Source organism: Lonchura striata, chromosome 4, assembly GCF_050655825.1.
Source record: "Lonchura striata isolate lonStrDom1 chromosome 4, ASM5065582v1, whole genome shotgun sequence".
NCBI lineage: Eukaryota > Metazoa > Chordata > Aves > Passeriformes > Estrildidae > Lonchura > Lonchura striata.
This window is the reverse complement of record NC_140706.1, coordinates 29,510,538-29,569,544: the sequence shown is the minus strand read 5'-3', so window position 1 is coordinate 29,569,544 and position 59,007 is coordinate 29,510,538. Positions and strand designations below refer to the sequence as shown.

Genomic DNA, 59,007 nt, shown 5'->3' with positions numbered 1-59,007 from the left:
CAAAATTCTTTGAACCCAATAGAGGATTCTAGGGTATTAAATCTAGGGTATTATTCATATGATGATTTGTACCCACCACCTTTCTGTACACTGCTATTCATTTTCTTGAATAAAAAGTATGAGTCATGCAATATTATTATTTTCTTCTTTTTATACCTGAAATGTGCTGAGCTTAATTGGGCAAAAAGTGATAGAAGACTTTGTTTTTCTCATGTTGTCAATAATTCTACTTTATCTCCTCTGGCCACCCACATATGTACCTGAGTCCTGCCTGTAGCCACTTAAGCAGGAGGAGTAAACATGTAGAAAGGCAGTGAATCATGACTTTAAATGTGAATGAGTATTTGCATAATACATTTGAATATATCTAAGTTTGCATTATAATTTCTTATTCTTTGGCTGATCTTTATATTTGTTAAAATACTGATGCACAAGACACCACATAGTAAGCATGGAAACTGCAAAGAAAAATGTTGTGAAAGAACTGCCAGCTGTCACAAGACAATTGCCCTCATCAAATCCTGCTTCAAGGGGTATATATATATTATACTGAAATCTGCAGGGCAAACCTTCAAAAAAGGTTTTTATCACAGCAAATGTAAGACTGGTAAGAGATATGGTTGCAGTGTATATTTAAAAGGCTAAGTTTTGGGAAGAGAGAGGAATTGTTTAGGCTGGCAAAAGAAGATGTTGGCACAAGAAGCCCCTGAATATATTTGGCTGAGATGTATGAGTCAATATCTAAATTTTTGCAGTAGCAGTGTATGTGGGTAGGGGAAATAAAGTAACTGGTCTCAAAGTGGAGCTGGCTGATTTATGAAGAAGATCATATAGGGGAGTAGTTCACAATAGCTTCATGATATCCAGAAGATCATGTCTTTAGTCTTTCTGAAAGGATGGATGTATTTTAATAACTAAAGTAGTTTTGGAGAACACTGTCTATGTTTTTTATGTTGCCTGGGAAAGATTAGGTCTAAGCACAATGATTTAGAGACAATATTAGTTTTTTATTTTTGATGGATACTTTTTATAAGAATTAGCACTCATGGGTTTGATTTATTTCCTAATTAAAAAGAGCAGAAAAAAGAGGTTGTGTTAGTATGACCCAAAGAAACAAGATATCCAACAAAGAGATACCCAGCTCAATTCATTACAACAACACTATACCTATGAGGATCAACAGTCTGGCTCTAAATGCTTTATAAGACATAGAAAGTAACACCCTGCAAGTGCCTGTTGTACACAGACTGTACTGGTCTAAAAGCAGTTCTTTGCAGGGTAATGTTTTTATCACTGCTCACTGCCAGAAGTAATATAGAGCATGACATATTAATCTTGGTATTGAAGACCTTCTAGCCCCAAGTTGTGTGGTATCCAGTTTGTGTAAAAGTAGCAGATTTCTAGAGCTAAAGCTAATGGCAATGGCTATAGTGCAGTTTGTAGTCTTGCAGCTATTATGGTTCACATAGAAAATGTCTGTGAATGTAAAGGTCAGAAGAGGTGGAGCTCTTCCCTGCAACTTATGACTTAGTATTTTCCTAAGAAATCCTGAATTATGGATATTTAATAAACCAATAATCTGTGTTCAAGGTAGATGCTTCAGGTTACATTTTAAAACAGAATGACTCATCATAACCAGGGTACTATGAGCAGTTTTTTGGTCACTGAAGTACAAAAGCTCTGAGTTATCTCTCTAGAAGGGCATTTCAGAGCCTCACTGCACTGATGTTAGGAGATATTCCTGTTTCATCCTCAAGCGAATCCATAGATAATTCATATTTTTATTTTTTTTAGAGTGTCAGTACTATCCTCTAGTTGGAATAACCTTCCCTCACCCTTTTATTCTCAAATATGTTTTTAGGAAGTTACCATATTCTTTCTCTGATTTTATTTTGGCAGGCTCAATAAGCAAAAAGCTTTCAGTCTTCTCTTGTATATTAGATTCTTCATATCCCTGATAAAGCTAATTGCCTTTTCTTACACCCACTCAAAGTTAGTTCCTATTTCTTGAATATGGATGAAAAAAATTATAGACTCTTTCATATAGGAGCTTACCAGGTCCTCTACGCTGGCTACAGGACACTAATACTTCAAGAAGAGGGACCTTGGATTTCTCCCACACCCTCTTGTGTCAGATTGCCTGGTCTCTAGTAGATGTTATGCTGACATTGCAGCATGTTGTTGAGGTGAGACTCCCACTTTCTTTTTCAGCAGCCAAAACCTTCCAGAAAGTTTTTCTCTCTTCTCTTCACTCCATCCCCTGCAATTAATCCCACTGCCATATTCATTGCCTTGAGATGTTAGTAAGGAAAACTGACTGTCTTTGAAAGTCAGACAAGGGATGCTTCCTGACTATTACACTTTTTATAAACTCTCCAGTTTTGTGGGAAAAATAAGCGATCAGAGTACACAGAAATTTGCCAAAAAATCAAGAATGCTGAAAAATGGAATAGAATTAAATAAAAAAAAGTCAGGCTTTCTGTATTGCTAGGCACATTTCCAACACATCAGTCTGTGCAGTGTGGACTTTCCCATGCCCAGTATGGAAGCCAGAAGTGTTACTGCACATTAATAGTTAGCCTCTACAAGCTGTGTCAGTCTTCTTGTCCACAGGGACTGATCACATATGGGAGTGGGGGTGGATCTGGCAGTGCAATGTGGGAGCCAGCTCCTCTCAGAGAAATCAGAAAGTGGTGAAGGTTGTCCAAAAGTGGCTCAGACTATCATTGTCACTTGAGCTTGCATGAGCAGCTTCCCAGTGAATTTGGTGCTGCCTTGCCCAGCTTGTTATCAGAATACTTTGACAGGACTGTGTTTCAGCAGTGTCAGAGAGATAGATTGATGTTACTCCTCTTACACTACACATAACATTCATACTAAGAACTACAGGCTTCTAACTTAGCTTGGTTTCCTCTCTTGTCTCTTTCAGAGCAGCAGTGCAGTGTAGATGCACTGAATGGTTCCCTCCAGCCTGCATTGAGTACCTGTGGAGTTTTCCAAATCAGCTCCTGAAGTTCTGGGCCTAAAGCGGGTTCATGTGAACTGTATCATGGATGGATTTGATGCCAGTTAGTTGTTTTTCCTTTCATTTTCAAAAAGGAGAGAGCATTGTAGTGACAACAGGAGTAAAAGAGTTTTGCTGACCTCTTCACCCCTACATCACAAGGATACAATAAGAAGTTCACTGTAGTTCCAACTCAAGTCCTGCAAAGACCAAAGAATGAGGTTCAGATACTGAGCACTTGCTGATATTTATGTTAAACCTGATAGTAAAAATGTGACAAAGGATGTATGTATTGCAATACTGAAGGCGTCAACACAGAAATTCTCATTCATTGAATAGCACTTAACTGGAAGCCTATTGAAAGGCAAAAGAAGAAATACCTTTAATTCAGGTTTAAATTTTGCCATGTGTTGCACACCTCTGGGAAGATTTTTGGAATATCCTGCGCAGGGTCAGGAATTTGATTTGATTATCCTTTTGGACCCCTTCCAACTGACCATATTCAATGAGTCTGTGATTCTCTAATGACTTTAATCTCCCCAATTAAAGCCCCTTGAGTTTGGGTGAGTTCCGTGTATTGCAGAATTAGATTCCTAATCAAGCAACAAAATCCTCCATTAAAAGGAAAAGAGTAGTTCAGGGAGAAGGAGGATGGGTATTGTTCAGAGAAATTAAGACTTGTAGCTGTCTTATTCAATGTGTCATCCACCAATAATAACAGAAACATATTTTCTATGCTTAACTGCTACTTATGTGGGTTTTTTTGGTGTTGGGTTTTTAGGATTTTTGTTGGGTTTTTGTGAGTTTTGTTTCTTTGTTTTTAATTCAGCTTGAAAGAGGCTTTGGTGTACTTCGTCCCAGCAATACTCTGATGTGTTTGTTATGACACTTTCTGCTGAACAGGAACTTGCACACTGTTCTCATTCACACCCTGCAAATAAGGCTAATATTAGCAAGATGCTTTTTAAAAGTGGCCTCAAACTTGCCACTGTTTAGTTCTGTCAAAGGTTACATTCAAGAGAAGAGACAGTGCCAGAAAAATTCTGAAAAATAGCTATTTTTTTACCAGCTTTCATTTGAATAACTAGGAATGTCTCAATGTGTACAGATCAGAAAAATCATACAGGGAGAAAAACTCCACTGACAGTAAGAACAAGCACATGACTATTACTTTGACCTAAACAGCCTTGTTAAATGCAAATTAAAAACAAAAACAACAACAACAAACCAACAAGAAAACCAAAAGGAAAACCTCAGAGTATTCATATACAAAATGATGAAATAAAATACAGTTTTGTATTTCTTTTGATACTAACTGGTTATGTCTGACATCCTTTGAGTAATATGCCTAAATTTTCAGAGAAAATATCATAATAGGTACCAGGCTCCAACAAATCCTAACATTGAAAAAACTGTGAGTAGGAATCTTGATTTAATTCAATGTTGTGAAATCACCTTCTGGAATGGAATCCTGGACCAGATCCACTTGATGGGAGTTTCATAGCAGGAGGGCATACTCCAGTACTTTCATAGCAGGACGCCATTGTCTTTATGATATTTAAAATATCTGCTCCAATATCTACAGTTACCAAGGTGATACAAAACCTTAGTATGCATTTAAGAAGGGAACTATGGATGAAATAATGAGAAGCATTGTCTGCTATGTCACATCCTAGACTAGAAAAGCTGTTTTTCTCCTTGCTTAGTTTTGCTCTAACCTGTGGAACAATGTGGTTTGGTAGGTTGACTTTCATACAGTAATATTTGGAGCAAGGTTTGGCACTGGGCAGTATGATTTGCATATATCTATGTGGACATTTTATTGCTGGCAATGCTACTTCAGTGTATTTTTCCTGAAGACTTCCAGTGCTCATGCCTTTGCTGCCTATTGTTGCAACTTGGCTTCTCTATTCACCTGGTGAAGAAGGAGCTGTCATACTTTTTAAGTGCAGAGGGTTGCTGGATAAAAAAACAGTTAATCCTGCAATTTGTTTCTAGTTAATAATACAAAAATAATTTAGGAAATTAGGAATCTGACTGTACAGCTTCTGAGTACCCATTAACGCATCTAGATGACAGCCAGAATTCCTAATCCCTTCAATATGTATCAATAAAAAGTATAACAAAGAGAAGCACCCACAAAAGGATTTCTCAAAAGTGTGAAAAAACCCCAGCCTTCTAGTCTGTAATTCATATTGCAGTCTGCTTTCTCATTTTAATAGTAATGTATTGCATCATATGGCAAATAGAATCAATTGATGAATTGTTAATGTAATGAATGCTGGGAAAATGAATTTATGATGGAGTTAGTGTAGACTATGAAATTTTATTTCCTAGAAATGATGTAGCATGGAGTTTATTATGATTTATGCCTATAGTTGCTGCCATATCAAAATCTAACTAAGGTCACTGCTGTGAGGGAGACCACATGTGATTTACAGATGGGAAAATTACACAAGGTTCTAAATTACACAGACCTTGGATTTCTACTCTAGTAGATCCACATCACATATTTCTATTTAAATAAGCCCTCAAGGGCTTTGTTTGACTGATTGTTTATTTAACTGCAAAACATACCAATGTAATACATTTACCATCAAATACAGAAGGAGATTCAGACAATAAAAATTAAGACTATGTAGTTTCCTTTAGTCATCTGCTTTTCATATCCTCCATTTATCTTCCCTGTCAAGTACCAAAAATTGTGTTTTGATGATCACATTGAACAAAAAAATCACAGTGGCATTTTATCCTTCAAGGTAAAAATATACTTGGGTGTTAATAAGTGACAGCCTAGTAAAAACATCATGTCTTCCCCCCAAAAAGTGCATTTCTTCACTGTTTAATCAATTCAAGTCTCAGACAAACCTTATCTTTCTTACCTTACAAATTTTTTAGTCATGCTAAAAATGTTCACTTGTGAAGACAGACCTTGAGTATTTTTAAAGATTCACTTCAAATAAATGTTTAACCATAGGATATCTGGTTGGTTTTTTTAGAAGTAAGTTTTCTGAGGTTCTTGTGTAAGTTCCATGTACCAGAAATATTTGTTACTGTCTCTGTGTTTCTCTCATGTACACCATATTTCTTTTGCCCATTTCTGCATTATAATGAAAACACAAACAAAAGCCAAGCAAATAAAATGACTATATATTTCAAAAAATGCAGATTTAAAGACAAACAATTTAAAAAATCACTGGAATATGAAACAAATGGATTGACTTCTTTGATTTTGGAAGCATTCCAACAAAGGGCTTATCCAACAAACAATAGAAACCTTGACAAGAAAAAATAACAACAAAAGCCAAAGCAACTAAAAGAAATAAAGTTTCCTTGAATGCTTCTACAAATGCTGAATTTTCCCTCTTGCAAAGCACAGTAGTAAGATTAAAACTTCAAATAATTAAATTATTATAAAAACTTTCTAAGATAACAGAGTTAAAAGTACAGAAGGTAGGCTTAGAAACTTGGAAATTCAGAGAATTTGTTCTCTGAAATTTATTTTCCATGTACCAATATGTAATAAATATTACAGACAGACACTTCTGAAGTGAAACGTCTGCGAAACATAAAAGGCAGGGAATCTGTTCCTTGAACACCATTCCAAAAGTACTTCTACCTTGTCAATCTGGCAATTTCTTTTCTCTTTCTTCCTCTCCTTTTGCCCACCAGATAGAGTCAGAGACAGTGAAGCTAGATCCACCTCAGACTTACTTGGAACTGCTGGGATGAAATTTTTGTCGCTGAGCATTCCTTGACAGTGTAGAAACATGAATTGCAAAGTGAAATTCTCTCTCTCCCTTTGAAACAATCCCAAACTTTTCCCAAGAGCATTGTGTTCTCAGGAGCACCCTGAGATACCCTCAATCCTTATGAGAACCACCAGTGTGCTAAAAAACTTAAGTTCTGCATGCCAGAGAGCAGCCACTTCAAGATTTGGCCCTAATCTTTACTGTTCATGCTCAGCAAGAAAGAAGATGCCTATGGAGCACAGAAGGTCCCATTCCTGGCTTTATTGAGGCAAAATATTTTCTGCCTCTGAAAGCACCAGAGGGGATTCCTGAATCCCACAGGGGAGCACAGGCTCTTCTGTAGGACTAGAAAAGACAAGAGCCAGAAGCATTGGTGTTACCTAACCCAGTGATGCATAAAGTGCATGAAGCAGGTGGCTGGTGAGCACAGACATGAGAGCCGTGTGTGCCCTGTGTGGGCACCAAGGCATGCAATAGCTTGAGACATTAGGATGTGAATGGCTCTCTTGATACTAGTATAGATGTAGATCTGCAGCATTAGAGGTGTAAGCTGGCAAGCAACAACCCAGTTCAGTAGCTCATGTTGTGGCAGGCAGCAAAAAACAGGGTGCAGACATGAGCTTTATGAGTTGACTATAGCCATTAAGTTAGATAACTGTTAGCTGTTAACTAATTGGCTTTTATAACTGTTGACTCAAAGTGGGCAGTTTTGCACAACCATGTCCAGAACTATCTGAAGTTAATAATACATCTCATCTCACAGATATTTTTTCCTAGACATTGCATGCTTTCCACTCAGATGAGGACCATTCAACCATAAAAATTCATTCACCCTGTGACCAATGAGCAAAAGTATTTTTTAGCAATACTTTGGACATTCCACTCTGGGAACAGATTACATCAAACGCCGTCTTCTCATGAAAATAATTGACAGAGATAAAGAACACAAATGTAATACTACACAGGCTGAGAAAATGTCAAGAGTTAGAGAAAAGAAATTTCCTGAGCTTCAGAGCTTTCAGCCCAGGAATGCCAGAAGCAGTTTGAACTTTCTTCAGAATGCACCCAGTTTTTCCCTAAACTCAAGCAGCAGTAATGGAACCTGAAAAATACTGAACAGGAGAAACAAAGTGAATTCAAATATAAAAATGGGCAAGTTTTGTAAACGCACATGTGAATTTATTAATAATATACTTTCAGTCTGAACACTGACGGTTTTATGACCCTTGCTTAATCAGCTATTTCTCAAAAAGTAAATTGCTTGTCAGTAGCTTAAAAATTACTATGTATTCTGAACCCCTTTACCACAGAGGTTTAGTGATACTTCACTGACAGCTTCCACAGTGTCAGTCAGTGTCAGTTTATTTCCATATTCCTATGGTAGATAAGGGGCCAAGGCAATCACCTGAAATTCAGAAGGATTTCAAGAAGTGCAAGGCAGCCAAAACTGATTCTGGCCACTTTTGTGATGGCTGTTTGTCAGTCAGGTGGTAGGAATCATATCAGTTTCAGGTGTTCTGCAAGACATTTGAAGAACTGTGTTTGGCTTCAGCACCTTATTAAAAGAAAAAAACCCAACAAACAAACAAACAAACAAACAAACAAGTGCCTAATCTTAAGACTTTTTTTTTTAGGGGCAGAGAGAAACATATTATCTCAAAAGTATACCTTCATATGGTGTGAATTTGAAGTATAAAACACCATTTCAGTGAGGGTTTTATTGTATATTTTGGGAAACAACTGTGCCTGTTTTAAAATTTCACTTCATACAGCATTAGTTTGGAAAGTAATCAAAATTAATTTACAACTATTACACCCTCATGCATAATCATGACTGTAAAAGACAATTCCTTCACTGAATTCTGATCATCATAGGTCAATGAGGAGCTTCAAGAGAAACTCTTCCGGATTTTAAACATAGCTTTAACTAATTCTTATACAGAGTCCAGGGAATAAATTTCCTTTGTTATCCACTTTTTCTTTCTTCTCTAGTCTTTTTTCCCTAAGTCCAAATATACCATGTCCATATCTTTTTCTTCATGTTGGGGAAAAATGCTCTAGGCAGATCATTAATATGGTCCCATAAGTTGAGAAAATCTTCTTTGTGAAAGTGTTGTAAGCTGCCTTGCTATCATGACATTATTTTTCATTGAGCAATACTGCTTCAGACTACACACAGTTGCAGTCTGCTTTCAACTCTGTATCTTTGTTTTCTTCTCCTGGGTTGTTGCTGAGCCTCTGACTGAATGTTTCAATGGAACTGGTCTAGGATAAAGGTGTTTTTAACAATACATATCTTCTTTTAAAAGTTATTTTGATTTTCTAGTATCACCTAAGGGAGTATTTCCTGTCTAAATTTCAGGACAAGCTAGTGTAAAGGTAGTCAGCATATGACAGATACTACAGTTTGGAGGCAAACCTCTAAGCAGTATTTTACCACTTCAAGAGTTTAGGAGCTTTAAATCATCTTGCAGGAGAGTCTGTTTCTCTACTGGCTGCACTGAGAAGCACTTCTTTTTGCCCCTACAATCCATGTCGTAATAACTGACTGACCTCTTCCTGCAAGTGCTAGGATTTTCTGTAACTGCTGTGTGCGATATGACAGATACCAGCTCCAGAACATTACAACTGACCTTCCCCCACTATATCTCCAGCTGGTTGTGCCAACATGCTTTGTTATGAAAAATGCAGCATTTCAGAGCAACAGGATTGAGTATTCTAATCTTGTTAAAATGCTCTTTGACCAAGAGTTATCACTTCAGCATAATCGTACCTGTTTCTTCAGTATGTGAAATCCTCATGTAAGTAACAGGAGTAATTCTAGAGTTTTGTCTATTTTTTTTCTCTACTATGCATTTCTGGCCAGTTATCACAAACCTGGCCAGATATCATCTGTGATGCATCATATATCACGTATCACAATGTTACATGGTATATGTTATATGATGTAAATGTCAGTTTGTTTATCTGCAGAATAGCATCAAAACCATTCCAATTTCCAGAGGCTGGCTGGTAGTTTTCCTGAAAAAAAAATTTGCTTTTACAACAATGTAACAATGTTTTATAACAAGGCCAAATCAAAGACTTGGAGCCATTCTTGAAGGACAAGTTAAAAGGTCAAACTTAGTAACAGTCAAGTTAAACAATAAACTGGAAGCTGCTCCTCACATCCTTTACATGCAGTTCCTGCCATATTAACAGGAGGCGAAGTCTGTGTGTACAGGTTCATTTGCCAGGAGAAGGTTGCATGTTCCCCAAAAAAAGGTCAAAAGTTATGAAACAAATATAAACAGACACACTGTTTCTGAATCTGTGGTACTTATTATCTAGGGTGTAAACATGTTCCAATAGAATTAATCTTTATCATTTTACAGCTGGCATGAAAAACCCTGACAAAAGGAAATAACAAGAACAAATCTTATTAGGAGCAGTGCAGCTGAGGGAGCTGGAGTTGTTTATCCTGGAGAAAAGGAAGCTCAGGGGAGACCTTGTCACTCTCTACAGCTACCTGAAAGGAAATTGTAGCCAGGTGAGGGTTGGTCTCTTCTCAGGCACCGAGTGACAGGATGAAAGGAAATATGCTCAAGCTGTGCCAGAAAAGGTTTAGGTTGGATATTATGTTTAATGGTAACATGTTCAGATTAATGGCTGGACTCAATTATCCTAGAGGTCTTTTCCAAACTTAAGGATTCCATATTCTAGTAAATTATAGGGGTGGTTTTTATCTTATGAAGGGGTTAAACTAGTAAAGAAGTACTGTGAAATTGTGGAAGAAAAAAATTTTGAAACTACAAAGTAGTTATAAGTTACACAATACTCTTTTGTATTACTGGTGTAGATATGTTTGAAAATTTATTAATAAACTGTATTTAATGGTAAAAAGTACTACTGTTTCCCTTTTTGTATTATGCATGTCTTTTGCCATGCATCTTACTGAATATTTTCATTAGAAGAAAACTGATAAGAAAGTCAGTTGGCTTTGATACAGTCCTATTTGGTTTGTTTGTAATTTTCAACAAATAATGTACAAAGACCTGTATGCTGAATTGCATGAGAAAGAGTTGATGCCCAAACCCCACTTTTTGCTATCAGTGGGTCCAAAAGCATTTTCATGGTGAAATGTCAAGCTGGATTTTTTAAGCTCCATTCCTTATCCACAAACCAAGGGCTGTACTCAAACCAGTACTGTTTGCCTTTAGTCCACAGTAACATGGGCTAAGCCCAATCTCCACATCTTCATTCCATATACCAGACTCTTCAGATGGAGGATTCTGTCACCCTGGCTAAGCAGCCCCAGCAACCAAGCTGTTACATTACCAATTTTCAGCTGTTTTCTTGCCTACAGTATTTAATTTTTATCAACAAATCTGTAGATTAAAATTTTAAATAAGTATTAAAATGACCTAAATGTAATCTTTGACTTTGCATTATATTAAAATGCAGCCCACAGGAAACTACCCTCAAACAAGTAAGATATAATTGCAAAACACAAATAAATCCACAAAGCCTTCCACATCTAACATGATAGCTCAAATATAGGCCAGGTAGGTCATATGAAAAATGTCTGAGTATTTGGGTAGCTCCACTGACTATAACAGAAATGTTTACATATTGGAAGTGAAATGTGCTTCAGGTTTTAATGGATGAGGCTGAAAGCTGACTCTGTTACTTATGGATATAGAAAATAATTACACTGGTATGATTCTAGTCCTCAGTGACTGACCTTCTTCATGGGAAACAAATTAAGAACTTTATTGTCAGTTTCAGTAGATAGGTCAAACCTGTGCAGGTATGGCAATTTAATTTTCCTGCCCCTACATTTTAGTCAACTCAGAGCAGTAATCTGCTCAGAATTATTTCTGGTTATACCTTTACAGAGGATTTAATTTCCAGACTGTTGAGGCAGCAGTTTCCATGAGCCTGAAATGCAAATGAAAAATATAAGAGAATTTCTAGAAAGCTGTGTTTACTGAAGCTTTCTATGACAATTGCATTAGATGTAACTTTTATGTAAACCCAAGTTCTGTTTACAGCTGCATTCTCCTGTCAACTATTTTATCAGCCCAAGACAAGCCAGAAATCTCTGTCAGGATGTTGAGCAACTGATTGCTATCTGAACAGCAATGCTTTAGTTTTGCAGCTACTGATGAATGTGAAGCAGACTTAAAGTGCATTGTCACTTGCATCTGAAAGTTTTCCTGACATCAACTGTAGGACTTGAAGTGGGCTGTGATGAATCACAAGATGTACCAGAGTAAAAGGATCTCTGGGGACTGAAAGGATAAATATATTTTCTTCCAACTTTACTCATTGGTGGTAATGCCAAAATATACATGCAGTGAATCACATCAGCCATAACTACAAAGGAAGCATATTCCATGATTGGTTAATTTTTTATTGATTCTTATGCCCTGGCCTAAAATAAAAAATAAAAATATGACACAGATCAAGAGTCTTGTGAAGTCCACACTTTATGCACATTTCTGGGTGCTATTCAAACAGCAGCAGAACTGTGAGAGAAAGGTGGGCAGAAATGGGCCAAACTGGGAGTGGCAAGCAGACTGGTCAAACCTAGGGGTGACTTATTTTGCACTTACGATAGTACAGCTTCTGTCTCCTCTAACCTAAGAGTTGATATTAAAAACAAACAAACAAACAAACAAACAAAACCCAAAACCCAAAAAAAAAACCCCCAAAAAACCAAAACAAAACAACAAAAAAAACCCCAAAAAACAAACCAAAAACCAAAACCAAAAAAATCCTCCAACTCTTTATGCCCTGGGTTTTGTGGATAAGAAATGGAGGAAAAACCCTTCATCTAGCTATTCATTAGCAAGAAATTGGCAGGATTGGATAAACTTTGGAACCAGTACAGCTGTACCCTTTCCCCTGGGGTAAAATGCATTTCTGTTTTTGGTGACTCTGTGTTATTTTCAACCCATATTTTTTCTTTCACAAAACAAATTAAGCTTGCTCTCTTCTCTGCAGGCAAGAAGAGGATATGTGGAGTGCTTCTGTTGCTCTGAAGCAGACTCCTCTTGCTGTGGCCTTTGTGGCGTTTGTTTGACAGGCGTCCACATTGGTTTCTATGCCTTCATAAGCCTAGTCCCTACTTGTGACCAGCCAGAATTGCTGGAATACCTTGATCAGTATAGAATACCTGGGCATTTTATATTTAAGGTGTATCTGAAATAATATACTAGCACCTCTAGTCATTTGCACATTGGTGTAAATACTGAGAAGTTTCTCTTATTGCTCTGAATATGATAGCTGGTTAGTGTATGACAGATGGTTAGAGATACCTGTTCTTTATCTTCACACTGGTAAACTGGGAAAATCATCTCAGTGTCATTTCTTTTTGCTCCAAGAGGAAACACATCTCTGGCTCCAAGAGGAAACACATCTCTGGCAATAGGTAAGGCAAATGATGGGAGAAGGAATTTCTAGCACAAGGCTGAGAACTCTGTTACAGAAAATATTCCCTTGTGCAAATCTGAGGATGCAACAAAGTCGTGAATTACAGACACACAGAGCTTGAGATAAACAAAATTCAGTGCTTCAGTTTCACTGAGTGCAGCTTCTGTCTTTGAGCTACTGTACACGCTGGGCCAAGGAACAAACAAAATGGTGGGAGGCGATCTGAGGCAGAGCTCGCTTTATGCTGCCGATCTTATCTCGCTGGAAGAAAGGGCAGGGCGATGTACCGCTCGTAAGACAGCAGGCCGAGCGGGCCGGCGGTGCGGGAGCGGCGGGCGCGGAGCATCCCCGCGGCCGGGGCGGCATGGCAGCTGCGGGGAGGTGGAGCCAGCCGCTGACCTGCCGGCATCGCGGCACGGGCGCATCATCTGCCGCCAATAAACCCTCCCTTCTTCCTTCCCATCCGCGCCGGAAAACGCCAGGAAAACATAAAATGCAAATATATTGTTAAAAAAAATAAATTTCTTTCCCGCAGCAGGGCCGGAGGAAGGCGGGGAGGCCAGGTGCGCGGGGCGCCTCCGCCGGCGGCGGGCGGTGCGTGAGGAGCTCGGCGGGCGCTGCCGCCATGGAGCACATCCGGATGCCCAAGGTGGGTCCCGCCGGCCGCGGCAGCATCCCCAGGCCACTCCCGCTCCAGCCCGAGGGAGCCTCGCACCGCAGCCCTGCGGGCCTCTGCGGCCTTCCAGCCGATGCTGCGGGCTGCTTCCCGGCCACCTTGCCGTGATCCCTGCCCGGAACGCCGGGCGGGCGCGTTGCTCTGCGCTATGGGCTTGTCGGGCTGCTCGCCCCGTCCCTCTGTTAGCGCAGGCAGCGGCCGTGAGCTGCGGGTGTCCGGAGTGGGAGCTGCGTTACCTGCTTCTCAGGCGCCTTTCGTTTGCCCAAAGATTTCAGACTTGGTGATGAATTGATTTAGTGGTTTTATGCATGTTTGATCTTTAGCCGACGTAATCCGTCTTTTTCTGCAGCTTTCTAAGCACTAGGCCTGTATTTGTTAACAAAATTGCCACGTTGCTCTAGAAAAAAAAAAAAAAAAAAAAAAGACACAGTTTTAACGCAGAAAAGGTGTAAAAATGTAAAAATAAAAAAGTGAACCAGAGCAATATGTTAATTCGAAATGGGGTGGGATATATTTTCATATTTATTTATTTATACAGAATCACAGAATCAGAGAATAATGAGGTTGAAAGAGACCCCTAAGATCAAGTTCAACCTATGTCCTAACACTCAACTAGACTATAGTATAACCCAACCCCCTGAATTTAAGAATTTATTTGTATTTATTATCAAGATTTAATATGATGGTCCTTGTTATTTGTCTATCTTTTTTGGCCTTTAGGTGTTAAGTTGTAAATCTAGTAAGAAGATAGGTATTTGTAACAACTGCCTTTCTTCTAGTCTCATTTCATTATCTGTTATCTCCCTTTCTGGGAAGGAAGAATTTCAGAATAGTATGTGTCCTGCAGGAAGGTACAATCAGTGACCATTCGCTGAAGAATGCTGAAAGCATGAACGAGAAAAATGTTGAAAGCAAACTAATAAGGGTAGAAAAATATCCAAAAAATAAATGGTTGTGTTTGCTGTGAATGGAAGACCCAGGAAAGTCCCTGTTGCAGGCAATGGAAGCTTATCTGTTTCCTTTTCTACAACCAGATCCTGGTCCAGAAAATATTACTCTGCATATGTAAAAGCCATTTCTGTATCTGATACTGTGAGAAGGCACTGTACCAATGCCTCAGATCACTGAAAATCTTAACTCAGTGTGAGGTGATTCTGCAGTCCTGGATCCTGGCAGTCTTTTACATTATAGCTATGCTGAATGGTATCTGATATAATAGAGCAGTTTAGAAGGCATGATTTAAAGGTACAAGGGGTACAAAAATCCTTAAAATTTCCAACATAAATGTAGGAAATCAACATGAGTCACTACTAAAATACTTAATTTCTCCAGTTACTTCTAAATACACTGAAAAATCAATGTATCTACAGCTATCTGACAGAATTGATACATTTGATTTTTTTTAAACCTCTCAGCTTAAAATCAGCTGCCAGTAATTGTTGGGGTGTTTTGTTTTGTTTTGTTTTGTTTTGTTTTGTTTTTACTGAATTTGGTTTTGATAATTTGGAACTGAACATTAAATGTTTTCCAATGCCTATAATGTAAAAATAGGTAAGGGAAAGCTCACAGTATCATGTGTTAGCCTCTGGTGTCACATTTCCTGACTCCATACCATCTTGTCCTGAGAGAAATTTGAGAAGTGACTGCCCTGCTCTGCAAAAGTATTGATCTCCGAATAATGACACTTTCCTGATTCACAAACCCATCCACATGGAAAATCAAGATAAATTCCATACGTAACAAGTTAATAAACTTAATTATGTCGGAAAACACAATTCTTGGCCCAAGTAGAAGCTTTTCCTTCAAAGGGAGTTCTATATTACATAACAGCCATTAGGTCTCAGCAGTTGTTTTAATTTTAAGTGAAATATGACTGTAGTGATTTATGGTTCATAAATATTAAAATTAATCTGATAAAACATAACAGACATTTAAAAAGCAGAAGGTAATTCCATACCAGTTGGATCAGTAGTTCATTAAGATAACTACTCTGTCAGAGTGACAGAGGAGAGAGAGCATTTAGACCTGGCCACATTCTGCAGCTTCTCAGCATCTACAGTTGTATTAGGGTCCAGCTCTTCCTAGTTCCATTTGTGTCCATTTATGGATCTTTCTGTGTCAGTTAGCCAGAGCTCCTTATAGACAGGATGACACTCTCCAGCTCCACAGCCAGCAAGGAAGTGAGCTCCAGAAGATCATGGCTTTACAAAAATTACCTTCTTCTATCTTTTGAAAAGTCCTGAGTAGCTTCCTTCAGTATTGCTTCCTTCTAGCTTCAAGGATTTGGTTAATAAAAACTCCATGTTCATCTTATCCATGCCTTCACAGTAAATCTTGATCACAACTCACCAGATTCAGATAATTTCAGAGAAATATCATCAATGACACCAAGACCTCTTTCCTATGTCCAGTCCATTGGATTGGACAGATATGTTTTAGGTTGTTTTTCCTGGAGATATTCTACCATGGCTGTGTGTGTTGAAACCCTATGTGTCTCTTTTGCCCACACACTATTTTGCAAGACTCTTCTGGAGTAGGATTCCCCACCACAAAAGCCATTCTGGTGCTTTCCCCACAGACTGTACGTATCCACCTGCTAAAACACTATTTGGTGTACTGACCACTATTGTTCTGTTGTTATACTCTTGGCAGAAAACAGGGTGCATACGTGATGTATGGTTGTATGAACATACAGAGGCACTGTATTTTCACAAGGTAAATGCCATCCTATGTATGAAGGCTGTAATTGAAATTTAAGAGTTGGAAACCCTCCCTCATTGCTGAGTAGAATATATAACTCCCATACCCCTTTAAAAATTAAAAATTATTAAAACTAGTGACTGACATGAGTTTGGATTGGACAGCAAGATAATTTAGGAGAGCTCTCCAAACCCAAAATGTGACCAACAGCTCATAACATTCTGAATAAAAGAAATCAGGAATACTTCTGAGAAGATTTGAAGCATGTTTTATGAGCATGTGTAGAGAGATATGTCTGGCCAATAACGGGATGAAAGATACAGAGCTCTGTGGATATGTTCATATAATTTGTGTTTTTATATTGGCAACAGACCTACTTAATGGCCTTATAATAAAGAACACATTATTTTATCCCTGGTGTACTAGCTGTCTTCAGGGGACTTAGCCCAGAAATTCTTTTGGCTCAGTGTTAACAGAATACTTGGGATGACTTTCATTTTTTGTGATGTTATGGTGAGGTATTTCCTCAGGCAGAATTTAATATCTGCTTCTCTCGGGCAGAATTTAAGATCTGCTCCCATTTGTTAATGACAAATCTATCTACCAGATGTATTGCTTCACAGAATAAATTTCCAGCATGTGTAAATGAGCTGTGTACTTGCTTTTGTTTTCAATCTACTTTCCATAATTCTTGCTTTTTTTATAAAATTTTATAACATGTCCTTTTTCACAAAGTCTCCATCAGGAAACCCATGTAATTTATATCCACTTTATATATCACAATGGCAAAACATTTGTAAAGGTGTCTATCCAGATCAATAACAAAATTGAACCCAGCATGCCCAGTCTTTGCTTTCCAACTTCATGTTCTGGGTTGCTTGATCTCTACATTTTTTTAAGGTAAGTTGGCATATTCTACCACTGTTCTCTGTGTGCTTTCTGTTGAGATAAGGTGTGATATTATAGTTATGTTCTCTGTATCCAAGCTACAATTCCTTTTGGAAAAGTTTGATTTATTTCAGTGATGTAGAAAGATGGCAGCAGCCCTGAGGTAGTATTGGGAAACACCTGGGGACATGGATGGTTGTTTCTCCCACTGGGAATAGGTAATGGAGTGCCACAGACACTTCACTATAGCACTAGAATTTGGCTAAACTTGTGTTTAGTTTGCTACTTAGAAAAGGTAGAGGAGGTGAGGCTGGCATGACCTTTGCCTTTCAGTGGTGTTTTGGGTCATCAGGTTACAGCAAATACATTGTGCAACGTCTTTTAAGTGCAAAGCTGATTTCCTGCTTTTTGAGTGTTGTGTGAAGGTGGTTTCTGTACTTTCCTCTAAGTATACAACTTAGAGCAGTGTGTTTTACAATTCATCTGGTGTTTTCTGACTTCATAACTGTTTCTCATTTTACATCATAGTTAAAAATTGTTTAGCCTGTTCTGGATCCAGTAATTTTTAATGGCTTCAAATATGTCATTCTATTTTGCTGCTTTAGTTAAATGATGCATTAAAACATCTGCACTAATCCTGGACACATTTAAGTCTGATTTTGTGAGTTATGGATTTTTTATTATAAATAAATCTTCCTTGTTTAGAACGCAACTTAGTTTTCTTTGGGTTCCATTTTTTCCATCTTTGTGCTATGAAACTTTGAGCCTGAAGGATAAATTTAATACAAGTGAGCTTTGTAGTATACTATGTCAGAAAATGTTCTGTGGTAACATCAGACTGGATGTGGATAAAATAAAAATAAGAGCTGCAGAAAATGTCCACATATTGTAGGATCAGACTTAAAATATCTGTTGGGAATTGTGCTATAAAATATTTTTTTTGAATTAGAGTCATCAAGCTACCTTCTTATTAGTGTGAATTTTGATTTAAACAAATTCTTGTAATAGCTATTATTCTCAAAATATTTAGTCAAAAATGGTCAGAAGATTACACATATTTTCAATAATATGATGCTCAATAAAGAGGTAGCTGGCTAAAACAAGCTGTAAAATCATGGGTGGGTAGTAATTTCAATTTGTTGTCTTTGTATTTATGTCTAAACTGCTAACTCTAAACCTTATTGCACTTGAAAAATAGTAGTGGAAATCATTAATAATGCATGTCTGCAGGGTCCTCTTTGATTTTAGTTTATTTTTTTTTTTTATTCATAGTAGGAGACTGAAGTTGGAATGAAGGATTTGAGAAGTTAGACTTTGGGGTGGTCAAGGCTGGAATCTCTAGGCCGGCTGTTAATGTGCCCAAGTGGGTGGTATGTGAGCTATTGCTATCTGTAAAGAAAAGGAATGATCTATTTGCAATAGAAAATGCACACTGACATTTCCTGCTCTGCAGGTGTACTCTGCTGAGAAAGACAGGTCCCTACCACCAGAAAAGGAGTCCTACAAATCAATTTTTAATGCAAATCTCTCATGGCCTGCACAGCTGAAATGGCTTGGTACTTCTGCTTTAAAATAGGCTGCTGAACAGGGCATGGTTTTAAACATGTAACAGAAAAGCCTGTATCAAATAGAAGAGTTTAAAGATGTATTTATTAGTATCCTTTGGCTGCATGCAGAATTCTTGCTCCCTGAATATCTTTTCAGAGCCAAATCTAAACAAATCTGGCAAATGTATTAAGATTTGCTGTTGTGGGGAAGCCCTGTTTTTCCTAAATTAAAGCCCTTAGATAGGAGTTTTAATTGAATACACTTAGTTGCTCTCATTATGCAGCTGATACTCAGGTGTATCTGATAATGCGGTGGTGACCTCACTCTTTGTAGATCTTAGCAGTTTAGTTTCTTTTTAAAGCCAAATTATTAGGTACTTTGTTGTCTGTCTTGCTGTTATGAGTCAGTTCTTATTATTTTTTCAGCTCTTCCTCCATTTCACTTTAGTCCTTTAGAAAATTAAACTTGTTATATTTTTCTTGAATATTTTCCCCCATCCCGTCAGATTTGCCCTGAGGAAGCTTTTTACAATGCATCTCTTAAAGTGTCTTTGCTTAAATGTAATTATTTACTTTTGGCTTTGAGTCTTTTAACATATGCAGCCATCGAACTTCATAGACTGTGCATTATTTTACTGGTCTTGGGAGATCTTTTCAGAGAGGAAAATATAAAAAAGTAACATGCATCAAGTACAGTTTTTATAATTCTTATGAAATAGAATGGAAACCACATTAAAAGGCAGCATCAATTGGCAATTCATTTTTCTTTTATTCTTGCTCCAAGATCATGCAAGAAAGATCACTTACTATATATTTTGTTTAACAAGTACAACACTACTATCTTTGTGTTGGAAAAAAAGAGTAATAGCATTTGGTCTTTTACATGTTGTGCTTTTTCACTCTCAGGAATTATGCTAAACACATGGATAGCTGGGGTCAACCAGGGTGAAGAAAGCTCAGATATTCCACTTGGCCTCAAACCATACCAGCTGTGCTCCTTTTTTCTCATTAAGCTCAGGCTTTTGTCTGCCACAGTGCTAAGGCCAATGAGAGTCCTATCTGAATTCCCAGGATGCAGTTTCTTCTTGCTTTTACTCGTGTGTAACCTCTTGAGGAGAGTAGGGAAAGCAGCAGAAATTTCTGGTCAGTCTAGGAGGCCAAGGGGATGAATGAAAAGTGGCTTTTATTTATCCTTGAAGAATCACTGGAACTCATTGGTACAGCCAAATTTCAAGGTACTTAATCAGCTTTTACATGAAACTTGCTTTTACAGATTGTGGTAGAGCAGTGAATTTCAAGTGTCTGAAAAATAGAGAAGCTCCTGAGGATGTGGCTTGCATGAAGACATTCCCTGTTTACCTTTAATTGGCAACTTTCTCCTGGATGGGAGGGTTTTCTAGCCTTTCTCCTTCTTGGGATAAGGTATTAGAGGAGATGAATTAGGGCTCCTTCTAAAGGAATGGGGAACATTTGGTGACATGGGAGCTGATCTCTTTTGTTTTTGGCTGACAAACAGGCTTTTCAGCTTCATCAAGATGCTCAGTGATAATGGGCAGTTCAGTGATGACCATGGCAGTGACTAGCTGTTCAAGTGTCTTCAAGTTAGCTAATGCATAGGAAGCAAACACATAGACTTAAAACCTATGTAGTGAGAAAAAAGCCCTTTGAGATTTTTTTTTTCATAATTCAAAATTGAATTTTATTGGAAAATCCTACAGCAGAGACCATTTTGTGTCAGATAGCATCTCCATGCTGCACATGAGCTTTGCTGTGACAGGAAGCTCAAGTTCTGGCCAATCTGCTGTATAGTTTTGCTTCTGCTTTCCCTGCTCAGTCTGAGCCCACAGTCGGAACTGATCCTGTGTTTATCTGAAAAAGCTTTCCCATGTGGACCTGTGAGCAGCCTGAAATAGTAGCAGTAATTTCTGCACTGTTTTGAGATGCTGACGTGTTTGGAGACACTTGAACAGCTTAAAGTGAGGACGAAGGTAGAATATTCAAAAAGCATTCAAAAATAGGTAATGCAGTCAAAGCTTATTTAAAAAGTTATTTAAACTAAAAATGAAAACAAATTAGAGTACTTGAATATTTTTAGGAATAACATTTTGGCACACAAACTATTTCAAATGCTTTCAGGGTCATATACTTGCTGTTCTTCCTTAGGTGGGAGTCCTGTTGAAACTGGTGGGAGTTGTGCCTGAATAAAACTTTGGCCCATGATTTTCCCTAATATAACATTTTTTTTCTTGAATGACCTCTTGGCAGCCTTGTTTGTAAGTCATTTGTCATGTTTATTCTCCGAGTAAAAAGTGCTTTCCATCTGTTCTTAATCTGTGTTCCCTTTAACTTCTATTTTTGCCTCCTTTTTTCTGTCATCTGTGTTGCATTGGAAATAGACTTTCTGGCCATCTTTATTTATCTCCATGTAAGCAGTTGTAGTCATTGAAATAAATCTCCTGGTGGTCTTTTCTTTAGACCTATACAACCATACTCATCAGGAAAGAAAAATAAAAAAGGAGAAAAAAAGATAGGCAAGAGCTTCAAATCAATTATTTAAATTATGGAAGTTTTACTTAGATGCCCCGCTCTAGACTGCCTTGGCTATTGTTTTCTTTCTAATTCCTTGTGGTCTGCCAGCTCTCAGACTGGAAGACTTTACAGACTTGTGTTTTCCAATCTGGTCTCTCACACCAGCTGTTCATTTTAGGTGAAGCACATGTGCATGGTCTCTATGCTTTTTCATGACATGCCAGTACATACATAATTTCCTACATTCTCCAAAAATGTCTCCAGTTAATTTGGTGAAAAAGTGGAGCATTATTTTATAGGAAAAAAATAAAAATAATAATTATCTCTTTCTGATATAAATTTTGGCTACTAGGGCTGATTTCTCAGCATGCTGTGACTTTTTAGATGGAAAAACTCTTCTTCCAAAGCACTATTGCAGTGTGTGCTCCCTTCTTGTGGAAATGAACCTATACCTATTCTCTCAATTCCCAAACTCCATAGGTTTAAAGAAACTGCTGGACATGGCTTTCTTTTCCTGACTGGGAGAGGGCAGAAGAAGAAAGAAAGCTCATTTTCTGAATCCTTTGATCAGCAGAGTTAAATCTAAGATTGAGCAATGTCTTATTATACTGATCCACTAAATTTATCATTAATAAATATAATACACATGAGAGGTAGATCTTGACTTATGTATGCAGGCATGACTAAGAGTTACAATCGCTAGTTCTAAAAAAAAACAAGAACAAAAAACCCACCAAAACTAACCCAAACCCTAGTGTGTTCAGCAGAGGACCAAAAATAAGCAATTTTTAAGAACTTTTAAAAACTAAATAAAAAGCAAAAGAACAAACATCACTATTCCACTCCACAGAAACAGATGTTGCATGTACAGATGTTGGATGTTGTACATCCAACTTTTGAGTTCTGTTTGCACTTTTGGCCTTTTGCCAGGAAGTAGACCTCATGCAGAATAATCAAAAATGTGGAAGAGCTTGTCTGGAATAGCTTCTATAAAGGTCACAACTATGTAAAGTTGGGCTCTTCACTCTTGGAACACGAGGATGGAGGGAAGGATCTGTAACACCACGTGTGGCACATAACTGGTGACAGGCTCAAAAAGAGCAGGAGGAAGGGATTTTTTTATACAATGTGTAGCTGAAATGTGAAGTTCACTCTCACAGGATGATTACACCAATAAGTTACAGATATACAAAATGTTATTTAGTAAAATGAATGGAATGTAAATATAGTTATGGCTATTAAAAAGTGTGGCCTCATCTTAGGAAGGCCCCAGAGCTTGGCTGAGATCCTGAGGGAGCATGAGTACATGCCTGCCTCTCACACTCTTCTTCAGCTGCTGCAACTGTCTGTTCTTGAGAGACAGACTGCAGGGAGAGGTGAATTCTGATCTCCCCAGTGCAGCCATTGCATTTGCTTTGATGAAATCAGACTTACCACACAGCTCTTACTGCAACTGTTCCTAGTCATTCAGATCCAACCTTTCTAGTTCTGTATTAAAAACAAAACAAAACAAAAACAAAAACCCAAAAGAAACTACAACCAAAGAGGAGCTTTGTTGGTTAGCATTTTTCAGTCATGGGGCTGTGATTGATGAGTGGGGAAGGATGTGACCTGGGAGGTCTGGAAATTCATCCCTCAGCCCTGTCCTGCTGTGTGATGCCTGCTTTGCTTGTGTCTCATGGCCCATGCCAGCTCATTTTGTAGGCTGGGGTGGGTGATGAGTGCCTTGTGCAAGATCAGTGCCTGTGCAGCAGAGCCCTGGCTGGGCTGCAGCGTAGGGGCCTTTCTTCATCCAGACAATGCTGATTTTTATTGCTTTTGTGAGTTCCTGCCTACATTTTTCTTTTGTATAATCCCTCCTCTTTTGCTTGCTGCTGAATGCTTGCTTGGTTAATATTGTATTTCTTCCATTCCTTCTCAAGCCAACACATGACCTCTGAAGTAAATGGCCCTGGGAAAAGACTTCATCCATGCCTTCTAGCAGGCTTTTTTGTTTAAAGAAAAAGTTTTATTTTTGTTTAAAACAGATTATAACTGGCCTTGAGGGAGATGACTCTGCTTTAATAACGGTTTGATTTTAAGCATTTTGCTACTAAACTGGCTTATTTTCATTTTAAGGTTTTCTTTATTCCTATTTTTAAAATAGTGCAATGTATTTGGAATACACATTTCAAACATGTAACTCTCAGATGCTGGCATTCTGTTTTTCACGAAAATAAACTAATATTAATTTAAAAATTGTTGTAGTAGGAGATCTATCAAACCCATGGTAGCAAACTGATAACTGCTTTGGGCAGGTTTTATCCCACTGAATATCCAATTTGTTGATTTTTTTATTACTCTAGTTTCTGAGTCAGAAATCATGGAAGCCTAGAATGGCATGTGTTCAAAGGGACCTTAAAGATCATCTAGTTCCTACCCCTAATAGGAGACTATAGCACGTGCCATATACAAAAAACTTATGATGTACAAGTCACAAGCTGGTGATCTGAGAGTTAATAATGTGTTTTAGACTCTCCTGTTGTCAGGAGGGCAGCAAAGTGAGAATGTCCATTTTGTGCCCAAGGTGGGAGAGCAGTGGAAGTGGAGCTCTTGAGTTCCATTGAAAAGTTACTGAAGGCAAAATCTTCCAGTGTAACCTCTCCTGTCAGCCTGAACAGGAATGTAGGGAGAATGTAGGGAGAAACATCAAAATGTTTTTTTGTTTTTGTTTTTTAACTCTTTTAAACTATTTTAGCATTGTTTTTAATCTTAACAGAGATTTGCATGGGAGAAAATTTGCCTCAATGAGACCCATTGAAGAAAGACACTCTACCAGTATTATCTCCTACTTATTATTTTAATTTAGCTAGAATGGCTTGAATGGACCTAGAGTTTAGCTGAAGGACAAGCCATGCCTTGCTGTCACAGGGTTTTGGTAAGAGGAGATCACACTTTGGAAGTGTTAAGTAACAGGTTTTTGGATACAGAGGTACCACAAGAGAGGGGAGAAGAGGAACATTAAGGAAGATCTAGAAATAAATCACATAATATAATCACAGTTTCTCATATAGTTGTACTTCTTTGATATTTAATGTTGTGCTGAAAAGAACTTTGTAATATACAAAATGTGAACATTGAACTCTCACTATTGAACTTTCTGTCATAGCCTAATTATTTCATTTTTTTTCTCTGTCACTTTTTTTTATAGGTGGAAAATGTTAGGTTACTTGATCGTTTATCTTCAAGAAGAGCTGTGGTGGGAACCTTATATTTAACAGCTACCCATGTCATATTTGTGGAGAATGGTTCTGAAACTCGCAAAGAAACCTGGGTATGAATTTTTATTATTTCAGTTAGTTGTAAGTGCATGTTACTTTACTGATGGTAACATGAAAATTAGTTCCAAAACACTTTAAAAATAGTTAATTATTTCATATGGCTGTTTTTATGAGGCCATGTGAAGTTCCAGCCTAGTAATTTTCAGAAGTTTTCAGTGGATTCTAGATATTACAGTATAGTGAGAGGAATAGAAGGGCCTTCACTGTATGAAAACCAGGTGTGATTGACTGAGGAACAGCTGCTGTAAACTGCACTGTTGTTCCTATCATCCAGGAAGAACCAAGGAGAAATGCCTTGAATGTGAACTACTTCCTTGGTTCTGTTAATTCTTGGCCTTCTCCCTTACTGCTAGTGTTGAATCAGTGATTTTGTTGGTTTATAACTCTGATTTTTTTTATAAAGTAGTATTTTGAATGAACTGTTTTGATTGATTGACAACATACTTTGCATTTTCTTGTGGTTTAACCCCAGCCATTGACCAAGCCCCCTGCAGCCACTCGCTCACTCCCCCAGCCAGCAGAATCAGGGAGAGTAGCTAAAGGGTAAAAGGTAGAAAATTTATGGGTTAAGATAAAGAGAGTTTAATAGGGAAAGCAAAAGCCACACACACAGGCAAAGCAAAACAAGGATAAAATTCACTGCTTCCCATGGGCAGGCAGGTGTTCAACCATGTCCAGGAGATCAGCACACCGTCACACCTGACAGTGACTTGGAAAGGCGAACGTCATCACTCCAAATGTGTCCTGCTTCCTTCCACTTTACATACTGAGCATCATGTCGTATGGTCTGGAACACACCTTTGGTCACTTGGGGTCACCTGTCCTGGCTGTGCCTCCTCCCAGCCCCCCATGCACTCTCAGTTTCCTTGCCAGCATTGCAGTAGGCCTTGGCTCTGTGTAAACATCTCTATAAAGCCATGTCTATGTTATCAACCCTGTATTCAGTGCAAATCCAAAACATGTCAGCCACTGTAAAGGAAATTAACTCTACCCCAGCCAAAGCCAGCACACATGTACACATACAGATACAGCTATTGCTTGGTGTCATACACCTGAGAGTCTTTTATGTAGCTTAATTATGTACCCCTTGTCCATTTTTGCACTTATTAACTCCATCTTCCTTTGATCCCACTATTCCTGACCAGGTTTTTATTGTAATGTTTCATCTCATTTGATGCAGTATTTAAAATTGTATCAGCATTACCATTCTACCCGTGAGGAGGCACAATATTTTAGCCTTATGTAACTGATGCTAGTTCATCTTTTCACTGTGCAAATAGATGAAAAGAGCTTTACAACCACCAGCTTACACTAAAGCAACAAAAATAAAAGCTTTGGATAATGTGAGCAGGCTGATGTTTGAGCAGCTGAAACACTCCACAAATGCCCCTTTGTCTGCAGGTGATGTATCAAGCTGTAGGAACCAGACTACAAGAGGAGGAGCACGAGGGTTTTCTGAAAGAGTAGTGGAAGCTACTGTACCTGCTCTAGCACATCATTATAAATAATTACTTTTCTTCTGAAAGATTTGACTAGCATAATTCTTTTCAATTCTCCTCAGGTTCTCCACAGTCAAATTGCCTCTATTGAGAAGCAAGCCACCACTGCCACTGGCTGCCCATTACTGATCCGCTGCAAGAATTTCCAGGTCATCCATCTGGTGATCCCTCAGGAACGAGACTGCCATGATGTTTACATATCTCTGATACGTCTGGCTCGACCAGGTATGGGAAGAAAACAGCACAAAAATCAGCCTTCATCCTGAAGAAGGAGAATTTAATGGAAGAAATATGTCTATGCATCTTTGTCCTTTGCAGGTTAAGAAAAAAGTTTCAATAGAGATGTGTTATGAGAGAAATATTGATATAATCATTTGTAGATCAAAGAAGAAAGCTCATTGTAACAAGTAGTTAATTCCACAAAGCATGACATGAATTTCTATTCAAAATAATACTCTAGGGCATTGTGGGCCATAAAATATATTACAATGCTATTTTGTGTGCAACTCATTTTCTGGATGACTTGTGTAAATACAAATTTAGGAGAATATTCTAAATTCAGGTAAGTTTTATGTCCCTGTTGTAACAAAAACTTTACAATATATTTAGTGGTCCTGCAAGGTTTCCATTATAACTTTTTGTGCTGCGCAGAAATTCCTTAAAATCAGTGGAAGGTTTAGCAGCATGTAGTTGTTTTATTTCACTGGGCTGCCTGTGTTTTGGCCCATTATTATCTACATTTTGACTATGCCCTGTGTGTTTCTGAATTCAGTTCAAGATCCTTTTGTAACCTTTCCCCTTTTCAATGAAAAACTAAATGTTGCGTCAAAGGCCAACATTTGATTGCCTACATTATAGCGCCTATCTGCACTGTGCCCTCCTAAGATCCAATTGACAAAGCTTCTGGGTTGTTTTTTTAAACTATTACTTTAGAAATACGACACCAACTTTTGTTATTTATTATTATTTTAATAGTATGGAAAGAAATTATCTGATGCAGTCTTTACAAAGCTGATGACAACTGGATTTAATTTTTTTCTTGTTAGGAGAGTACCAGTTTTATCTGCTGTGTAGAGAGGACAAAAATTGCACAGTCCACCAGCACAGCTACTCACCTTTATAAAGTTCTAGTGGTAGTAGTAATACTGTATAACTGTGGCAGAAGTATCTTAAAGTAGCAGGATGAAAGTAATCAGAGAAATTTTAAAAATTAAAAATCAGAGAAATTTAAAACAATTCAAAAAATTCTATCAGTGGCTCTGCTGATGCAAATCTGGATTCATTCTATGTATCTCAGCTGCAAGTACATATTCATGTATGCTGGAAGGCATGAGATTCTGTAATCCTTTTTCTTGGAGGCAGGAGGAGGTGTGCGTGCTGCTATGCACCAGAATGATGAAAGGAAGAGTAGCTGAGGACCCTGAATACAAGTTTAGTGACTGACTGCAGTGGACAAGAAGGTCTGAGTAAAGAAGATGCAATAACAGCACTGTAGAATTAGCTTTTTGCATAGTTTAGCTGCAGAATAGTTTTCCTTCTCCACCAAACTATCTGATCATGATCTGAGACAGGATAAAATCATGCATACCTACTCAAAATTAGAAGGCTCTGATTCAAGCTGAGTCATTTGTACCTGACAGTGCTCTTCCCTGACATTTTGTCAGGGCATGAGGCTGTACTTTCTTTAGGTAATACGGTTACTCAGCATTAGAAAGTATTTGTTACTCCATGAGCAGATAATTTGACCCATTCAGGCTCTATTTTCCATTTTTTGCCTGTTCATTTATTCCTAAGAGAGGTTCATGTTGTATACTGGCTCAGCATGTTCTATGCTATCTGATGTCCTAGTTATGTTAAAGGTGAAGGTTATGCTTAATTTTTTTTTTTTTTTGCTATAATTTTAATAAGGACAAGTCAGCTGAATTTGGCCCTTTTTTCTTAATTAAGTCATTTTGTAAAACAAGCTGATCATAAGATACTACATGTTTAATAGCAGGATTGCAGATGTTTATGGCAAAATTACTGAAAGATTGGGAAAGTTCTTGTAAGTACTGGCAAAGATGTGGTAACTGACCTTTAAGGCACTGACTACTAATACTTGAACATTTTTGTTCTTATGTGCAGATGCCATCATGTGATAATACTTATTATGTTGAGGCAGACTTCAGTCATAAATAACCTGGATACACAGGTAGATTTTTAAAGGCTTTCCTTGTGCCTGTGAAGAGCAGGTCCCTTGGAAAGAAAATCCAGATGCTTCTGACAACAAAGCAGTGGAAAAAGGAGCTCAGATTGTTACCAAAAGCTCAGGTTGGATTTATGGATTGTGCTAAAAGTTTAGGTTAACATGTGAGAAATAAACCTGACTGTCCTCCTAATCTGTGTCATGCCAGAAATTTGAAATTAGAGACTACAAGAAGGAGTTTAAACTGCTGGAAAATGTGGAAATCATTCCCTTTTTTTTTCTCTACTCAAGACTTCATTGATTTTCAGTATGTTCCTGACAGAGTTAACATTAAGTTTTCTTTCTTTCTGTTCATACTTTTGTGTGTGTGTGGATACAATCAATTCAATGGCATTTAAAAAGGCAAAACCTAATTTACATGAGACCTTTAGAAGACATAATCAAAATAAAAGTAAAGACTTTCTATGGAAAAAGATGGGAGCCTTATTATTATGGGGGGGTGATTTATTATTTTTATAGCTGTAAGTTCTGTTCAGTACAGAACACAGTAGTGTAGTAAAATTCTGATTATTAGATATATGTTATTAGAAAAGGAGTGTAGTATTTAATTTACTGATTGTACAGCAAGTGTATCAGTAGAGAATTATGAAATCAGAGAGGACTCAGCTTGTGATTTACTTCAGTTCTAAAGTTGAGGATCTGTTTATCAGAAAGTATTAAGGAACTTTGAACAACAGAATGAATTATGCCTTTGTGAAGAAGCAGTATCTAAAGCATCAATGAGAACATGAATTTCAAGTTCTATGCTGGATAGTTACTCATATCAGGAACAACTGGGATTCAATGGCAGTGGTGTCTGGCTGCCACTGGTCACCAGGATTAAGACACTAATTAAATGCAGATACACTCATAAACAAAAGTTTAAAAACTCCAGCATCAGCAAACTTTCATATATGGTACATGGTCAAGGAGGACAGATGGCATAGCTACTTAAACAACTTTCTGGTCATGATAAAATATTTGATGTAGCACATGCTTTTTTTATGCTGTTACATCATGTGCATCTTCAATGCATTTACTAATAATTGTGCAGTCCACAAAACTATGATCTCATTGGATCTATTGGAAACCTTCTAATTAGGGACAACAACCACTGAGGTTTTTTGGTTTTTTTTGGCAGAATGTGCTGCAAAATCCATTGTTCATATCTTTTTTCTTTGCCACAGAATAGATGTTACATTAATAAAGGGGCTTCTAAACTACCTCTAGATAGCAAATTCTTTTGAAGAACAAGTGCTTACTCTGGCACTGACTTTAGTTTACTTTGGATGAAAGCATATTGCTGACATTTTGTCTTTGTGCTGGGAAAAGTTTTTACAATTCTACTGAAGACTAGCAGAACAGTATATTTTAAGTAGCACTTTATTAAGGCACATACATTTCAACATATACAAATAACAAAAGAGCATGTACTTTCATAGTTTTCTTGACAGTAGATATAAACCAGGATATGTGCTTTTGTAAAGCAAAATGTACTCTTTGAAAGGAAGCTGCATCAAGGTCCATGCCAATTGCTGGTTTTGAAGTGTGATTTCAGGACAAGCAATCTGAAGTCATTTACCCTTTCTGTTTCTTTGCTTTTTTTTTTTTTTTTTTTTCCAGTGAAATATGAAGAGCTGTATTGCTTCTCCTTCAATCCAAAATTGGACAAAGAAGAACGAGAACAAGGGTGGAAGCTTGTGGACCTCAATGAGGAATATAATCGGATGGGTGTTCCAAACAATTATTGGCAGATTAGTGATGTCAATAGAGACTACGGAGTAAGTTGTGATTTTTCTGTCACAGAGCCTGTCTTAGGACCACCATAGTGCTTACTGGCAGTATCTGTTTATGCTGAGTGCTGTACACACATGTAGTAAGGTGCAGTTACTTACTACTTCACATAAAATGGCACACAGAAAGTGAGAGAAAGGATGGGTCTTCATTTAAAAGATGTGGAAATGAAGCGCAGAAAATAGGTTCACTGTGTTTTAAATGTTAGTTCAGCTGCATGGGAAGAAGTTTAAGTCATACCTAAGGTTATATGTGTGAATAAGAGTTTCCCTGCTATGTAGGGCTATGTAAAATAACTACATAGTCATTTTAAGAAAAAAAAAAAAATTCCAGATAGTGAGCTTGGCAATATTTTTTCCTCATGTCTGTTCCCACACTCCTTTTGAAGCATCTGTGATTGACTGTCAGTGATTTTCACAGTCCTCTTACAGGTCATACATCTTCCTAGCTGCCTGCTGTCTTGCCTTATTCAGTCTTGTACAATTGAAGACCTTTTAATATTAATTAATTGTGAGAAACAATAACCAAGCCATTTTTGAAGGAAGTTGTCCAGGCACTCCATTGGTACTGTTGCTGGAACATATCCATGTTGAGGAAGGACTGTGACATTCTCAGAAAAGACTGAATGTGCTATCAGGGTTTGTTTTCTTTTTGTTAAAATGAGTGGAAAAAAAATGTATGATCTCTTTTAAGATAAAGTGTAGAAAAAATATCATCATTAGTAAAATCCAGTTCACCACAGCAGCAACTGTAACCACAAGCTCTTCTTTTCCTTTCTCCTTCATTACATATCTCTTGACTCAGAAAATAGTTTCTTCCTGGCTATTCTTAGTGATTTAGTCATCACAGAAAGTCAAAGGGAGATATTAAATAGTCTTCTGACCCCAGTCAGAATGCTACAGACAGTATCAGGAAACAGGCTTAAAACAGGGTTCCATCTGTGGTCTCACTTGTCTTCAGAGGGAATTTGGGGCTTTTTTTGCAGGCTCATTGGGTTTCTCAGAAGTGGTAGGCATTGTCAGACCTGCCTGCCTTTTGGGAACCTCATTTCATGTGGCTTAATTTCTTGTCTCCATGTGCCTATCTTTGTCCCTTTTTTTTTTTAATTATCAAATCTTCTGAAAAATTTGGCTCTGTTGTCCCCTCCCATTATTTTCCCCTCCCAGCAGAATGTTTGAGAACTTCACCCACTCCCATCCTTACTCCCAAATTCTGCTACTCCCAAATTCTGTGTTTGCAAATACGACTTTGCTATGTGTAGCAATAAATCTTTTCTGGGATGAAAGTGTATTAAACCTGTCCCCAACAAGACATGAATTAACATTTGGAAATACAGCCCTTCAGCCCTTTTGCTTCAGTTTTTCCATTTGCAAGTTAGATTAATACTTTCCAGCTTCAAAATAATGTTTTGAGCAATGGCAGTGATATATATTACCATAATAACAGACTGAGGTTGGAGTTCCTTGATATTTTGTTTTTGCTGTGGAAATGGCTAATGCTACTTGTACTTTGTAGACTAAACAAACAGACTTTCCTTTCACAGGTCTGTGACTCCTATCCTACAGAAGTCTATGTACCAAAGTCTGCAACTGCACACATCATAGTGGGGAGTTCTAAATTTCGCAGCCGAAGGCGTTTCCCAGCTCTTTCCTACTACTGCAAGGGTAACAATGTAAGTGTGAATTTGTAACCTCAAAGTGTTTGCTTATTTTGGCCTTGGCCTCATAATTCTTCTAGTAAGGTTTTGCAAGACAAAATTGGTGTTTATTTAATTTAAAAAAAATTATTAGTGTAGGCCATTTAGTGTGGTTAGTTCGTTAATAGACATTTAATGCAGACATTTAAACCCAGTTTCATCATCCAGCTAACATAAAAAATATGTTATCCCTGTATCACAAGGAAGTGGAGTAGTACAAGAGGCCCTGAGACATGAATGGCAGAGCAGTGAAGGTCAGTAGCAGGCAGCTTAGTAGCTGACTGGGAGGAGAACAGAGCAGTTTTGGGTCTGGCAGCCTAAGAGCAAGTTAAGGAGTTCAGAAATGATACTTGCATCAGTTAGAGAATCAGGAGCAGCTTTTGAAGAAAACATCTGTGAAAAGACACAGAAAGGATGGATATAAAAGCTGCAAAATTTTGGCTGAGCAGTATATTGTGGTTTTGCTGAAGAGATTTTCCTTGTCTGCAAGAACAAGGAGTTCCACCTTCTTCTCTCTATAGCAAACATGCTGAGGGCTGAGCAGGGAACTGTTTCACTTGTCTGTAACTATTTGGATAAAAACCTGTATCTAGATTATTTGCATTTCTGTTTCTGGCAGCTGAGATGAGAAAGGAATCCCTTGGACTGAAGGATGCCCAAACTGGGTGTTTTTACATTTGTGTTCCAGCCCCTTAGGGAGTGCCTTAGATCAGCTGTCATTACCAGTTTGGAGAATGGTGTCCTCTTTGTACTCTCAAAGGATCTCAAAGGATCTGTGTGACTCCTGCTGCACTCCAGAGCTGAGAGGTCTTCCCTAGTGTTGGGAGAAGTTCAGGACCATCCAACAGACAGAACTAGTCTGGGGTTACAGGGTATCTTTAGCATTTGCCACGCAGGTGGGGACATATTTCAGCTTCAGAATAAAGGAATGAGACATTTTTTTTACCCCTTTCCCCTGAATTTCATCCGACCATTGCTTCCATTAAGATCTGTGAATTTTGCAATGAAGTGGAAAATAGGAAGATTTAAATAGTTAAATAGATTTAAATAGTTAAAAGATTTAAATCTTTAAATAAATTTAAAGATTTAAAACATTCATCCTGAATGTTTTCCCTGCTGTGGTTGAAGTTCAGGTTAATGTTCAAAGTAACAGGATCTGAAGTATTGTGTTTACTCCTGGAACCTTTATAGTCTGAAGAGCTAGGAAAAGCAGTGTTGGAGGAAATACCTCCTTGTGAGTTTGAAGGTTGCCACAAGTTGCCATAAATAGAGTAATGGGCAGGAAAGGGGTAAGATTTCACAGCAGTTTGGGAAGAGCCTGCTTCATGCAGAGGAGACAAATACCACTCATTCAGTCTTTCATAGACAGAGCTTTTACATAACTCCTTTGTCCTGACAAATCCAGTGATGTGACACCTCTGCATCCTACACAGTCTGTGTGAATATGATAAGATCAAAGTCTGGAACTGTCTGTTCAGCTTATGCAATAGCATGTAATAAATCACTGGAGTATGTGCTGATCAGAAGACTAAACTCTAAATAACAAGAACATGTTTGCAAAACCATTAAAATATGAACAGGGTCTCACACAATTCTGGGTTTCTCTCTTAAAGACCCATACTTTACTGAGTAAATACTGATAATTCAAAGATGTGAATGAAAAAAGCATGTTCTTTCTCACAGTGATAAATAATCTGTAGTTCAGCCTGCACAGGTTGTGAGCTTCAGTAGACAGATTCTCTTCATGCTTGTGTTCAGTGCTTAGAAAGTGCATGTATTATCCCCTAGCTGTCCTCTGCCTAGCAAAAATAAAAAATCTCCCTGCCTACCCATTTCACATTTTGTTTCTTCTTTCCTGGTTTCATCTGGAAAGTAGGTGATCTCTATGGGTCTGTGAAGCTCTCTTGCCTCCTTCGATAGCCCTGCTTACTACAAGTACTCCAGGAGTCAGGCTGCCTTACCCACTTGTTGTGCAGTGAGGTCCAAAAGGATCAAAGACAGTGCTAAAAATACCCCGACATTGGTGATCTGGTTGCACGTTATACATTTTTGTTTCCTGGCCTCCTGCTGTCAGGCTGTTTAGCAAAGCAGGCACTGGTGTATTTTGGGTGTAATCAGTCTTGTGCCTGGTAAGTGTGAGTACAAAAGGACCTATTCTTTATATTATATCAATGTTCTCATGATTTCAAGGCTGTACTCATCCTCAAGATATCACCTTTCAGGAGTTATTCCACATTAGGGAGATACAGAACTTAAAATAGCTCTAAAATTTGGATTCAAGACTAGACTTGAGCCAGTGAGATTGTATTGTTTTAATGCTTCCTTGTCTTTTAAAAAAGAATGTATTTATTAATATGTACTTAAAATAATGCATTTATTAACATGTGATTAATTTTACCTTTCTGCCTTTCTCATGTAATTGTACATCTATGCAAACATCTAATGAGATGGTTTTGAAAAGGCTTCTGGATGCTAAATATTTTCTACTTTATAATTCTGTAAGGTTTTTTGATTGTTTTTCTGCAGGCCTCCATATGTAGAAGCAGCCAGCCTTTATCTGGCTTTAGTGCTCGATGCCTTGAGGATGAACAGATGCTCCAGGCCATCAGAAAAGCCAATCCAGGAAGTGATTTCTTATATGTTGTTGACACTCGGCCCAAAGTAAGTGCATTAAATTTCTTGCATGTAGCAAGACTGAGTCTGAATACATTAGGGAAGACACACAACCTAAGTGACTGAACAAGTCACTTCTGATCTTAGTTGCACCTGTGTAACTCCACAGGTACATGAAGATTTATCAGGGCAATCTTAACTAGGAACCTTGACTACTTTATTATGTCTGGGAGAATTTTCTCCTTTATACTGAACGTTTCCCTTTTCTTGTTCTTAGCAAAATGTCAAGATACAGAAAAATACATAATGTGTAATTGTAACTGTTTGCACACACAAAGGAGCTATCAAGTAAGTATATTTCTGATGAGACTGGCAAAAAATAATTTCTGTTATAAGATGTATTTGCAATTGTTTGTAATGTTCCAAACCTCTGACTACTTATACTGTAATTCTCCGTGAATGATTTTTCCTGGAAGTGAGATAATTCCAATGACCCCTGCATAAGGCTAAAAAAAAGGCAAGTCACTGAGATGACAGGAATGGAAGAGACCTTTAAATATCTCCAGCACTTTGGTGATTTTGAGAGACAATCTGAAATACAATAATAGTGACATCAGATGCCATATCTATAATTGATTAAAAACCTCTGGCCAAGAAAAAAACTCTAGGAAAAAATTATGCTATGGAGAAATATAGAAATTCAATAATAATCCAGAAGAGGTTGGGAGCTAAAAAAACCTTTGTGTTGAAATTGCCATGCAAGCAAACAGCTCAAGGTGATAAAGACTAGATTGACTGCAGTATGTGGAGGTGAGAGCAGGGATATGTTCTTTCTTATACTATCAGCAGCTTTCCTCTTGAAGTTACCAAAGCCTCTGAAGAAAAGAAACTAAAGAGGCAAACCTCCACAGAATCCCTTGTAGGTATAGGATTAGCTATAGCATGGGAAAAAGAAAAAATGAGAATAAATGTTTGAGGAAAACGAACAAGGAAGCTCTTTAGTTATCCTGACATCAGAAGACAGAGGGGCAAGGGCAAGGTGAGTAAAACTGAGAAACATGAGAAATGGAGTGAGGAAGGGCAAACCTGGCAGAGCTGGAGCAGATCCAGGAATCCTGCATGGCTGATGACTGAAGGCATGAGCATTGGTGGGGAAATGGTGTGAGTGCCCACAGCTCTAATAGGAGGCAGTAGCCAGAAAATGAGGGCCTTGGCATGTCTCATTGACCCAAGTCACACCAAGGGCTGTGTTATCTGGTAACTACTTTTACCTTCAGTTCCTTTTTTTTTTTTTTTTTTTTTTTTTTTTTTTTGTTGGGAAGCAGAGGATGCTGCCAGTTTACTTATGGTCCTGAAGGGAGTGAATTATGATGAGCACTAGGAAAGGATCAGCACCATTGTCTTCAGAAAGGGCATTAGACATGAAGTACAGACCTAACTCCCTAAATAATGCTTGCTTAATGCAGTTTTCTATGTGTAGTAATAGTTACAGCTTGTTTCCTGTCTGATGGTGTTGGTACTCTTCCCTATTTAAGGCAGTCTATTTGTTGCTAATGACTTGGTTATTAATAATGTTTTACCAGGTAGTAACAGGAAGGAGCTGTCCTTTCATTTTTTTTTTTTTTCTGGTAAATTACTTTGAGACACTTTCTGTGTGCAGTGAAAAAAGCCCATACTTTGTGGACAGTACAGAGACTGAATTAGGCTCACTTAGACATGAATGCCAGCATATTTCCAGCAATGATGGCTTCTTCAGGAGCCAGTCAGGAGATGAAGACTGTTTGTTTCCACTTAACTGTTTTGTTAAGAAAAGGCTTTAATGTAATGAAATATGTATATAAGATTCCTACTTCTCTCTGTGCAGCAAAAATTGACAGATCTACAAAGCTCCTGTGATCCCAGATGCCAAATACAGCCTTGATATAATTCTGCACCTGATAATGCATTTGTAAATGTAGGGAATATAGCAATGAATAGGTATCAGTGGAAGCAGTTCCTTGTATTCCTCAGGGAACCTTTAACAAATGTAAAGATAAGATATCAAGTCTGGTGGAAGGTTTTCCATTCCTGTAGGCAACTAAAAAGCTGTTTGCCTCATTTCTCTTAAAAAACATTTCCTTGTGAAGATCATGAATGTTAATGTATCCTTCAATTCAGCATTCCCAAGTGCTCTTTCCTCATTGCACTTGATAATTTTCAAAACAAAATATTTGTCTGTGGAAGAAATCTTTGTTTCCACTCCATTTGAATATATCAGGATGACCACATACAAATTTACTTAAGCCACTGTCATTTCTCTATGTAATTACAAAATAAGCTAATGTAGACTTACTGTTTATCACTAAAATACATTCGTTCCATAATCTTTATAACAAAACTTGGCTTGGTTATCCTCCAGATTAAAGAAAATGCTAGGAAATCTTGCAAGTGGGGTCTTCTACCTTTACAGGCTGTATCATCATAGTCACTGAGATTAATCAAGGACATGCACAATTTAGATAGCTTCACAACAACCACTTTCAGAGCAACAGATGGAATTTTGGTAGATGATGTGGAAAACTTGTTAGTAAATATTGTGGCAGCTGCAAAGTTTGGCAGCTGACAGTATTTAAAATAAATGAGTGTCAGAAAGCCTTGCAAATTTAACCTTTTATTTATTTACTTTCAAAGAGTGCTATTTCAGATTGTCCTTTAAGGAAAGATATTTGTGATAAAATTGCTCTGCTGCAGGAACAGTTAATGGTATTTATGTGCTGAGTACTAGGTTAGTTAGAGGATAGATGTTTTTCATTTAGTGTTTCAGGGGTTTGTGGTGGCTGAGACTCATGTGTACAGATCTTTCTTCCTGAAGCTATAGGCTACTGCAGAGAGAGACTGCCTCATTTTGTTTATACAAGAATACTGATGTCAACTTCAAAAGAGAAAGATTAGGATTCAGCAGATAATTTATATCTTTGTAGCAAGTCACACAGAGGACTCTGTCCTTAACTGACATGCTGTTCACATATCTTTTTTTTTATTGTCCATTGATAGTCAAAACATCAGCAGACTGCTGGTTGATAGACAAGAATGGAGTTTTTTTGCATACTACAAATTAAAAGAACTTTTGTCCAAGATTCATATAAATCAAAAGTGTTGGATTTTTGCCCAGGTTCCTACCCAGAGTGTGGTTCCTTCTGTTGTGTCATGAAATTCTTGTGATATTTGAATTCCTAATGGTGGTGCACAAATGTAACTTTACAGCGCTTTCCTTTGAAAGTTAAGAGATCAGGTTTGGTCCTTGGAAACCTATTTTGACATATAATGTAAAAAACACTGGGCTTGTTCATCTTGGTTGAAGAGAAGACAGCATCAGACAACCAATCCCCAGTTGTGTGTATTGGCTCCAGATTAAAATTTAATATTGGGAGTATGTGTGTTTGGGGTGGAAAAGGTCAGAAAAAGAGACATTCTTGTATAGTTCATGATGCCATTAGCTAAGCACTGAAATATATTATTGTGAGTTTCAGATGTGACCACAGAAGCAGTGAATCAATAGTACTGCCGGCACTATTGGGAAATAAACTGGAGACAGAGTTCTCCGCACAGCCTCTTGTCCCCTAGGCAATGCCTAAGACAGACTTTTTACTTTTTCATGAGCATTGGCTCTCACTGGAATGAAGATGAGTCACCTTTTGTCCAACTGATGCCTCATGAAGTCTATATCCTGAATTATTTCTTTCTAAAATCTTTACTGAGAAGAAGCTGTTAGTTGTGCTTGGAGGCATAGAGGCTCTGCCACTTGAGCTGCTTTGTCAATCTCAGAGCCTTCATATTTCTTGGAAAGTTTGAAGGTCCCCCAGCACTAGAGCATGAATTTCACAGAAAAGCATGGACTTTATGCAAAAAGACAATTTCTTTCCATTCCACAGTGAGATTTTGCTATAGGAAATTTAGGAAAAAGTAGATAGGTACTTAATAAAAGAATAATTTAGTTAAAAATACTTAGAAAATGTAAAAGTACTTAATTTTTATCAGCTTTAGTTTTCAGCTCAAAGATCAAAATTTGGCATAAGGAGCTTGGCAGATAGTTTTCCTTCCCACTCAAGGGTTCCAAAAAGGGGGAAAATAAACATTAACCACACCCTTAGTTTTATGCTTGAGAAAACCAAACTAAAGAAGTATTTAGTCACTTTCCCATGCCAGGAAGTAAGTAACAGATTTGAAGACAAAACTTCAACTTCCAGCTGAAAGTATTTTTCCTGAAGCAGAGCAGCTCCTTTGATAGCAGTGCATTGCAGATGAAAATATTTGTGGTAATATTGTCCATTCAAATATTTTGTAGTCTTACTTAACAAGACCCAAGTTACTAGAAAATTAGGAAAAGCTACTCTAGCTCCCTTTTCGTTATTGCAAGCTTCAAAGAAGTGAGCTGTATCAGCTTCTGGATGATTTGGGCAGTAAAATGCAGTAAGGTGGGCAAGGCTGCAGTGTGTGCATGCTGTGAACCAGTGGCACGGCAGATGGGACACTGCCACCTCCTGGGTACGTTCTGCTAGCAAACGTAATGCTGCTCCAACACAAAATCAAAGCTGCCCTTTAAAATCAAAACCTTTATGCTCTTTCGGAGGAATCCTGCCTAAGCTGTGCGGGTTTTGTGTTTAACCTCACTAAGAAGTTTCACTTACAGTGTGAAATAGGGATATCAGAGACTCAGATTCCCATTGATAGTCCCTTGTGTTGGCACTCTGGCAAATGCTTCCTATTTGTGACTGACTCAAAGCACCCTGATTTACTGCTGTAGACCACAAGGTTTGTTTTGAAAAGATTCTGCTACTGGTTTTCATCCAATTTTCCCTATGTTTTTCAGCTCAACGCAATGGCAAACAGAGCAGCAGGGAAGGGATATGAAAATGAAGACAACTACTCCAACATCAAGTTTCAATTCATAGGCATTGAGAACATCCATGTTATGAGAAATAGTCTGCAGAAAATGCTTGAAGGTAATATTAATTGGAAACTTAATTGGAAATTAGAGGAAAAGAATTGATCCTTCTGTCAAAGAAATCAGAATAACTGCTCTGAAATCAGCAGCAGTGAAAAAGAGTGTGGAAAGTAATCTTTATCTATTGCAGCTGCATGCAGGTGCCTGCTGGCTAATGGGACTTGTGCAATGGAGAATCATGGCACATACTGGTTGGTGATTTCTTAATTGTGAAAACACCTTGTTTCCTGGCTGAAATCCATATATCATTTAATGACAAAATTAATTTTAATTTTGTACACCCTACTGCTCTCTTTTAATGAAATTTACATTTTGATGGGGAAATGAAAAAAATCCCTTATTGCTGACTTCAAGAGGAGTGGAAAATATAGATTGATTTTTTTTTTTTTAAAGCTCAGAAAAACTATGGTGTGATTTTCATATAAGATAGTCATACATTCTAGACTGTGAATTTTAACAGAAGCTTATTCATGCCCTGCATAGAACATATCACATCAGGTCTAGTTGTGAAATTTACAGTCAATGGGTGTAACAATTCATCACCTTCAATATCCCATGGGAATTAATGCCTCATAAATATTAGCAGTATTTAAACCAGCAAAGCTGTTCTGCCATTTCATATTTGCAGTACATAACTATTTAGAGGTTTTCTGGGAAAAGAGCAAGGATAAATAGGCCATGCTTCAGCCTCAATGGTCTGTTGATTTTTAACAAGCATTTAGGAAATAGTGCTCACTCCACCATGCCTCAATATTTACTTCGTGTACATCAACAACAACTTCTATCACCTCCTGGATCAGCTTCATCTTTCTTATTCTTTACTTGATGCTCTGCCCATACTCTTTTACTCTTCATCTGTCTCCCATGAGTGCATGCAAATGTAAATTTGAAATCTAAGAAGGGCTTAAATTCTCCATGGTAGGGAAGGCATGGTCTATTTTCAAATTAGAGCATTTTATGGAAACCAACATTAAAGTGTGATGCTTGTAAAACATCTCTTCATGAGAGTTTTCTTGGTCTTGGGGTCTCAGGTGGGAAAACAGAAAGGTTTTTTTGTTCACTAGGAAGTCTTGTTTGGCTAGGAGAGAGACTGGGTGAGTAAACAGGTCCCTTTATTTGTTCAACTCCAGACTATCAAAGTTAAAATAGCAAACAACAGTCTGGCTGCTCGGACAGTGCTGTGTATAATTTTTGAGCCAAAAGTTCATGGAACTGGCCCAGGGCCCAAACTTGCATGTAGCAAGGTAACTTCTAATGCATTTAACACTTCAGGCTGCTTGGAGGGCACAAATTCTTAGCATCTATTTTCAAATAAGCCATATGGTTAAAGCATCTGCTTTTTTACTGGGTTTTGTATTCCCTGTGTTGAAATCTCTCATGTAGCAACTTGACTGATAAGATTAAAAATCAGAGAAATTAAGTTATTTTTAAAAGAAAAATTTAATAACCTTCAGTGTACTAGGACTTTACTTATGTAAGATGCTATGTAATTTTTATCTTTTTCCATTTGTATGTGTCTCTTAATCTGTTTTTCTGGTAACCTTTTACCTGACTTGAGCATACAAAGAGACCTAGAACTAAAAAAGTCTGTCAATGATGAAGATAAAACATATTAAATATGGCTTTAGATTTTTATAAATTAATACCTCAATAGTAGATCAATAATTATCAATTAATGATCTATTATAAATATAAATATTAAATATATAAATAATAAAAAGAATACATAAATAAGATAGCAAGCAATATCACTGTACCTATGTGAATCCTAAGTAAAACATCACACTACTCTTTACAGAATGGGTCTGCTGCTCATGATCTGTGGTAAGATTTTACAAGGTGCATAAAACCCTTTGAAAAGACAAATGAGACTGATGAAAACTGATTTTAGTTTCATGTGAGCTGTATGTTGCTTGAAAGTATACAGCATGAAAAGAGGACATCAAGATATAGTTAGATGTGTTGCTGAAATGCAAGGCCAGTTTCATTCAATTTACTGGTGCTAAGCAGAAGTGAAGAGGATCTTCACATGCCAGACTGCAGATTATTTTCAATCTAGGATTTAAAATAATTTCCAATTTTTAACATTAGAAGGACATTACACAGGGACTTTTCTCGATAAAGATCCAAGGTCTGCCTGAGACTGCTGCTTGACATTTGGGATGGGGTGAGCTGTGCTGCACATCCAGGGGCCAGCTGAGACCCGACTCCCGTGTGTTGTGCACTGAGGTGGTCCCAGATGCTCCCTGTCTGTATTTAAACAGCAAATATGAGCTTCTCCTCCCCTCATACCAGGAGCAGCACTTGCTGATGTAGGAGCAGCCATCTGGTCCTTGGACTTCTGTGACAGATCAGGCAGTGAGAAACCCAGTGGGTTTGGCCCACAGTAACTATTCCTTCCTCTACTTATGGCTGTCGTGCCAGGAATGGGGGGAGCAGTCCAGCATACCCCTCTGGTCCTATTCCAGCATGCCGCTCTGGTACTTTGCTGGTGGGAGAGGCAGTTTCCAACATGTGCCCTTTTTATTCCTCCCATTCTGAGACTTCAGAGCACTGCTGAAATTCTCAGAGGTCTGCCCATTGGATCTTGATTTTCCTGTGCATGCACTGTGGATGAAGCAGGCCATATTTCTCAAAGAATTTTGGTACCTTTTCTGCCGAGATGGAAATGCTCTTTCCCTTTAGGATAAGCCTTTTAATTGAACTCAGTATTAAGGTCCATATCAGTAACCAAAGTCATGTGAAATTTACAGTGTATGCATTTAGGACAGTATGAACTTTACTCAGTGAAGTGGTCAGTAAATATTGACTCCAGTTCGGGAGTGGGAATGAGCAAAGCACAGTTTCAGCCTTACCTTGGGCTTTTGTAAATAGAGACGGCAGCTTCAGCCAGTATTCAGCCACTAATTGGTCATGCTTCCATCTGCACAGAAACATTAATCATGTGAAAAGCTGTTTGCTTTCAGTGCTGCTATCTCTGCATCTTTAAAAAATATCCTTCAAAAATTACTTTAAAAATAACCATCTGGAAGGGGCCTTGCATATAAACATTGCAAGACTTTGTATAGACACATTAGGCCATTTTTCTTCTGAACTAAATGGAGTTAGGACGGTCAGATAGTTAGATATGGTATAAACTCTGTCTTTGGCTTGTAAAATTAAATTTCAATTACACTGAAGGAAAATAAAGCTATGCCAGGGGCCATAATGGCCATAAATAACTGAGTCTTTTAAGATTTCCAGACTACAAGAGACTTACTAAGACATTAGTAATTGACAGAACATACATTAACTCAGTAAAAGGCATGGTGTTTTTCACCGTACTCTGAAAATTAATTTCACTGGCTAATATATTTTTTCTTTAAAAGACAGTATAAATCTACATGGATCAAAATAAAGATACAGTCTATTTATAGGGGGATTTTAGCATCTAAGTATTGAAAATAGATTGCACCAAATTTCATTCAGTATGTGTTTTATTGGATTGAGGTACCTTATTTAGATACTGATTGCTTTTCTTCTTCTGATGCCACAAACTCTTTATTATTAAAAAAATAGATACTTGGATACAGAAGAATAGGAACTTAGAGTAAAAACTGAGCAATTTTTTTTTTTCAAATGTGCCTTAGATTTTGGAAGATTTTCAGGAAAATATTTTCCTTGATGGATTATGTTTTATCCTCACCATCAGAATACTTTTTGACTCCAAGTGAAGCTTTAATAAGGTGTAATTCAGGGATGGAGAACTGTGGAGTGAACCACTTTAACTCAACCACCATCATCTGTGGTGATGTTGGAAGTAGGAGGCAATGGAACCATTTAGGTGTCTGTCTACCTGTCCAACAGCAGAAATCAAATGCTTTCTGTTTCCAAGCCCTCATCATCAAATACATGAACTCCTCCCAGGGGTTTGAAAACTTCACTCCCACCATAATCTTGGAAAATACATTGTTCACAGAAGGATGGATTTGGATTTGTTTGCAATAGGCTTTATGACAGCTACTATTTTTAAATTAAATCAACATATTGGGTGAAATTTAACTCAGCCGCATTTCTCAAATATATGTGTTCCTCAAAGGTTAAATTTGACAGAGATTTTGGTCCATCTTTTCAAAAGATATGTGTTTTACACAGTGGATAACTGAAGAAGAGGTAACTCCAAGGCTGAACAGTCTGTGAAGCTTTAGGGACTCTTAATTACTATGCATTTAAAATGTATCTTACTTTGCAGTTTGTGAGCTAAAATCACCTTCAATGAGCGACTTTCTGTGGGGCCTAGAAAATTCAGGCTGGCTGAAGCACATCAAAGCCATTATGGATGCTGGCATTTTCATTGCCAAGGTAAAGTGTGTAAACTGAGAACAAAACTTGGAGTAAGCAGGTACAGATAATGAGGACCAAATTCTCTGCTTATGGGTAGCTTCTATTATCTCTTCAGTGATGTTATACCTGAAAAAAGCCCAATACAAGATGGGCTTTTGTGTATGAGGAAAGATGATTTTTAGGTGCTGTTGTGTCAACATTTTTCTAAAATAGTAAACAAAATCTTGTGTTCTTTTGTACCGAAGCCTCTACTAGCCTGTGTCTTGTTATGCCAAACATTTGAATGTCCTTACTTTACTCCCCAGCAGTGATTGTTACTGTTTTTTTCCCTATTTGCCTTGCCTCCTCCACTCATTTCTGGACATTTTCTTTGTGGAAGTGGTAGTTGTAATATATACAAATAGCTATATAAAATATATAATACCTTATATTGTACACGATATATAGTACTGTGTTATCCCCTCTGAGTTATCAGGCAACCAACCAATTTCAGCTCTTGAACCAACTCCTGTGTATTACCATGGCCAAACTCTCTAGCAACTTTCTACTTTTAGAGAATTCTTCCAGAAAACAGTTTTGGCTTTAATAAGAAGTTATTTCCCCTACTCCCCCCCAAAGTAATGTAGACATTTGTAATCTGCCAGGAGTAGCTTTAATTTTGATACCCCCTACCTTGTGCTCTGCCTTTCGGTTACAATTTCTTATTGGCCATTTTATTCACGTGACTTACTGCTCACAGCTTTATGGATAAAACTTCATGGCTTTCCCTCCTCACTAACTGCTTGTTTCTCTTGTATTGCTTCTTTCTGCTCAGTAGGTAACTGTAGTTTCTTACCTGAACAGCAACTGTGCAATAAATACATGTATTATTACTACCAGACCTACTACTTTTTATTAGCTCATAGAAATAAGGTAATTTCCATTAGCTTTGCCAGTTTTTCCCCAGTGGCTAGTCTTATTATCCTTTGTGTATATGTTTGCTAGCCTACTGCCTTCTCAGACATACATTTTGACCCATTCTTATTTGTACGGTTCTCAGTTCTCAGTCTTCTGCCCACAGGGGTTTTATTTTTGTCTCTTGAGATAAACATAGATAATTTATTATTATTCCTCATTCCCTATTAAGCCCAAAATTAACCTAAATGTTTTTTTTTCCTAACAGCATTTTTCCTAACCTATTTTATTTTTTACTTCCTAATTTCAATTCTCTTTAAAAATTATAAAGGCTAAAACCCTTAAAATGAAAAAAAACTGCCAACCCTCAAGTTCTAAAAATAATGCAACACTCTGGAGAATTCAGTACAATTTCTTCTTTATGTGTTTATGTATAAAATCCTCTCTCCCCAGTTATTACATTAGAGATATTGATAAAATCTTGCTAATTAAACATGGAAGTTTCCCACTGCCACAGGCTTCCCCAGAAGCCTTTACAGCATGTCACCAGTGCAATGCAGTGTGCTGGATAATGCCCCGGCTAGTGATGGCATTGGAAACAGACATTGCCCTTAATGATGTTACCATCCAGATGAAAAATTAAGAGCCAGATTGCAAGTATGGCTATGCTTTTAGTGGCATGTAAGTGGCATGAGATGTTGGAGCATCTGAATCTGCTGCAGGTAGTTGTCTGCTCTGACAGATTGATGTGTTTTAACTGCAATGAATCCCACATCTTCCTGTAGCGGAGCATACACTGGTAATTCTCAACCACCATATTGCATGGCCTGAGGTGAATTAAAACTTTTCAAACTAGAGTAATAACACTGATTTTCAAATGAGACAAATAACACTCAACTTTATTTAAGAGCTCTGTGGTGAAGTAGAAAATGAATGAGCTTTCCAAGCTCCCAAATACTCTCTACGGCTCTTGTCTCACTGTTTCTCTCTTACCATTGTTTTCCTCCCTGCTTGTGAACTTTCTGACTTTTTCTGTATCCTTAGGCTGTGGCTGAGGAAGGTGTGAGTGTGCTTGTTCACTGCTCTGATGGCTGGGATAGGACAGCCCAGGTTTGCTCTGTAGCAAGCCTTCTGTTGGATCCATATTACAGAACTATGAAGGGATTCATGGTAAGCGGGTTCTTTTGCAGAGTAAATGAAGTAGTATGGCATCACTTCAAAATAATATCTTTGTTTTAAATAGGAAATAAACTGTCCTTAAATATACCATTTGGTTTGTTTTGGTTTTTTTAAGGAGGGAAGGCTTCTATATGTTCATATTAAAGTCTCCCAGTTTCTCTATGAAACATTTTTCAAGGTGGGGATCAGTTTGTCACCTATGTTTTTGGGGTTTTTTCTAACCTTAACCAAGAGACTTTCTCACAGCCCAAAGAGCTTTTGTGAAAGCAAGAATTTGTATTCATTTGCACTGAACATTTTAATTTTGAGTGTCAGAAGTGTGGCTTTTCTAGACATTAGATTGCAGTGAGAAGCTCTATTGGAAAATCTGTTCCTTTCCCAGGTCAATCAGCAGTAGTAAAGCATCTAGAAGTGGTTATCAAGTTACTGGTCACATGTTAAAAACATGTTTGAGACATTTATAAGTTCTATTTTAGAAAGCAGTGAAACAAGATATTTGAAGTTGTGCTGAAATACTGGCACTCTCTGCATCCATGAAGAATACTATTTTCCTGATCTGGCAAGCAGTGCTCATTATTTTTCTGCCAATTCTGCAAATTATTTAGTATTCTAATATTGCTTGCTCACATTGTTCTTGCTCGACACTTTTCTGATCATTCTAAGAATTAACTGGGATTCCAACACTTCTTGTTTACACCACCCTACTGCCTGCTTCAACATGTCAGCTCCAGTCCACAATGTTGACTGCAATATTCTCATTATAGGTGTTAATTGAAAAAGACTGGGTTTCCTTTGGCCACAAATTTAACCACAGGTAAGGCAATGCTAAGGTTTTCCTCTCTCTATATGTATATGTTTATGTAGTCTGTATCTGCTGCCACTCCAGCTCTTCTTCATTGCTGTCTTTCAAAACACAGCAACAGAATTCCCCAGGAAACTGCCATACCCTTTTCTCCAACTATATAATTTAGCTGCCTGGAAAAGTCAGTGACATATTTCTACATATGCACTCCAAAACTACCAAGGGGAATCCTGTGTGCTGGTCTTGCAGCTGCTATGAGCATTGAGAGGTCCATGTGAGTAGTGTGTATTTGGCTTGCAAAATCCCTTTGGACTCCATCAGATCTCCTAGGAGTGCCAAGGCCCCCCACATAAGTTGCTGTTCACCAAAGGGACTTCTGCATCTTCCATGGCAGTACTTAATCTTAGGCATGTCTGTGAGTTATCTATTGCATAAAATATTCTTTCTCTTCCTGTTACAGTCTGTTCTAAAAAACCCAGAAAGATCTGCTCAGAAATGTCAGGCAAAGTGGAAAGTAATTTATTTGAACAAGTTATTTTGAACATTGATCCAATGTAAATGCTATAATATAATGAAAATGTTTGAAGACTTAATATATTTAAACATGGGTACATTTTCACATTTCCTTTCTTTCATGACTTCTATTTTCTGTAAAAATTAAAAATGCAATTTTTATATTGAGGTTTAATTACATTATATTGCTTGATTTGAATATAAATTTTTTATAGTTTAAAAAACAAACAAAACTCAGAAAATCTGTGCATCTTCACAGCACTTGTGTAATGCCATAGGAATTACTACAGTTAATATAATACTGTCAGTTATGATTATCAGTGACAAAAAGGTATTATGAAATGCAGTAACCACTGATAGCTTTGGTTTGCTGTGCAATATTGCTGTATTTTCTTTGATGGTAATAAAAGTTTCAATTTTAGATGTTTATAAAATTCTACTCTGTTGCCATGTGTAAATACAAAGCACATACACCCCACCCCTCCCAGGAGAATAACTGATTGAAACTGATTGCTTCTTCCTGTTATGTAGACTTACAAAATACCTTTTACTTCTATGTGTATTTTATTTTCAATCTCCTTTTCTTCATTGCAAGTGGTTCCAAGAGGCTTTTTTATACACAGAAAGTTTCAAGTTCACTTGACAGCCACAGTAGCGTGTATACATTTCCCACTTCCTAGAAATTTCACCAAGAGATGGCAGCTTTAACCTGTTTTCTGCTGAGGTTATAATGAGAGCAGGTAGCTCTCATGCTCAGTTTTCTGGTTTGGAGAATAATCTACTATTAAGAAACTGTCTTAAAAAACACTTTTGTCATTAAGTCATTCTTCTGATAACTTATCAGGGTACAATTTATACTGATAGCATTAAAACATGGCTATGCAGCAGCCAGCTTTTTGCAGCTGTAATATAACAAGACACCAAATAAAAGAGGCTTTTTATTTTTTTTTGTAATTCTGCCTCTACTTCATGATTCTTGCATAATTTTTCTAAGTAAAAGTATGGTAGTAGTTCAGACTTTAGAAATGAATGCCTATGATGTACCACTCTAGTAGAGAGGTTTAGAGGTTTAGAGTTAATTAAGTTTTCTTACAGAAATTCAGGTTATAATTGGATGTATCTTGTCTTGTTTCAGGTATGGCAACTTAGATGGAGATCCAAAGGAGATATCACCTGTTATTGATCAGTTCATTGAATGTGTTTGGCAGTTAATGGAACAGTTTCCTTGTGCCTTTGAATTCAATGAAAGATTCCTCATCCACATACAGCATCACATCTATTCTTGCCAGTTTGGGAATTTCCTGTGTAACAGCCAGAAGGAGAGAAGAGAGCTGAAGTATGAAAATGTTTTCTTTAGTAGCATATTTATGCATGGGGTCTGTGGCTGGTAGTGAGCAGTTAGACATTCTCCAGTTTGCATGTATGTGTTTCATAATGCACAGGATGCCTGTTTTCTGGCAACACAGATTAATACCAAAAAAAGTTGATCCTCTGCAGTGTAGCTTTGCTGGGAGCATAATCCATGGTGTGCATGACAGGGATTAGTGAAAATTGACAAGAGCATTAAGCCTTCAGGCATGTGGGCCTGCCTTTACTGCAGCCCTGACAAAATACAAGGCAAGCTGGCCCTGCAACTCCAGTATGAAATAACAGTAACTCTAGTTAAGTTCTCAGTTTAAGAATTACTGCTCCTCTGTGTTTTAACCTGTCTTTGGATCTCATGTCAGGGCATTTTAGTCCTGCTTTCTTAGGTACTTCCTTATGAATAGCCTTTTTGTCTGGTAGCTCTCCCTAGGACTGAGACAGCAGGCTGTCCTTCTGCTGACCAGCCCCAGAGCAATTATGAGTTAAGCTACCTGCCCTGAGGTCCAAACAAAGACAGCATCATCATTTCTGGCAGTGCTTATGTGTGTATCTGCTTCTCAGGGCCCTGGGTCCTTGATACATGATGGTACCCATTGCTTTTCTCAAGCAGCCTGATAATGTCAGCAGTAGCAATGAGAGGAGGTGCTGGTTACTTCTGGCTGCTGCCATTTGGTCCCTTTCACTGCTCAAATGCAGGGCAGCCACAGTGAACATCCATTTAAAATCAAAACCTTCACAGATCACCACATCCCAAGACCTAACTGTGTATGCAAGAAATTGCAGCTCAGTGGGATAGGAGTGCTTTTAAATGCAGGGATCCCTTTGGTGCAGAGATCAGTCTGAAAGCTGACTTTATGGAAATTATCCTCTCACCTCACTAAGGAACCAGTCTCTCCACCTATTTGCTCTACCTGTTTTTGCTTTATGGGAAATGGTTTAGATTTTGCTTCTAGTGACCAACAAGGGAATTTGGGTCTCTGTTTCTCTATGCTTGTAACTGAAGTCTAATTCTGTTAAGGAAGCTGATTGGAAGTATGGAGGACAAGAATGCTGCATCTAAGCTTTAGCTATCTCTGAATTGTAATAGAGGCTTTAATATATTTTTATTTAATGTATTCTTTTTCAGGATCAAAGAACGAACATACTCGTTGTGGGCTCACTTATGGAAAAATCGTGCTGATTACCTGAATCCTTTATACAGGTCAGACCACAGTCAAACCCAAGGGACCCTGCACCCACAGATCGCTCCATGCAACTTCTTGTACAAGTAGGTAGCATCACTTGCTGCTGGGAAATACAGCATGGGTTAGTACAGAACATAATGCCTTTGTGTATAAGTATTTCTTTTTCTATTAAGGCCATTTATAGAGAATAAATTCAGTCTCAGATGCAGTATGTCTGTTCCTTGTGTGCTCACAGTCAGCCAACACCTCTGCACCATTCCACAGCAGAGTATTAGTCTGAAAAGAAGATTAAGATTAAAGCTATATTGATAGTTGTGTGTCCTAATTTCAAGGTTACTCACTTCTTCCACTGAGAAATGCCTCTTTCAGTCCTGTTGTCATCTGTTGTTTCTAAATTTACAATTGCTTTAACTTCTTCCATTCCAAGGTTTTGTGATGTTAGTTTGGATCAATTGGTGTTAAAAGTAAAAAGAATCTTTTCAAGAAATCATATTATTTCATTGCTAAAACAAGTATTTTGTAAAAAAACCCCACACTTTCCCTATGTTGTTACATCAGGCAAAATGAAGTTAAGTTTTTCCTGGTATTTTTTCAAAATATAACAAAATACCATCACTTTAGAAATGTTACTATTGACATTCTGAGTTAATTAATTGTGCCATTAGTCTTAACACACTTTGGGAGAACTTGAATAGAAATGCATTAAAATTGTCATTTAAGTAAAAGTGATAGTTGTTTTCCAGTTGCAAGTAATAGCACCTGTTAAAAAGTCAATAAAAATCCTAAATGACGAAAGAAATTAAATTCTTTCATGTCTACTATACCAGGTCACATGCACTTTAAAGCAATTTAAAAATAGTCATTAATCATATTCTTTGGGATAGTGGGATTTATAAAAGAATTACTGATACAGCAGATCCTCCAGTGGATAAGTAATCCTGTTGATTTTAATCTAATTACTTGGGTGCGTAAAGATTTCCAAGCTTGAGCTATCAGATGATAAGGGGGAATGTGATTTAAATAGTATACCATTGGGATAGGAATAATAAGCCACCAAGCAGCATGCACGTGCTCCAAAAATATCTGTCAGCTCCTTGGCCAGACAGCTGCCAGACAGCAGGGCTTGGCTGCTTAACCTGTCTGGTGAACTGGTTACACACTCAGGGCCTGCCTGTGGCCCTATTGCCAGCAAGGCAGGAGGAGCACCAGAGTAACACAGAATTTCAAAGTTGAGTTTGTGGGAAGTTGAGCAACAGTTGAGAATTACAAATATGAAAAACTGTCTTTACCGCTGGCTATTTTATAGGTATCATTGCACTAAAGCCCACAGTGTAGAGCAAGAAAATAATACCAGAAGAAGACCCTGCAAATTTTTGCATTCAGTGAACCTTTTTAAGTTGTGACCTAAACTACACTCACCTTTCTATTGTCTATCAGAATTAGTTTGAGCTGCTTATGTCCACCTGCCTATGAGTTGCACCATCAGGATGGAGGAAATGCAAATGAACCATGAACCTTGCTAAACAGTCTATGAACTTACGTGTATGCACTCTAATGATGAATAAGCACGGATAGATCATTTAGGACAGTATGTGTCTGGGGAAAGAAAAAAGAAAAAATAAAGTGTACATTTAAGTCCTATGAGGCTACTTCACCAAATGGGAAAACTCTTGACCTTGCTATCAATTCCAGGTTCTGGAGTGGTATGTACAACCGCTTTGAAAAGGGGCTGCATCCTCGACAGTCAGTTACTGATTATCTGATGGCAGTGAAGGAAGAAACTCAGCAGCTGGAAGAAGAGCTGGAAGTCTTACAAGAGGTAATGAACAGCTGAGCTTGATATGGCAGACTTGGTAACTGATGATAAATGAAACCCAGCTCCATATGCTGCAGAGTCCCTTCCACACTACATCCTTTGCTGGAAGGAGGATGTTCAGCCATCATCTTTGTTCTCAGTTAAATTATTGTGAATGTTTTGCTTTGAAGACACAAATGTGGACTTTCTTTCTTTAAGGATAAAGTTTTACCTGTGTTGACGCACAAGTACTACTGAAAATAAGTTTAATCCTTCTGTAACTCAGAGGAAATTGTAGCTCAGAAGAATGCTGTAATTCAGCATTGGTGTGTGACAAATTGTGCACTTCTCATACTCCATAAATGCAAATAGTCAGTCTTAAAGGGTGGGTTGGGCTCTAGAAGTTTATTTAAAAAGAAAAAAAGCAAGGACATATAAGAGGATTTCTGGACCCTAAATGTGTCCACATGATAAATCCTATTTCCTTTATTTCAGAGATTGTCAAGTCTTCAGAAATCACAGTCAGGTAATAATAAAGTCAAGAGTAAGCAGCAAGACCGAAACAAACAGTTTGGAGTGTATACTTCCAACAACAGCTTAGCTAACACTCCTCAGGAGTATAGCAATGATCTGAAATCATTCCCATCCCGGAGCCCTTCGCAAGGGGATGAAGATTCCGCCCTAATTTTGACACAAGACAACCTGAAAAGCTCTGATCCTGACCTCTCTGCCAACAGTGACCAGGAGTCTGGCGTGGAGGACTTAAGCTGTAGATCCCCAAGTGGGGGTGGCTGCTTGCCTAGTGAAGACAGTGGCAAGGACTCTGATGAAGCTGTATTTCTGGCAGGCTGAAATACCTGCACAGCAGCAAGGATCCAGATGATGTAAAGTCTTATACAGTCTGGAATGACATATTTTCATCAGATGAAGAATGGAAGTGGTCTGTGGCCTAAAGAAATAATCCAAAGAAAGGGAACTGTGCAATTGTGTAAGTTAAGATCCTAGCAGAACTAGTTATTACTAATTTTAAGACATTACACTGAAGAAAGTTAATATCTGCTGTTATATTTCATTAAGCCAATATGGTGGTTGTTTTATCAATGCTGTACATAATTATTCCTTACTTTGTACATTTCCATAGTTATTTATTGGACAGGATAATAGTTCTTTTCCTAAGATGTGAAATTCCAAAGTACTCTTACACAAGGCTGAAGATGTGTTACTGTTAACCTCACTGGTGAAGCAGTCAATGCTTATTTTTGTAGACCTCATTTGCCTTCAGACATATTATGTATATTCTTCACTTTTTTCTTCACAAGAGGTTAGAACAATTATTTTGCATATTCTCCTACTAGTACTCTTTACAGCAAAGTAAAACTAACAAATGGACACCCTGGCTCAGGGGACAAACAAGTTTTGATCCTGAAAAAAAAAAGCCCATTAATAAGCAGTTGTTGCTGCTGCATCTGAATGCATCCCATTTGTACTCAATTATCAACCAGGGTTAAAAGTTCAGTAGATTCTGTGACCAAAACTTTAAGGAATGTAACAATGCTCACACAGCCTTTGTGCTAAAACACCCCTTTGTAACAAAAGGTACACGAGGCAGTTTACTCTTGCCTCTTTGTTTTGTTATCAGGTTTGTTTGTATCTTACCCCTGTTCCAAACCACCTAGTTAAGATATACAGGGAAAAATTTAAAGGTGATAAAATCCCTGATTCTTCAGCCTATTTTCCTACATGAAAATGTTTTATTTGAGTGGGAGTGAGGTACATACCCAGTAGAGAGAATAGGGAATATCAAATCACTTACAGAAATCACTTACAAAAACATCACTCTGATTTAGTAAGTAAATGAAAGCTATGCCCATAAAGGAACTGTTACAGAGAGTATTTCTTCCAAATTTTGTTAATCAAAATAAATTAACCATAACCAACTGGTGTTTTTTATCCTCACACAAAAGTTCCCTTTTAGTATTTGCCAATCTGAACAGTGTGGCAATACTAATTTAAGAAAGGGACTGATTCACCATTCACCAGAAAGTTTAATGTCATTGAAGAATTCAGATAGTTTTAAGAACAGGAGTAATAGTTTACATAATCAGCAGTTCCGAAGTAAACCACTGAAAAATATTCAAAATTTGGAATGCCTTGAAACTCACTAAAAAGGTGGCCAGCCATATTAGGCTGAAACTCTTATTTAAAGCCAGCAGTTAAAAATGTAATTCACATGGCTGCTTTTATGTGCTTGGAGACAGTGCAGAATTGAACTCTAGCAGAGCAAAGTGGTAGTAATGTAAGTTTACTTAGATTGCATTTCACACTACTCCTTCAAGTACAGACCTACAGAAAGAACTGTATTATATAAATATACCTCAATTTAGAATAATTAGATTTTATTATTCAGTCTGCTTTTCTGGAATGGCTTTTCATTCTGTTCTGTGAACAAGTTATAGAAAGTGAATATGTAAACTTCAGTATTATTACTATCCTCTGAAGGGAGCTGCTGCCTTTGAAGAAATAATTCTTAACCGCAAGGTTTATCTTAATGTTATATTGGAAAGGCCAGATTCTCAATTTGATAAACCACTATAGCTAAATTTAAATAAAAACAAGTATAATTTATATTCCTCTGAGAATCTAGCCTTCTGATTTTAAATCTTTATGAATTTTTAATAAATTAAAGCCCTGATTTTAACCACACTCTTAGAAGTGTATTGTATTTTGAACATAGCCTGTAAACTTTATGGCATTAAAGGAAAATTTGAATGGGCTTTCTCAAACTAAGGAAACGTGCTGCAAAGTCAGCAATGAAAACACACAAATATTCTGCCAAAAAAGCTGTCTGAAAATGGGCAATGTTATTGTACAGCTTTAAAATGTAAAATTGTATATGATGATATTGTGTTCAACTAGACATGTATAGAAATAAATGCAGAAGAGCAAGATATGCAAATTCAAAGCACTGTCTTTTGTGTTGTATGCAACTCCTTGCAACTGGCTTTACAACTAAAATATTAATATATAAACATTTTCTTTATTAAGCCTTCACTTAGCAGCCCTCTGTGATGTGTCTTTTAGTCCTTGCAATTTTGCATTAACTATTACTGCTTACATTGTACTGTATGTGTTTGTGGCATTATCAGGCTAATTAGAAACACCTTCAAATAAACACTTAGGTGTTATGAAATGTTATTTCACACCAGAGAATGAAACAGATGATTGCTTTCCTGATTTTTCTAAGAGTTCTTCATTTACTCAAGAGTCACTTTGTCACCGAGATCAAGGGATTCTTTTATCTCCCCTACTCCAATATTTGAATCTAGCAGCTGCAGTTGTGGAGGAATTTACAACTGATAACTAAAAATCTGAGATTCTCATCAATTGTGTTAATTATATAGGAGCATGTTATACCCCTGTATTTGTTTTTTTTCAGTAAATGAGAAAAAAAAAAGATGAAAAGACTTCTCAATTAACTACATTGTTTTCTTGTAGCCTTGCTGCGAATTATTTGGCCCACTGCAATTTGAAATAGGACACAGATGAACGTAACTAAACTGAAAGGCCTCATTAGGTTCAGGCTGCTCTTTAGTATGAAAATGTGCCTCTAAAGGACACTGAAGGCAATGGGAACAAACAAACTTCTTTACAGATCACTATCTGAAGCACAGAAGGAAAACAGCTGCTTGTATTGCTAACTCTATACAAGAAATAAATGTGGTAAACTGGTAATGGATTTTAGAAAACTGAGAAATAAAATTAATTAGCTGGAGAGCACAACAACATGGTATCATTAAAAATAAAAAAGGAGAAACAAAAAGTAAAAGGAGGAAGGCAGGAAAGGAAAGCTCTTTGTAAAATCAGCAAGTAAGGCAGGGAACCACGTTCTTTGAAGACAGAAGCAAGCCAGGGCACGGGTTCACAGCATGAAAGATGTTTAATGACACAAACCAACAGTAAAACTGCAGCAACGAAGTGGGGATAGCCTTTGCAATGAAGGTAAGAATGTCATACATGCTTTTGTATGGACACTGCCCTGAACTGCATACAAGAGTTCTCAAGTAGATCACAAACATGGCCAAGGCCAGGGGCTGCTTCTGGCTGCAGGTTGAAGGCTGAGTGCAGCTTTTAGGTTGGCAGGTCACCCTTAAACTGTAGTGCAGCCAGAGGTAAACACCGCAGTGACTGAAAAATTCTCCAAGGACAGGTAAATTGTTGACAATTCATTTCGTAAGGGAGGAACATGTGCTGGAAGAGTTTAAAAGTAGGTCAGCTTATGACGGTACTAAGACACACAAAAAAATATGCCAAAGATCTAGAGCCAAGTGTACTATAAACCCTGAATTCAGAGAGGTGCAGAGTGTGGGCATCAGAAGATAAAATAAACATTCAAATTTACTCATTTAAATTGCTAGTAAAGCACCTGAAAGCAACAAATCAAATAATGTTAAATGTTAAAATAAAATGTATTAGTCTTTTAATACAAATCATTCTGTAAGGAAACTAATGAAACCTTTTGGGTCGAACAGAAACACATCCGAATTCAGGCAAGGACTAAGTCTTTTGCTAAGGTTATTCAGATAAATTTATTCTGTTTCTGAAGACTAAAGAGCACAGTTCTTTCTACTGAGGTATTCTCTCACTATTGAAATATAGTTTCTCTTTATAGCTTATTAACACATAGAAATTTGATGTCTACAGATATCTGACCAAAACAAGGAAGATGCAATACTGATTTTTTATTGTCAGAGATGCAATACTGATTTTTAAAGCCTATTTTAGTGAAAGTAGCTCCAAGAATTGCTGCTGTTTAAATGGTTGAACAGGAAAAGCTCAAACCACTCCACAGGAAGATAAAAAGTTTGTCCTTGAGTACTGTACTGCATCCACTTCCAAAACAATTCTGTATCCACTCAAAAAGTCCTGCAATACCCAACTGTATCTGTAAGTGATAAGGCTACAAGATATATTAAAATCCTAGAGCCTTTATTTGTAAGTTTAACACATTGCAGTATTTACTGTTCAGAATAATTAAGGCTGTGATACTTGACTTTGTTGCCAGAGTTTTACCTGAAGGTCTCTCAAATATCTATTTTATAAAAATTTATTCTAGTATTTGAACGGAGTAGTTAGAACGTGGACATGTATAAAACGGTAAGATTTCTAACATCCACATTTGGTCCAGGTCCTAAGTGGCAAAGCTGCCAGAGTATGTAAAGCACAAACAACAGAATTATAGTACATACAGCTTAGAACTGACTTATCAGTCTCTTGTTTGCAGTGGTGGCTGGCATGGTGCCTCCTCAGCAAGTATCACTCAGCAAGTATCACTCAGCAAAGCTGGGAGGAGCATCCAATACCCCAGAGTGCTGTGCAGCCCTTCGGAAGGATCTCAGTGGAGTAGAGGGATGGGCAGAGAGGAAATTTAACAAAATTCAACCTGGGGAAGAGTAGTTCTGGGTTCCTCAGAACAAGACATGGAGCTCCTGGAACCACTCCAGCAGAGGGCAACAAAGATAAGTGGATCGCATCACTTAAGAGAATAGCCTGAGGGAGCTGGGCCTGTTTAGGCTGGTGAAGACTGAGAGGGGACCCTGTCAATGTCTGTAAGGATCTGAAGGAAGGGTGTCAAGAGGACGGAGCCAGGCTTTTCTTTGTGGTGCAGAACAATATCACAAGAGGCAAATGGCAGAAACTGATGTCCAGAAGTTCCAGCTGATTATGAGGCAGTTCTTTACTGTGTGGGTGACTGAGCACTGGAACAGTTGCCCAGAGAGACTGTGGAGTCACCCAAACTGGAGATACTCAAGAAACATCCGGACACAATCCTGTCCCATGTATTCTAGGATGACCCTGCTTGAGCAGGGAGATTTGACCAAATGACCCAAGTGTGGGCCTTCCTAACCTGACCCATTCTGTGATTTAGCAGTAAGATCAGGTATCAAAATAAATTAAAATTAGGCAAACCCCAGACTCGATTAGCAGTTACAACACAGAATGTACACTCCCCGCTGCAACCAACTGCAACATCAGAGCTGAGCCATCTCCTTATATAGTTGACTTTCTCATTGGGAGAACACCTGAGCAGACATTGTGCAAGGCTCCCAAGAAACAAGTCATTGTACATAGCCTTTTATTCCAGATTGCTTATAAGTTCTCTTTTATATTTCAAAAACCGTTAGAATATGCATCTAACAGCAACTGCCATTCTCTTACACTTTATGGGAAACTGGATTTACACCTACACTCCATATTTTGGCAAAAATTGAGGTAAAGAAGTGTTTAATGGTGAGCTCTCAGCATGCTAAAAGCAAAAATCCCTAACTCTGATAGAGTGTTATCAGTGTTCTACCTAGTCTTCTGGTGAAAGTAGACCAGGGAAGGCACAACCAGTGTAGGACTAAAAGAAAAGAAAAACAAAACAACAACAACAAAAACCTTGAAAACCACCCCAGCCAGCATCAGGTTGGCCCCTAAAGACCATAAACAGGCTGGACATTCTTGGATGTGACAACATTTCTACAGCTAATCCAGTATACATCATCATTGAATAGAGACTTCTGTGCTTCTTTTCTAGAGGATGGGTTTGTGACTACAGAAGGGGCTAAAAATAAGGGAAAAAATCCAAAGAATAGTAACAATGACATCAGAGAATAGAAAGTAAGAAGAAAACTTAACTTTGAAATCCCTGAACAACAAACACTGAACTTGCATTGAACAGTGACATTTTCTTGTATTCTACTCCACTACCATCAGAAAGACTGCCTGGAGAAGTTCCTAATTTGAAAATTTGTTCACTAAAGTAACATAAAAGGAAAAGCTGAAGTGTTCAGGACTTGTACTAGCAAATCCCCTGAAGGTGACCTGGCTAAAGTGTTCAGTGAGAGCAGAGCACCAAAACACCTGGCAGATGAGAACAGAAGCCTCTCCTTCCATCCTGTTATAAAATATATAAAGAAGATAATAGCCCAAAACAAGATGTCTGTTCATCCATGCCTTTTCTCTGTTCACAAGAAGCAACAACAAAAAAACAGCTCTGCACAGAATTGTGTGTAGTCCTGTGTGTTAATCAGATCCTCAGAAAGAGATCAGAAGCAACAACTCAGCACAAAAATAACCTTTTGCCAAGAAGGTTACAGTGATGACTTACATTTAACTCTTCTCCAGAGCTGCAGAAATCAGACTACTCATAGACACAAGTTCAGAACCGCTTGGATGTTTACATAATCTAAGGCTTTAGTTAGCACATTAGCAGGAGTGCTATGTCAAATATACAAGCAGCACATTTTTTTGAATAAGATACTCTAAA

General features: G+C 37.8%; 1 protein-coding gene across 4 annotated transcripts; it reads left to right on the top strand.

Moving 5' to 3' along the window:
- The first annotated feature begins 13,586 nt into the window (after positions 1–13,586).
- Positions 13,587–54,917, top strand: MTMR7 (myotubularin related protein 7). 4 transcript variants are annotated; one of them, XM_021535712.4, is made up of 14 exons: positions 13,587–13,822; positions 24,704–24,826; positions 26,395–26,557; positions 30,180–30,337; positions 31,894–32,022; positions 34,573–34,707; positions 39,509–39,641; positions 43,875–43,984; positions 45,905–46,030; positions 46,804–46,853; positions 48,490–48,690; positions 49,846–49,986; positions 51,596–51,722; positions 52,194–54,917. In XM_021535712.4, the coding sequence occupies exons 1-14, from the start codon at positions 13,799–13,801 to the stop codon at positions 52,548–52,550; spliced, it is 1,977 nt and encodes a 658-aa protein (XP_021391387.1). In that variant the 5' UTR covers positions 13,587–13,798; the 3' UTR covers positions 52,551–54,917. The 4 variants fall into 4 exon arrangements, with proteins under 4 accessions (XP_021391387.1, XP_085434808.1, XP_085434809.1 ...); XM_085578682.1 differs by lacking the exon at positions 13,587–13,822 and adding an exon at positions 13,894–20,219; XM_077782848.2 differs by lacking the exon at positions 13,587–13,822 and adding an exon at positions 20,250–21,257.
- Positions 54,918–59,007: the final 4,090 nt, after the last annotated feature.

What these genes read in the sequence shown, in the direction of transcription:
- MTMR7 (XM_085578682.1), top strand. Translation starts at nt 20,154, where the DNA reads ATGAAAAGTGGCTTTTATTTATCCTTGAAGAATCACTGGAACTCATTG. An exon ending in TTGTTGACACTCGGCCCAAA is followed by an intron (nt 34,708 to 39,508) that starts GTAAGTGCATTA and finishes TATGTTTTTCAG; the next exon opens with CTCAACGCAATGGCAAACAG. An exon ending in AGCTGGAAGTCTTACAAGAG is followed by an intron (nt 51,723 to 52,193) that starts GTAATGAACAGC and finishes CCTTTATTTCAG; the next exon opens with AGATTGTCAAGTCTTCAGAA.